We start from the raw sequence: 61,961 nt of genomic DNA, 5'->3' as shown, positions 1-61,961 counted from the left end.
AACGGCAACAAAAATACAAGTAATGAAAAATAGATCATCTCCCTTGAAATGGAATAATATATGTATTCATATTTTTCTTTTAGGTTAGAATACAATCGCTAATGCAACATACTGTAGAACGAATAGTGAAATCATTGAAACACGAAATCAATCAATATATGGATGAAAATAACCAGGACTTCGTCGAAATGGTCCTTTTAAGTAGTTGGGGTATGGACGGATCTACGGGATACTCGCAATACCATCAATCATTCCCAGGTACGAATCAACAAGATGATTCAGATGTATTTTCAGTGACAACGACTTCAATACATTTGTATTTACTAAGTAATCGTAAACATATTTTTTGGTACAACTTGACCCCACAAAGTATTCGTTATTGCAGACCAATTATGCTAGAGTTTGTGAAGGAATCGAAGCAAGCTGTGATCGATTGCAAAAACACCATAGAGAGAGAACTAAGTGAATTAGTTCCAGTTAAGATCGATTTGGAGCAGGAGAAATATGTTTTGGTTGACTTCGATTTTGTCATGAGCATGGTGGATGGTAAAGTTCTAAATTACATAACTGGTACGTCATCTATGCAAAATTGCCCAATTTGTAAAGCCACTCCAAATGTAATGACAAGCCTAGAGGTATTATTTTTTTAAAGAAATACTTGTACATTTTTAAAAACTGTTTTGTTTTTCAAATATTCTAGGAGTTTGAAAAAGGATATACACCAGAGATAGGGACACTTATTTATGGAATATCTCCATTACATGCATGGATGCGGTTTTTCGAGTGCCTTCTTCACATATCTTACCGAATGGATTTTAAAAAGTGGCAGGTATCAAAGATATTAAAGGAAGCGTACTTGAAGAGAAAACAACTTATACAGAAAAGGCTTTATGATAGCTTTGGTGTAAGAGTCGACCAGCCAACAAGGCAAGGTGGAGCAGGATCAAGTACAACTGGAAATATTTGTCGACGAGCGTTTTCGAATCCAAATCTGTTAAGTGAAGCATTAAATGTCAACGAAGAGCTAATTCACCGGTTCTGGAACATTCTGATCGCGATAAACTGCCAAGAGCCAATCAATCCTGAAAAGCTAGACAGTTATTGTAAAGCAACCTACCGGTTATATTTGCAGCTGTATGATTGGTATAAAATTCCTGCTACGGTGCATAAAGACCTTGCCCATGCTGGGGATATAATTATTCATTCACCAGCACCACTTGGAATGTTGGCTGAAGAAGCAGCTGAGTGACAACACAAGCACTTAAAAAAAGTCGGACTCATCATGCCAGGAAAGCCTCAAGAGAAGAAAATTTACATGACGTTTTCAGTCGTGCTATGAACTCGTCGGATCCTTTGATAAGCTCCCTCAACTTAGGTAAGCGACTTCAAAATAAATCTAATTTGGAATATCCATAAGATGTTCAAAGTTTTTTAGTGACTGAAACTTCTTGCAATACAACAGATTCGAGTACAGAAAAATATACCATAGCAGATATTTTAATCGATCTTGAAGAAATAAATGATGATTTTGTTGAGGATGTTCATGTACATAATGAATAAATAAATGTTGTTGCAGTATACTTATATATCTTGAAGCTTTTATTGCATGGAGTTCGTTTAGCTTTAATAGAGCTTTATATTGTATTCCCTTTACTTGTTTTACGGGTTAAGAGCCTGAACCAATCTGAAAAATCCTACAAAGACAACCTGTTACGTATGTAGATGCAATGGCCTGTATTTGACGGAGTCCTTGTGCAACTTAGAACATCTGTACAACTCAATTCACATAAAAACAGTATACAATTTTCTAGTTTGAACTCTACAGGTCTGCGCTGCAATAAAATACACATCTATAGACTGCTGTGTACATGAGACATTCGTAGATAAAAGGGATATATTCCATAGAGATCAAAGGTCTGTATTCTAGGGAGTTTGGAGACCTTAGAAGTAATAACGACCTGCAAAACAAGTATTTCACATCTTTTAGACAATAATCTACGATATAAGTGTGAAATATTGCAGAAATGAAATGAAAATATTTTCGGCCACCTACTTGTATGCAGCCGCCCCATAGTGCGCCTGCCTCACATTTCTGGTACCTCTCCGTTGGTAGCACTCGATATCATCGATAACGCAAACTTCCTCCGATGAAATGGTTCGGTACGCACTCGCGACTCGAATGGCCATTAGACCAAACACGCTATTCAGCTTTCTCCGGTTACGTTTCGTCTTGAGCGCGGCTCCCCAGGCTGAAACTCGAGGATGATACTGTCGCCAGAAGACGACTACTGCTGCCTTTCGGAGTGCCGACGTTCGGCATTATCCTTGCTAACGCACTGATCATTTTAATCGTCTTTCCACAGGAATAGTCCACGTGAGTGTTGAAGTTCAATCGGTCAATCAGTCGTCACACCTAAATGTCTCCCGTACCGTACCGACGGGATGTCGTGCCTTCCGATGGTTATCTGCATCCGCTGAATTACTTTGCAGTTGCTGACCGGCATCACTTCGGTTTTGTGGTGAGCCAGCTGCAGCTTGACTCCTTTTATCCAGTTTTCAATTGCGTCGGTCGTCTCCGGCAACAGCATTTCCACCACCTTTCCAGCGACTCACCGGTTAGGGTCTGTTCATCAATTACGTAACGCAAAAATCCAAGTTTTTGACCGCCACCCTCCCCCTCGTAACAAAAAGTCACAATTTTGGTACCCCTCCCTTCCTCATATAACGCATAACTGAGGAAATTTAAAAGCCATGTTTTTCCTCTGGCATGAAGCATGTGGGTTTTGGTATTTATTAAACACTGTTATAATAAAAACATTATGAAAACGAAGGATATCAAGAATGCAGCTAGTAAAAACGAAAATAGAATTTGCGACTATGCCCATTCAAATTTTAATTTAGCGGGACTGATCTGTCGAGAAATACAATATTCACTTGGTGTGCATGAAAACTTTCAGGGTTGCCTTTATTAACTTTGGCTTGGTTTGGAAGATCCAATCATGAAATACAATACCAATAATAGCGTCGCTCCCAAGGTCATTTCATAAAATAATATATTCTGTAGAAATCCTAAATACTCATCGTGAGACAAAAATGCCTCAAGATTTAGCAATAATTATTCGAACAAAACTCACTGTCTTTAATTCCCAAAAAAATACATCAAAATAGCCTGCTCTGAGATAAAAAGTAAAAAACTACAAAGGCTAGCATGGGACAATTATGGGTAGTATGGATCAAGTTTTGATCAAGACATACATACATACATACCTTTGAACGCGTTTTGACGTCAATCGTCACTACCACGCAGAACCGATTCTTGAAAGCCCTCTCTGCATCTTCACTGACTAACCTGATTGCATCCAGTCTATCTTCCTTTACGGAATCCGAACTGCTTTTCCGATAAGCCAGTCTCGCCCTCCATGAACTGTGTCAGCCTCTCAAGGATAACCCTTTTTAGAAGTTTCCAACAGACAGTGTATCCAACAGACATATGGGCCTATACGATGGTTGATTTCCCGGCGGTTTCCCTGGTTTCGGCAGCAAGACCAGTTTCTGCATCTTTCACGTATCCGGAAAGTTACCATCTACTAAACACTTCATATTCAACTTGTCCGGACATATTTTGGCTGGCATCGCTGGACCCCTGATCTTCTTTGTAACTACTCGATAAGCGTTGCCCCAAAAGGATCAGCGTCAGCTTCTCGGCACAACTCCTTGAAGCAGTTGGACTTGCTGATTTTGATCGCCGTTTGAAAGCCGCTTTAGCTTCACGGAAAACTATCTTTCCCTCCTCTCTGACCACTGCCCTCTGGAAATGTCTCCTAACACTGAAACAGGCACCGTGAAGGTTGGTAAGCCTCTTGATAGAAGGCTTTCCAGCCTCTTGAAAGGAGGCTTTCGAGCCTCTTGAAAGAAGGGTTCCGAGCCTCTCGGAAGGAGGCTTCCGAGCCTCTTGAAAGGAGGCTTCCGAGCCTCTTGAAAGGAGGCTTCCGAGCCTCTTGAAAGGAGGCTTCCAGGCCTCTTGAAAGGAGGCTTCCGAGCCTCTTGAAAGGAGGCTTCCGAGCCTCTTGAAAGGAGGCTTCCGAGCCTCTTGAAAGGAGGCTTCCGAGCCTCTTGAAAGGAGGCTTCCGAGCCTCTTGAAAGGAGGCTTCCAGGCCTCTTGAAAGGAGGCTTCCAGGCCTCTTGAAAGGAGGCTTCCAGGCCTCTTGAAAGGAGGCTTCCGAGCCTCTTGAAAGGAGGCTTCCGAGCCTCTTGAAGGAGGCTTCCGAGCCTCTTGAAGGAGGCTTCCGAGGCCTCTTGAAAGGAGGCTTGAGGCCTCTTGACAGGAGGCTCCCGAGCCTCTTGAAAGGCGGCTTCCGAGCCTCCTGAAAGGAGGCTCCCAGCCTCCTGAAAGGAGGCTTCCAGGCCTCTTGAAAGGAGGCTTCCAGGCCTCTTGAAAGGAGGCTTCCAGGCCTCTTGAAAGGAGGCTTCCAGGCCTCTTGAAATGAGGCTTCCAGGCCTCTTGAAAGGAGGCTTCCGAGCCTCTTGAAAGGAGGCTTCCGAGCCTCTTGAAAGGAGGCTTCCGAGCCTCTTGAAAGGAGGCTTCCGAGCCTCTTGAAAGGAGGCTTCCGAGCCTCTTGAAAAAAGGCTTCCGGGCCACTTGAAAGGAGGCTTCCGAGCCTCTTGAAAAAAGGCTTCCGGGCCACTTGAAAGAAGGCTTCCGAGCCTCTTGAAAGGAGCCTTCCGAGCCTCTTGAAAGAAGGCTTCCGAGCCTATTGAAAGGAGGCTTCCGAGTCTATTGAAAGGAGGCTTCCGAGCCTATTGAAAGGAGGCTTCCGAACCTCTTGAAAGGAGGCTTCCAGGCCTCTTTAAAGGAGGCTTCCGAGCCTCTTGAAAATAGGCTTCTGAGCCTCTTGAAAGGAGGCTTCCGAGCCTCTTGAAAGGAGGCTTCTGAGCCTCTTGAAAGGAGGCTTCTGAGCCTCTTGAAAGGAGGCTTCCAGGCCTCTTGAAAAGGAGGCTTCCAGCCTCTTGAAAGGAGGCTTCCGAGCCTCTTGAAAGGAGGCTTTCAGGCCTGAGCCTCTTGAAAGGAGGCTTCCGAGCCTCTTGAAAGGAGGCTTCCTGAGCCTCTTGAAAGGAGGCTTCTGAGCCTCTTGAAAGGAGGCTTCCGAGCCTCTTGAAAGGAGGCTTCTGAGCCTCTTGAAAGGAGGCTTCTGAGCCTCTTGAAAGGAGGCTTCCAGGCCTCTTGAAGGAGGCTTCCAGACCTCTTGAAGGAGGCTTCCAGGCCTCTTGAAAGGAGGCTTGAGGCCTCTTGAAGGAGGCTTCAGGCCTCTTGAAGGAGGCTTCCGGGCCTCTTGAAAGGAGGCTTCCAGGCCTCTTGAAAGGAGGCTTCCAGGCCTCTTGAAGGAGGCTTGAGCCTCTTGAAAGGAGGCTTCCAGGCCTCTTGAAGGAGGCTTCCGAGCCTCTTGAAGGAGGAGGCCTGGCCTCTTGAAAGGAGGCTTCGGGCCTCTTGAAAGGAGGCTTCTGAGCCTCTTGAAAGGAGGCTTGAGCCTCTTGAAGGAGGCTTCCAGGCCTCTTGAAGGAGGCTTCCGGGCCTCTTGAAAGGAGGCTTCCGGGCCTCTTGAAAGGAGGCTTCCTGAGTCTTGAAAGGAGGCTTCTGAGCCTCTTGAAGGAGGCTTCCAGGCCTCTTGAAAGGAGGCTTCTGAGCCTCTTGAAAGGAGGCTTCCGGGCCTCTTGAAAGGAGGCTCTGAGCCTCTTGAAGGAGGCTTCCGGGCCTTTTGAATGGAGGCTTCCGAGCCTCTTGAAAGGAGGCTTCCGAGCCTCTTGAAAGGAGGCTTCCGAGCCTCTTGAAAGGAGGCTTCCGAGCCCCTTGAAGGAGGCTTCCGAGCCTCTTGAAAGGAGGCTTCCGAGCCTCTTGAAAGGAGGCTTCCGAGCCTCTTGAAAGGAGGCTTCCGGGCCTCTTGAAAGGAGGCTTCCGAGCCTCTTGAAAGGAGGCTTCCGAGCCTCTTGATGGGAGGCTTCCGAGCCTCTTGATGGGAGGCTTCCGAGCCTCTTGAAAAGGCTTCCAGCCTCTTGAAAAGGCTTCCGAGCCTCTTGAAAAGGCTTCGAGCCTCTTGAAAGGAGGCTTCCATGCCTCTTGAGAGGAGGCTTCCGAACTTCTTGACAGGAGGCTTCCGAGCCTCTTGAAAGGAGGCTTCCGAGCCTCTTGAAAGGAGGCTTCCGAGCCTATTGAAAGGAGGCTTCCGAGCCTCTTGAAAGGAGGCTTCCGAGCCTCTTGAAAGGAGGCTTCCGAGCCTCTTGAAAGGAGGCTTCCGAGCCTCTTGAAAGGAGACTTCCAAGCGTCTTGAAAGTAAACTTCTTAGCCACTTGAGAGTCGCTTTGAAGAGAGCTTCCAAACCTATTGCACCGTAGCTACTCAGCTATTCGGAAAAAAAAAGTCCAAAGCTTCTTAAATAATCATAACACGAGTTAATATCTTCAATAATAATGATCATTTGAGGTTTAAAGGGGAAGTAATCAGGTAATCTAATTTTCTACTCTTTTATTATTATTCGATAATGAAAAAGAAGACCCAAATAATAATTTAAATAGGATGTAGTTTATCAAAAATGCTCTTTACATACGTTTAAACATTCCTGGTTTTCTAAAAGGTGATGAAAGTAATAATTATGCTTATAGTCTGTTCAGATTACGAAATTTATAACTTAATATAATGTTAAACGACAAATCCTTGTCATAGCTTTCTCCTAATATAGCTTGCACTCGGAATAGGCCCTCAAAATAGTGTTATCTACATTCTCAATATTTTTGAAGATACTGTGAATGTAACTTAGGAATAAATGTTATGTTTATTATTTTCGGTTTCTATTCTTTCACAAATGGACGCATTTATGCTTGTGATTATTTATTTGTTCACAATTTGGCTTCAAATAGGATTATTTTCAATGTTTTGCAATTAATTGCCATAGCATCATTTCGTAAATGAATATGTACAAGATACAGTAATGAGCCGATTTTTAACATGTTCAAATATTTGCCGAAAACCTCATTAATAAAGACAATAAAAAAAATGTTCAAATATTGTCTGCCTTACTTACTTAAAATTTGATGGGCTACAGCTCTTCGATGAATCTACGCCGAATGGGGTATCCTTCTCCACTGGACTCGATCCTGGGCCAATCGCTTCCAGTCGCCCTGAACATTGAGCGCCCTCAGGTACTCTTCAACTGCAAAAAGCCATCGTGTACGCGGCCTTCCACGAAGCCTGCGGCCTCTTCCGGGTTCTCTACTAAATATTATCTTCGCTTGACGTTACTCTGGCATACGAACAACGTATCCAGCCCACCGTAGTCTGCCGTGTTGTATAAGCTTAACAATATCCAGCACCTGGTACAACTCGTGATTCATGCGACGCCACCACATACCGTTCTCCTGTTCACCGCCGAGTATTGTCCGCAGCACTTTGCGCTCTAACACTCAGAAAGCTCTCCGATCAGCCTCCTTTAACGTCCATGTTTCATGGCCGTATATAGCCACCGGAAGAATCAGAGTAGTATACAGCGCGAGTTTTGTTCTCGTTTGCAGACTACGGGACTTAAGCTGGTTACGAAGACCGTAATAAGCCCTATTTGCAGCTGCAATACGCCTTTTCACCTCGCGGGTAACATCATTATCGCACGTCACTAATCCCTAGCAGCACAATTCACGTTGATTTGATTGAAATAACTCATATATGACTAAATTAAGTCGTATATGAGTATAATAGACTGATTTACAACATGTGTGTTGCTCGGGATGTTCCAAGATACACAAATTCTTTTCACCATCCAGCACAATTTCACTACCACCACTACTAATGAACCCTGGTTCCACTTCTTTGCACACCAGCTCTCCTAATCGCTCTCTCGAGCGCTATATTGAACAGTATAGATTCGAGAGTGCATCACCCAGCTTTAATCCATCTAAGGTAACAAATGACGTCGATATTTCATCCGCAACCCTTACACATGGTTTCGATCCGTCCAACGTTATACGAATCAGCCGTATCAGTTTCGCCGCAAAATCATGTTTCAGCATAATTGTAAACCCGCCATTTTGCAGCCCTTTCTGCCAACACCTGATTTTATGACAGTTTTGCTATGATTTCTTCTCTTCACCTTTAAGCTCTTCCACATTTTTTGTGCGGAATTTCATACTCAAAAATACTACTGAAAACATCTAATGCTTTTCAATGTTTGGTGCTAATTATGAACTATTCTAAGCATTTGGAAGTCCAAAGAAGAAAAAAAAAATCTTCCAAATATTTTGGATATCTATATCTGTATGGCAGTCAAAAACTTGCACCGTTACATTTTCCAGCGCGAAGCCATTAATTGCTTTATAAATGTTCTGTCCTCTTTAATGAACTTTTTTCGATACATTTTATAATGAGCGAGAAAGGCAACATCTGGTTTCTGGTTTCAATCTAGTTTTTTTTATGAAGTTATAGCAAAGTAATGCATAAACATATATAAAGTAATTCGCCGAATGTTTAACGACCAAAACCTATATCTATTTTAAACATTCCGTTGTATTCGTCATGTGGTGTTCAACAATAGGCGAGGATTTGAGCTGCCCAAAAAAATGCCTTCTCCCCTAGATATTTAATTCAACCTACATAAATTGAATGTAAGCGTTTGGCATCACGGCGGTTTTCCATTATTGTGGCACATTCTGCATTTCTTGTGATCTTCCAACACCCCTGTCAAATAATTTTGTCCACCCACTATAAATCCATGCCGAAGATGTCGACAAATGACACATTTCCTTGCAGGAATCAGCATCACCTTGCCCGTCGGAGTGGCCCTTCTCTGATGTGACCGACACGTAAGAGGATTATGGAATCGTCCTATTCTCGAACCGTACGATGTCGTGTGTGATTTGAACAAAATTCTTTTCCATCTGCTCCAACGCACCGGATCGACAACGGAATCAATTGTTGAAAAGTTAATACCCCTCCTGGACGACAACGACGACGACCAAACGAATAAAAACGTGCAAGGCAATTTCTCACCGCAGGATTCCTCCCTGGATGACTCTTGTGCGTGTTGCGCCATTGTTGGCCTAATTGAGATGTCACATTGATTGTGGACAAGAGTAATCAACTGTGACTTGCACACATACATCATCGTCGTTCTTGTAGTTTTCTTTGGAAACAGTTCGGCTGAGATCGATTGGTTGTAAATCACTGTTTTGATAATTTTGTATCGTGCTTGTTGAGGTACTGAATGTAGAAGATTTTATTCGTTTTTGTGACAATGCATCCCATCCTACTGGTGGTGCTGATGTTAATAATACTTCAGAATGGAATTTCGAACGAGCGCATCTTAAACTACTTGACCAACAGACAGCCAAAAAATTGCGTACAATTACCGACGCCGATACTGTCCAACATTCTCGGACCGGCGTTCAACTCGCGCTACATGAGCATTGACAAACCGCCCGTTATGGATGACGAATCGACCCATGGCGATAAGGACGGGAAACGGGGTGCAACCCATGGGCTTTACCCCTCGTTCTACGTTGACGGTGATTACGTGGAAGAACTAGGCAATAGCCCAGCCTGGGCCGTAGATCACGCCAAAGATACGGCCAATCGTGTTCTCAAGGCTCCTTTGAAAAAACGCGATGCCTTCGACCAATTGCTAAAAGAGCTGCGGTTGGAAAGCCGTGCCAGCAGAAGCACCCGCCGGGGACCCAATGGAGATGGTAGTTCTCGACCGTGGGAATGCGATGCCAGAATTCGCTGGATTGACCTCGGTGCCGAGTACTATCCGCGTTTTCTGCGAACCGTCGAATGCGCAAAGACTCGTTGCTGGTATGGTCATTACCAGTGTACGCCACGGTCCTTCACGGTCAAGTTGCTGCGAAAACGAACCGGACAATGCGTTCCAGTCGACCCGCTGCACAACATCGGAATCGAAGGACTCCCCGGAGAGCTGAGCGAGCTCTGGATTTGGGAAGAACGGGCCGTCAATTTTTGCTGCGATTGCTCTCCCCGGTACTACTGATTCGATGGCTTACCGTGCCCTGACGATGAAATAAACAATCCAATTTAGAGAATGTCGTTCCCCTTTACTTCTCGATCCGCGCTTTTTTATGTGGAAAATCAATCACAGTAGGCCCCTACTTCGACAGCAGAAAACACCTCCGTCGCATGCTTCGATTTGCATAAATATTGAAACAATTTTCTCTCAAGTGGGCTCGGGAGTAGGAGAAGCTGTTCCATATTCATGAGGCTAATCAGAACGTTTTTGGCTAGTGAAGTGGTGTTTAACTTTGTTGTCAACTGGTGGTGCGAGCAAATGTGACACATTACGGTAAATGTCGCGTAATGACTTAATCACAATAATCGACAGCAGCAGTCAACCGAAGTGATTAGCCGGAGGGTTTATTCTGTAGGGTGTGAAGTGGTTCTGCTTCGGGAAGGAATATGCATAGAAATTGGCTGTTTAAGGTTACCACTTTGGAATTTTTAACTCGTGTCCATGGCGATGGTTGGTACTTGTTTTTTCTTCATTTTACTATTTATTTTTCAAGTATCTCACAAATGTTAATGTATGTAGTGAGAAAACAAGACATTTTCTGTTTGCTACATCAAATTGCATCACGATTCGCAGAAATCGCTCTCAATAGATAACGAAAAACGATAAAAGAAAGGCAAAAACTGTTCCGAATCAAAACAAGCCATGATAAAAAATTCATCAAACTAGTATACGAGTCTGAAAAAACAGAATCAGATAGGAAGACCCACAGAGAAGTGATTATTCTCGTTTTGATCTCGCTCATTTTGTGTTGGGAATTTAGCAACTGTGAAGAACAACCTGTTTCCCGCGTTTGGAGCTTTTTAAAAGAAATTTATCATTTACAGTTCTATATTATAACAGCTTGCGAAAAAAGTCGGTCACGGTATGCTACATATCGTAATGTATACAGAAATGATAAGTGAGATACTTTTTCATTCTCTGTTGGAGTCAATCCCTGAACTGCAATTGAAATAACAACTTACTAACCTTTACAGCTGACGTTAGTACTTTTTAAGAATTATCTTCAAAACTTTTGTATTTAGAAGAATATGCAAACCTGTTTTATTTTTATTACAGACTTTTTGAAAGGTTATTACAGTCTGTCAAGAGTTTACAGAACTTATTGATACTAGTCCTGTCTTATGAGCAGTTTAAATTAGCTCGAAGTTATTCCCGCAATATGGGAGAAACTTCGAGTTACTTCAACCTGCTCATTAACTATAAGGAGTTATTGCAGCAATTTCATCTTTATCAAGATGTATCCATCTTTTTCCTTCGTGGTGTTACACTAGCAGCACAATTCACGTTGATTTGGTTGCAATAACTCATATATGATAAAATTTGGTCATATATGAATATCATAAACTGATTTACAACATGTGTGTTGCTCGGGTACTTTCTGTTGTATGATGGGTAGGAGAGAATCTGTAGGAACCAGGGAACAGGTTAAGCAGAGTAGCACAACGAATTAGCGTCGGAATCGAGAAGAAAATACGGAACAACTAGAAGTATAACTTGCACGTGTGTTTTATTAATAGCAAACTTTTGGAATGACATTTTACAGTTATATTTTTCTCTTCTACCCTTAAAGCTCAGGTTAGCACTAGTGCATCAGCGCCCGGTGACTGAAGACACCAACACTCCTCCTCGCTGATCACTTGCTGCCCGATGAGCACTTCGGACACAATCCTAGTTTCTCCGCGAACGACTGCATCTTAATAGCGCCCAGCGGCTTAGTGAACACATCGGCGTTCATCAGTAGGACAATACTCCAATTCAATGTGGTCTTGTGTTGGTTGAAATGTAAAGTAGTGCACCAACTAACTTATGATAGTGCGTATTGTCGGGAAGCTTTTCTCCTCCATCCAGGCGGAAATAACCAGGATCCACTGGATACTTTGACGGCTTTGCGTTCGTTAGTTAAAAACGATCGGCAACTTCTCGAATTAAACATTTTTGATTTAGCATGTACCAAGGAATGTAATTGTCGCTGAAGAATGCAAAAAACAAGCGACAAAAGAGAATAGCAATAACTCTTTGTCCTCATCTGAAGAGGATAAAGACATTGTTGCGTTCCATTTAATTTGCAACAAACATGGATAGGTAATTGTTGTGAACTTTTCAAACTGCGGTAACTTGTATAATTCAGAAGGGAAACATAAATGATGTCAACAGAAGGTTAAGTTTATGTCCCAACTATGATAACTATGAAGCACTCGGAGTATTCGAGAGACGAGTGCTTAGGACCATCTTTGGCGGTGTGCAAGAAGACGGTGTGTGGCGGCGAAGAATGAACCATGAGCTCGCCCAACTCTATGGCGAACCTAGTATCCAGAAGGTAGCTAAAGCCGGAAGGGTACGATGGGCAGGACATGTTGCAAGAATGCCGAACAGCAACCCTGCAAAGATGGTGTTCGCTTCCGATCCGGCAGGTACGAGACGGCGTGGAGCGCAGCGAGCGAGATGGGCAGACCAGGTGCAAAACGACTTGGCGAGCGTGGGGCGTATCCGAGGATGGAGGGATGCGGCCTCGAACCGTGGATTGTGGCGTCAAATTGTTGATTCAGTGTTATCTGTTTAGATGTTAACTAAATAAATGAATGAATGATAACTGATAGTTATTTAACCAAAAATATAATCGTAAACTGACCAGTGCTGTCATGGTGGTTACTCCAAGTTACTCACTGAGTAACCAGCTCTCGGGACCAAAAAAAAAAATTTTTTTTTCTTTTTTTTCACCGAAACGAAAAATAATTTTCTTCTGAAAAATTTTCCGCTCTCTAAGATCGCTTTTACTGCTCCTACCATTCTGAAATCGTTCCCCCTTATATTCTCCATGTATCCTATTCGGGATTCCAGCTCCCCTAGAACGTATTATTCGAACATTTTGCACCCCCGTAGATTTTGAAATATGTCCTCTGCAGGATCTCCGCCCTCCTATACGAATCCCTCTAACTGATTTGCGCCTCCTTAGATTAAAAAAAAAGTCCTCTACGGGATCTAGAACGTATTATTTGAACTTTTTTGCGCCCCCGTAGAATTTATTTATTTAAATATCTCCGCCCTCCTATACGTATTCCTCTAACTTTTTTTGCGCCCCCGTAGATTTCAAAATATGTCCTCTACGGGATTTCCGCTCCCCAAAAACGTATTACTCGAACTGTTAGCGCCCCTGTAGATTTAGAAATATGTCCTCGGCAGGATCTCCGCCCTCCCATACGTGATCCTCTAACTTTTTTGCGCCCCTGCAGATTTAAAAATATGTCCTCCACGGGATTTCCGCTCTCCTAGAACGTATTATTCGAACTTTTTTTCGCCCCCGTGGATTTAGAAATATGTCCTCTGTAGGATCTCCACCCCTATATGTATTCCTCTAACTTTTTTGCGCCCCCTTAGATTTCAAAATATGTCCTCTATGGGATTTCTGCTCCCTTAAACGTATTATTCGAACTGTTTGCGCCCCCGTAGATTTAGGAAAATTGCTGCTCTCTTAAAACGTATTTTTCGAACTGTTTGCGCCCCCGTAGATTTAGAAATATGTCCTCTGCAGAGTCTCCGCTCTCCTATATGTATTCCTCTAACTTTTTTGCGCCCCTGTAGATTTGAAAAAAATGTCCGCTTCGAGATTTCCGCCCTCCTAGAAACTTCAAACTTTTTTAGCGCCCCCGTATTCCTTTAACTGTTTTGAGCCTCCTTAAATTTAAAAAAAGTACTCTATGGGATTCCCGCCCCAAGAACGTATTATTTAAACTTTTTTGCGCCCCCGTAGAATTTATTTATTTATTTTATTTATTTATCTCCGCCCTACTATACGCCGTATTCCTTTAATTGTTTTGGGCACCCTTAGATTTCAAAATATGTCCCCTGTTGTATCTCCGCCCTCATATACTCATTCCTCTTGCGCCCTCTTAGATTTCAAAATATGTCCTCTACGGGATTTCCGCCCCCTAAAACGTATTACTCGAACTGTTTGCGCCCCTGTAGATTTAGGAATATGTCCTCTGCAGTATTTCTCTAATTGTTTTGCGCCCCCTTAGATTTCAAAGTATGTCCTCCACGGGATTTCTGCTCCCTTAAACGTATTATTCGAACTGTTTGCGCCCCCGTAGATTTAGAAAAATGGTCCGCTTCGAGATTTTTACCCCCTAGTACGTATTATTCGAACTTTTCTACGCCCCGTGCATTTAGAAATATGTACTCTGCAGGATCTCCGCCCTCCTATACGAATCATTCTATTTTGCGCACCCGTGGATTTAGAAATATGTACTCTGAAGGACCTCCGCCCTCCTATACGAATTTCTCTATTTTGTGCCCCTGTAGATTTTGAAATATGTCCTCTGTAGGATCTCCGCCCTCCTATACGTATTCCTCTAATTTATTTGCACCCCCTAAGATTTCAAAATATGTCCTCTACGGGATTTCCGCTCCCCTAGAACGTAATTTTCGAACTTTTCAAGCCCCCATAGAATTAGAAATATGTCCTCCGTACTCCTATACGTATTCCTCTAACTTTTTTTTGCGCAACTGTTGATTTAAACAAAAAAAATCCGCTTCCGATTTCCGTATTGTTCGAACTTTTTTGCGCCCCCGAGGATTTAGAAATGTATCCTCTGCAGAATCTCCGCCATCCTATACGTATTCCTCTAACTTTTTTGCGCCCCCTAAGATTTCAAAATATGTCCTCCACGGGATTTCCGCTCCCCAAAAAACGTATTATTCGAACTATTTGCGCCCCCATAGATTTAGAAATATGTCCTCTGCAGGATCTCCACCCTCCTATAAGTGTTCCTCTAACTTTTTTTGAGCCTCAGTAGAAATAAAAAAAAATGTCCACTTCGGGATTTCCGCCCCCGAGAACGTATTATTCGAACTTTTTTGCGCCCCCGTAGATTTCAAAATATGTCCTCTACATGATCTCTGCCCTCCTATATGTATTCCTATATTACTTTTTTGCGCCCTGTAGATTTTAAAAAAATTGTCAGCTTCCCCTAGAACGTATTATTCGAACTTTTTTGCGCCCCCATAGATTTCAAAATATGTCCTCTACGGGATTTCCGCTCCCCTAAAACGTATTATTCGAACTGTTTGCGCCCCCGTAGATTTAGAAATATGTCCTCTGAAAGATCTCCGCCCTCCTATACGTGTTCCTTTAACTTTTTTTGCGCCCCTGTAGATTTAAAAAAAATGTCCGCTTCGGAATTTCCGCTCCATAAAATATATTATTCGAACATTATTGCGCCCTCATTAATTTAGAAATATGCCCTCTGCTGGATCTCCGCCCTCCTATATGTATTCCTTTTACTTTTCTGCGCCCTGTAGATTTTAAGAAATTTTTCCGCTTCGGGATTTCCGCCCCCTAGAACGAATTATTCGAACTTTTTTGCGCCCCCGTGGATATGAAAATATGTCTCCTCCTATACGAATTTCTTCAACTCTTTTGCGCCCCCGTAGATTTCAAAATATGTCCTCTGCGGGATTTCCGCTACCCTAGAACGTATTATTCAAACTTTTTTGCGCCCCCGTGGATTTAGAAATATGTCCTCTGTATGATTTCCGCCCTCCTATATGTATGCATCTATTTTTTTTGCGCCCTGAAGATTTAAAAAAAAAATGTCCTCTGCGGGATTTCCGCTCCCCTTAAACGTATTATCCAAACTTTTTTGCGCCCCCGTGGATTTAGAAATATGTCCTCTGCAGGATCTCCGCCGTCCTATACGTATTCCTCTAATTTATTTGCGCCCCCCTAAGATTTCAAAATATGTCCTCCACGGGATTTCCGCTCCCCTAAAACGTATTATTCGAACTGTTTGCGCCCCCGTAGATTTAGAAATATGTCCTCTGCAGGATCTCCACCCTCCTATAGGTGTTCCTCTAACTTTTTTTTGTGCCCTGGTAGAATTAAAAAAAAATGTCCGCTTCGGGATTTCCGCCCCCGGAACGTATTATTCTAACTTTTTTGCGCTCCCGTAGAATTAGAAATATGTCCTCTGCATGATCTCTGCCCGCCTATATGTATTCTTCTTACTTTTTTGCGCCCCGGAGATTTTAAAAAAATTGTCAGCTTCGGGATATCCGCACCCTAGAACGTATTATTCGAACTTTTTTGCGCCCCCGTGAATTTAGAAATATGTCCTCTGTAGGATCTCCGCCCTCCTATACGTATTCCTCTAATTTATTTGCGCCCCCCTAAGATTTCTAAACATGTCCTCTACGGGATTTCCGCTCCCCTAAAACGTATTATTCGAACTGTTTGCGCCCCCGTAGATTTAGAAATATGTTCTCTGAAGGATCTCCGCCCTCCTATACGTGTTCCTTTAACTTTTTTTTGCACCCCTGTAGATTAAAAAAAATTGTCCGCTTCGGGATTTCCGCCCCATGAAATGTATTATTCGAACAGTATTGCGCCCTCATTAATTTAGAAATATGCCCTCTGCTGGATCTCCGCCCTCCTATATGTATTCCTCTTACTTTTTTGCGCCCTGTAGATTTTAAGAAAATTTTCCGCTTCGGGATTTCCGCCCCTAGAACGTATTATTCGAACTTTTGCGCCCCGTGTATATGAAAATATGTCCTCTGCAGGAACTCCGGCCTCCTATACGAATTTCCTCAACTTTTTTGCGCCCCCGTAGATTTCAAAATATGTCCTCTACGGGATTTCCGCTCCCCTAGAACGTATAATTAAAAAAAACTGCGCCCCCATGGATTTAGAAATATGTCCTCTGTAGGATCTCCGCCCTCCTATATGAATTCCTCTAACTTTTTTGCGCCCCTGTAGATTAAAAAAAATGGTTCTCTGGAGGATTTCCGCTCCCCTAAAACATATTATTCTCCTCCTATATGTATTCCTCTTACTTTTTTGCGCCCCGTAGATTTTAAAAAAATTGTCAGCTTCGGGATATCCCGTAGATTTCAAAACATGTCCTCTACGGGATTTCCGCTCCCCTAAAACGTATTATTTGAACTGTTTGCGCCCCCGTGGATTTAGAAATATGTCCTTTGGAGGATCTCCGCCCTCCTATACGTGTTCCTTCAACTTTTTTTGCGCCCTGTAGATTAAAAAAAATTGTCGCTTCGGGATTTCCGCCCCATAAAATGTATTATTCGAACATTATTGCGCCCTCATTAATTTAGAAATATGCCCTCTGCTGGATCTCCGCCCTCCTATATGTATTCCTCTTACTTTTTTGCGCCCTGTAGATTTTAAGAAAATTTTCCGCTTCGGGATTTCCGCCCCCTAGAACGTATTATTCGAACTTTTTTGCGCCCCCGTGGATATGAAAATATGTCCTCTGCAGGAACTCCGCCCTCCTATACGAATTTCTTCAACTTTTTTGCGCCCCGTAGATTTCAAAATATGTCCTCTACGGGATTTCCACTCCCCTAGAACGTATTATTCAAACTTTTTTGCGCCCCCTTGGATTTAGAAATATATCCTCTGTAAGATCTCCGCCCTCCTATACGAATTCCTCTATTTTGCGCCCCCATAGATTTTGAAAAATGTCCTCTGCAGGATCCCCGCCTTCCTATACGTTAGATCTGTTTACCATTTTCAAAAGCATTTTAGATTCAAAGTGCCACCGCTATATTTCAATGAATATCTTAAATGGAGTCTCCTGACCAATTTTCAGCCAAATCCATGGACATTTAGAGATGCAACAAACGAGATTTGTGATTTTTCAGACTTTTTCGTAAAAATATAATCTGAACGCATCAATTTAACTCCGAGTTCAACTCCACCTAATAAAAGGATTAGTCGTTGATAGCTTCTTTAGACTATTATCTACCACTTCCACTTCCACTTCCACTACCACTCCCCTAGAACGTATTATTCAAACTTTTTTGCGCCCTCGTTGATTTAGAAATATGAAATAGAAATATGTATTCCTCTAACTAACTTGCGCCTCATGAGATTTAAAAATATGTCCTCTATGGGATTCCCACCCCCCTAGAACGTATTAAGGTTCCCCCAAACACACGCGACGCGATTCTATCGCTTGGCGACTGCGATTCTGTCGTCGTTGGTATGGAAGGATAAATGGAACATTGCCTGCAGCGACCCAACGATAGAATCGCGGCGACTAGTTGTCGCCGTCGCGGCGACTAGTTGTCGCCGTCGCGGCGATGAAATCGCTTAGGTCTGGGGGAGCCTTTATTCTAACTTTTTGCGCCCAATTAGATTTTGGAATGGGAAAATGTACTTTTACTGCCCTCCTATATGAATTCCTCTAACTTTTGCTGCGCCCCAGTATAGATTTAAAAAAATGTCCGCTACAGGATTACCCTTTGCAGGATCTCCTATACGTATGTTCTGGGCTACGAGAATCAGCGAAAAATGCATCCGGAAGATTTTGTTTACAAATTACGGAAGAAACATCCGGAAAGCAGCGGGAATGCTTCCGGACGCGTCCGTTCCATAACCGTATGCTTCGAATCAATAACGCCCATCATTCAGAGGCTGTTCCAATGCGGGAACCATGCGATCTATATATTAAGGGCTGCGAGAATCAGCGAAAAATGCATCCGGAAGATTTTGTTTACAAATCACAGGGGGAAACATCCGGAAAGCAGCGGGAATGCTTCCAGACGCGTTCGTTTCATGATGGTACGCTTCGAATCAACAATCTTCAGCATTCAGAGGCCATTCCAATGCGGGAACCATGCGATCTGTATGTTCCGGGCTGCGAGAATCAGCGAAAAATGCATCCGGAAGATTTTGTTTACAAATTACGGGGGAAACATCCGGAAAGCAGCGGGAATGCTTCCAGACGCGTTCGTTTCATAATGGTACGCTTCGAATCAATAATCCCCATCATTCAGAGGCTGTTCCAATGCGGGAACCATGCGATCTGTATGTTCCGGGCTGCGAGAATCAGCGAAAAATGCATCCGGAAGATTTTGTTTACAAATAACGGAGGAAACATCCGGAAATCAGTGGGAATGCTCCCCGGACGCGTTCGTTTCATAATGGTACGCTTCGAATCAATAATCCCCATCATTCAGAGGCTATTCCAATGCGGCGACCATGCGATCTGTATGGTCTGAGCTGCGAGATTCAGCGAAAAATTTATACGGAAGATTTTGTTTACAAATTACGGGGGAAACATCCGGAAAGCAGCGGGAATGCTTCCGGACGCGTTCGTTTCATGATGGTACGCTTCGAATCAACAATCTTCAGCATTCAGAGGCCATTCCAATGCGGGAACCATGCGATCTGTATGTTCCGGGCTGCGAGAATCAGCGAAAAATGCATCCGGAAGATTTTGTTTACAAATTACGGGGGAAACATCCGGAAAGCAGCGGGAATGCTTCCAGACGCGTTCGTTTCATAATGGTACGCTTCGAATCAATAATTCCCATCATTCAGAGGCTGTTCCAATGTGGGAACCATGCGATCTGTATGTTCCGGGCTGCGAGAATCAGCGAAAAATGCATCCGGAAGATTTTGTTTACAAATTACGGGGGAAACATCCGGAAAGCAGCGGGAATGCTCCCGGACGCGTTCGTTTCATAATGGTACGCTTCGAATCAATAATCCCCATCATTCAGAGGCTGTTCCAATGCGGGAACCATGCGATCTGTATGTTCCGGGCTGCGAGAATCAGCGAAAAATGCATCCGGAAGATTTTGTTTACAAATTACGGGGGAAGCATCCGGAAAGCAGCGGGAATGCTTCCGGACGCGTTCATTTCATGATGGTATGCTTCGAATCAACAATCCCCAGCATTCAGAGGCCATTCCAATGCGGGAACCATGCGATCTGTATGTTCCGGACTGCGAAATTCAGCGAAAAATGTATCCGGAAGATTTTGTTTACAAATTACGGGGGAAACATCCGGAAAGCAGCGGGAATGCTCCCGGACGCGTTCGTTTTATAATGGTACGCTTCGAATCAACAATCCCCAGCATTCAGAGGCCATTCCAATGGGGGAACCATGCGATCTGTATGTTCCGGGCTGCGAGATTCAGCGAAAAATGCATCCGGAAGATTTTGTTTACAAATTACGGGGGAAGCATCCGGAAAGCAGCGGGAATGCTTCCGGACGCGTTCGTTTCATGATGGTACGCTTCGAATCAACAATCTTCAGCATTCAGAGGCTGTTCCAATGCGGGAACCATGCGATCTGTATGTTCCGGGCTGCGAGAATCAGCGAAAAATGCATCCGGAAGATTTTGTTTACAAATTACGGAAGAAACATCCGGAAAGCAGCGGGAATGCTCCCGGACGCGTTCGTTTCATAATGGTACGCTTCGAATCAATAATCCCCATCATTCAGAGGCTGTTCCAATGCGGGAACCATGCGATCTGTATGTTCCGGGCTGCGAGAATCAGCGAAAAATGCATCCGGAAGATTTTGTTTACAAATCACAGGGGGAAACATCCGGAAAGCAGCGGGAATGCTTCCGGACGCGTTCATTTCATGATGGTATGCTTCGAATCAACAATCCCCAGCATTCAGAGGCCATTCCAATGCGGGAACCATGCGATCTGTATGTTCCGGGCTGCGAGATTCAGCGACAAATGTATCCGGAAGATTTTGTTTACAAATTACGGGGGAAACATCCGGAAAGCAGCGGGAATGCTCCCGGACGCGTTCGTTTTATAATGGTACGCTTCGAATCAACAACCCCCAGCATTCAGAGGCCATTCCAATGGGGGAACCATGCGATCTGTATGTTCCGGGCTGCGAGATTCAGCGAAAATGCATCCGGAAGATTTTGTTTACAAATTACGGGGAAGCATCCGGAAAGCAGCGGGAATGCTTCCGGACGCGTTCGTTTCATGATGGTACGCTTCGAATCAACAATCTTCAGCATTCAGAGGCTGTTCCAATGCGGGAACCATGCGATCTGTATGTTCCGGGCTGCGAGAATCAGCGAAAAATGCATCCGGAAGATTTTGTTTACAAATTACGGGGGAAACATCCGGAAAGCAGCGGGAATGCTCCCGGACGCGTTCGTTTCATAATGGTACGCTTCGAATCAATAATCCCCATCATTCAGAGGCTGTTCCAATGCGGGAACCATGCGATCTGTATGTTCCGGGCTGCGAGAATCAGCGAAAAATGCATCCGGAAGATTTTGTTTACAAATCACAGGGGGAAACATCCGGAAAGCAGCGGGAATGCTTCCGGACGCGTTCATTTCATGATGGTATGCTTCGAATCAACAATCCCCAGCATTCAGAGGCCATTCCAATGCGGGAACCATGCGATCTGTATGTTCTGGGCTGCGAGATTCAGCGAAAAATGTATCCGGAAGATTTTGTTTACAAATTACGGGGGAAACATCCGGAAAGCAGCGGGAATGCTCCCGGACGCGTTCGTTTCATAATGGTACGCTTCGAATCAACAATCCCCAGCATTCAGAGGCCATTCCAATGGGGGAACCATGCGATCTGTATGTTCCGGGCTGCGAGATTCAGCGAAAAATGCATCCGGAAGATTTTGTTTACAAATTACGGGGGAAGCATCCGGAAAGCAGCGGGAATGCTTCCGGACGCGTTCGTTTTATGATGGTACGCTTCGAATCAACAATCTTCAGCATTCAGAGGCCATTCCAATGCGGGAACCATGCGATCTGTATGTTCCGGGCTGCGAGAATCAGCGAAAATGCATCCGGAAGATTTTGTTTACAAATTACGGGGGAAACATCCGGAAAGCAGCGGGAATGTTTCCGGACGCGTTCATTTCATAATGGTACGCTTCGAATCAACAATCCCCAGCATTCAGAGGCCATTCCAATGCAGGAACCATGCGATCTGTATGTTCCGGGCTGCGAGAATCAGCGAAAAATGCATCCGGAAGATTTTGTTTACAAATTACGGGGGAAACATCCGGAAATCAGCGGGAATGCTCCCGGACGCGTTCGTTTCATAATGGTACGCTTCGAATCAACAATCCCCAGCATTCAGAGGCCATTCCAATGCGGGAACCATGCGATCTGTGTGTTCCGGGCTGCGAGATTCAGCGAAAAATGTATCCGGAAGATTTTGTTTACAAATTACGGGGGAAACATCCGGAAAGCAGCGGGAATGCTTCCGGACGCGTTCGTTTCATAATGGTACGCTTCGAATCAACAATCCCCAGCATTCAGAGGCCATTCCAATGCGGGAACCATGCGATCTGTGTGTTCCGGGCTGCGAGATTCAGCGAAAAATGTATCCGGAAGATTTTGTTTACAAATTACGGGGGAAACATCCGGAAAGCAGCGGGAATGCTCCCGGACGCGTTCGTTTCATAATGGTACGCTTCGAATCAACAATCCCCAGCATTCAGAGGCCATTCCAATGCGGGAACCATGCGATCTGTATGTTCCGGGCTGCGAGATTCAGCGAAAAATGCATCCGGAAGATTTTGTTTACAAATTACGGGGGAAACATCCGGAAAACAGCAGGAATGCTTCCGGACGCGTTCGTTTCATGATGGTACGCTTCGAATCAACAATCCCCAGCATTCAGAGGCCATTCCAATGCGGGAACCATGCGATCTGTATGTTCCGGGCTGCGAGATTCAGCGAAAAATGTATCCGGAAGATTTTGTTTACAAATTACGGGGGAAACATCCAGAAAGCAGCGGGAATGCTTCCGGACGCATTCGTTTAATTATTTTTGGATTGAGCGCTCGTCGGATTCCATCGGTCGGTCGCAGTATCATTTTGAGTTCAATTCGGTTGCTTCAACGCGATAGTAGAATGAGCGCTCGTCTGAGGACGGGCGCAGTGTCGATATAAGTTCAATATGGTTGAACTCAAGTGATGATAGTGAATTGAGCGCTCGTCTGAGTCCATGAGGGTGGGCGCAGTAGCATTCTGAATTCAATTAGGTTTCTCTAATGAGGTTATAGAATGAGCGCTTGTTTAAATCCTTGGGGGCGGTCACAGTGTCGATATGAATTCAATTTGGTTGCACTTATGTGATGATAGTGAATTGAGCGCTCGTCTGAGTCAATGAGGGTGGGCGCAGTATCGATATGAGTTCAATTTGGTTGCACTTATATGTTGATAGTGGATTGAGCGCTCGTCTGTGTCCATGAGGGTGAGCGCAGTGTCGAAATGACTTCAATTTGGTTGCACTTATGTGATGATGGATTGAGCGCTCGTCTGAGTCAATGAGGGCGGGCGCAGTATCGATATGAGTTCAATTTGGTTGCACTTATGTGATGATAGTGGATTGAGCGCTCGTCTGAGTCAATGAGGGCGGGCGCAGTGTCGATATGAGTTCAATTTGGTTGCACTTATGTGATGATAGTGGATTGAGCGCTCGTCTGAGTCCATGAGGGTGGGCGCAGTGTCGATATGAGTTCAATTTGGTTGCACTTATGTGATGATAGCGGATTGAGCGCTTGTCTGAGTCAATGAGGGCGGGCGCAGTATCGATATGACTTCAATTTGGTTGCACTTATGTAATGATAGTGGATTGAGCGCTCGTCTGAGTCAATGAGGGCGGGCGCAGTGTCGAAATGACTTCAATTTGGTTGCACTTATGTGATGATAGTGGATTAAGCGCTCGTCTGAGTCCATGAGGGCGGGCGCAGTGTCGATATGAGTTCAATTTGGTTGCACTTATGTGATGATAGTGAATTGAGCGCTCGTCTGAGTCAATGAGGGTGGGCGCAGTATCGATATGAGTTCAATTTGGTTGCACTTATGTAATGATAGTGGATTGAGCGCTCGTCTGAGTCAATGAGGGTGGGCGCAGTATCGATATGAGTTCAATTTGGTTGCACTTATATGGTGATAGTGGATTGAGCGCTCGTCTGAGTCCATGAGGGTGAGCGCTGTGTCATTATGACTTCAATTTGGTTGCACTTATGTGATGATAGTGGATTGAGCGCTCGTCTGAGTCTATGAGGGCGGGCGCAGTGTCGAAATGACTTCAATTTGGTTGCACTTATGTGATGATAGTGGATTGAGCGCTCGTCTGAGTCAATGAGGGCGGGCGCAGCATCGATATGAGTTCAATTTGGTTGCACTTATGTGATGATAGTGGATTGAGCGCTCGTCTGAGTCAATGAGGGCGGGCGCAGTAGCATTTTGAGTTAATTTAGGTTTCTCTAAAGAGATAGTAGAATGAGCGCTCGTTTGAATCCTTTGGGCGGTCGAAGTGTCAATATGAGACCAATTTGGGTGTACTTATGTGATGATAGTAGATTGAGCGTACGTCTAAGTCCATGAGGGCGGGCACAGTAGCATTTTGAGTTCAATTCGGTTTCTCTAAGAAGATAGTAGAATGAGCGCTCGTTTGAATCCTTTGGGGCGGTCGCAGTGTCAATATGAGATCAATTTGGTTGCTCTTATGTGATGATAGTGGATTGAGCGCTCGTCTGAGTCCATAAAGGCGGGCACAGTAGTATTTTGAGTTCAATTTAGTTTCTCTAAGGAGATAGCAGATTGAGCACTCGTTTGAATCCTTGGGGCGGTCGCAGTGTCGATATGAGATCAATTTCGTTGTACTGCTCGTCTGAGTCCATGAGGGCGGGCACAGTAGCATTTTGAGTTCAATTTGGTTTCTCTAAGAAGATAGTAGAATGAGCGCTCGTTTGAATCCTTGGGGGCGGTCGCAGTGTCGATATGTGTTCAATTTGTTTACACTTATGTGATAATAGTGGATTGAGCGCTCATCTGAGTCAATGAGGGCGGGCGCAGTGTCGATATGAGTTCAATTTGGTTGCACTCATGTGATGATAGTGGATTGAGCGCTCGTCTGAGTCCATGAGGGCGGGCACAGTAGCATTTTGAGTTCAATTTGGTTTCTCTAAGGAGATAGTAGAATGAGCGCTCGTTTGAATCCTTTGGGGCGGTCGCAGTGTCGATATGAGTTCAATTTGGTTGCTCTTATGTGATGATAGTGGATTGAGCGCTCGTCTGAGTCCATAAAGGCGGGCACAGTAGTATTTTGAGTTCAATTTAGTTTCTCTAAGGAGATAGCAGATTGAGCACTCGTTTGAATCCTTGGGGCGGTCGCAGTGTCGATATGAGATCAATTTGGTTGTACTGCTCGTCTGAGTCCATGAGGGCGGGCACAGTAGCATTTTGAGTTCAATTTGGTTTCTCTAAGGAGATAGTAGAATGAGCGCTCGTTTGAATCCTTTGGGGCGGTCGCAGTGTCAATATGAGATCAATTTGGTTGTACCTATGTGATGATAGTAGATTGAGCGTACGTCTAAGTCCATGAGGGCGGGCACAGTAGCATTTTGAGTTCAATTTGGTTTCTCTAAGAAGATAGTAGAATGAGCGCTCGTTTGAATCCTTGGGGGCGGTCGCAGTGTCGATATGTGTTCAATTTGTTTACACTTATGTGATAATAGTGGATTGAGCGCTCATTTGAGTCAATGAGGGCGGGCGCAGTGTCGATATGAGTTCAATTTGGTTGCACTCATGTGATGATGGTCGATTGAGCGCTCGTCTGAGTCCATGAGGGCGGGCACAGTAGCATATTGAGTTCAATTTGGTTTCTCTAAGAAGATAGTAGAATGAGCGCTCGTTTGAATGCTTGGGGCGGTCACAGTGTCGATATGAGATCAATTTGGTTGCACTCATGTGATGATAGTCGATTGAGCGCTCGTCTGAGTCCATGAGGGCGGGCACAGTAGCATTTTGAGTTCAATTTGGTTTCTCTAAGAAGATAGTAGAATGAGCGCTCGTTTGAATGCTTGGGGGCGGTCACAGTGTCGATATGAGATCAATTTGGTTGCACTCATGTGATGATGGTCGATTGAGCGCTCGTCTGAGTCCATGAGGGCGGGCACAGTAGCATTTTGAGTTCAATTAGGTCTCTCTAAGGCGATAGTAGAATGAGCGTTCGTTTGAATCCTTGGGGGTGGTCGTAGTGGGATCAATTCAATTATTTTAATAAACCTAAAATTTATTTCTTATTTCAGCAATCGTACACTACTTTTTAATTACATTTACTAACCGTCTCATAGTTTCAATCCACAATAAATAGAAGTAGATTGTTAGGATTGTACCCCGTTTGGCATAAAGTCATTTGGCATAATGCCGTTTGGCATAATGTCGTTTGGCATAATGTCGTTTGGCATAATGGCCGTTTGGCATAACGGCCGTTTGGCATAATGGTCGTTTGGCATAAGGTCATTTGGCATAATTGTTATTTGAGCTGTGTAATGGATAAGTAAGATTTGTTGAGCCATTCAGTTACGTGGTTTCCTTCATATGGGCATTACAAGATAATTGGGAACGGAATTGTACGGCGTGACAAATTAGGAATAAATATGCTTCCTGTCAAAACGGGACCATTTGAAATGTTGACGCACCTACCAGCAAGATAGATCAGCATTAAATTAAATTGACATTGGATTATTTTCATGTAAGGGCAAGCAAGAAAACTTGACCATTTCTCCCTTTTATGAGCAAACGGTTTCTAAGGAAGGATCATATCTCCCCTTGCGTTGAACCGAACGAACCAAATGCTTGAATTGAAAGAAGAAATCATATCCTCTCTGGCTTCTCCTGGACAAATGCATCTTTAAAAGAATGGATCATTATTTCCTTTTCCTTAAGCCGAGCAAATACCTGAATTGAAGGAAGAAATCATATAATCTCTTGCCGTCTGCCGGGAAAATGCAACTTCGTGTGACTTCGTGACTTCGTGTCTTAAACCAAGCAAATTCTTGAATTGAAATAAGGAACCATTTCGATTCTATGACACTACCAATATATCCATTACCCATTAATGCCATTACCCCAAAGGCCACTACCACGAACGCCATTACCCCGAATGAGTGCCTACCCCGAATGCCATCACTCCGAGTGGGACACTACCCCGAATGAGCAAGTATCCCCAGTAGTCCTGATTTCAAGTTTACAGTTTATCTCAGTGAAAAAATTTTAAACAATAGAAATTTATTTATAACTCATGTGAATGATTATTACTTGTTGTATGACTAATTCAATAGCAGGACGACTCCAAAAACTCCCATTACATATCATGTGCTACCTTTGAAGACTGTTAAAGTTGAGGTGAGAATTTCGAAGCACGTTCCCATCCTCAATGCAGGGAGCTAGAGGAAATTTCAGCCCACGTCGACTGGGCTTGAGACGGCTCGCGAACATGTATTTAAACAGAATATAGGGGTAGAAAAAGTTGCTTCTGAAATTTGCTGGCGATTAACCTTACTGTGACAAGAAAGGCATGACGACAAGACCCTAGAATGAGAAAATCTCTTCTGTTTGTCGAATATGCTTGTTCCTCCCATGGCAAGGAACAGGCATAGTTTCGTTATACTTACCTTGGAAACGCGATCATTTAAAGGAGGTGCTATCTCTTCTATTCGTCTCATACCGAGCAAACGCGTTTTATAATAGCAAGCATTTTCAACTCTGTTCGCTTTAAACAGAGCAAATGCGTTCATTAAAAGAAGGCATCATCTCTTGTGTTTGCCTTAAATCGAGCAAATGCGTTCATTAAAAGAAGGCATTAACAACTATGTTCGCATCATATCGGGCAAATGCATTCATCTTAACAAGTCATTATTATCTCTGTTCGCATTAATCTGACAAAGCGTTTATTTAAAGAAGGCATTACCAACTCTGTTCGCCTTATATCCGGCAAATGTGTTCATCTAAAGAAGGCATTATCAACTCTGTTTGCCTTAAACCGGGCCAACGCATTCATTTAAAGAAGGTGTTATCGCTTATGTTCGCTCTATACCGGGCAAATGCGCCATTTTACGATTCATCGGTATCTGTGGGTGTTAAAAATAGTAATAGTAGAAAACTACAGATTCGAAATGTATTCGGGCTAATGGACTTTCGGGGTAACGGATCTCGGGAGTCGGAGTAGTGTCCCATTCGGGGTAGTGGCCTTCGGGTAATGGCATCCGGGGTACAGGGGTGGAGCCACCATTTCCTCTCTTGACTTCTGCCGGACGAATGCATTTTCTGAATCAAGGGATCATATATTCCTTTGCCTTAAACCGAGCAAACGCCTGAATTGAATAAAGGAACTATGTCGTCTTTTACCTTTTGCCGAGCAAATGCATCCTCTGAATAAAAGAATCTCATCTTCCCTTGCCTCTAACCGAGTAAATGCTTATATTAAAATAAGGAACCATATCATCTTTTGCCTTCTACTGGACCTTCTGCCATCCTCTGAAAGAAGGGATCATATCTTCCCTCGCATTAAACCGAGCCTGATTTGGAAGAGGAAGCATATCGTATTTTGCCATCTGCCGGGCAAATGTATCCTTTGAAAAAATGGAACCATATCTTCTCTGATGTAACTGTCGGGAAGATGCATCCTTTGAAAGTAGGGATCATATCCTTCTTTGCCGTAAACCGAGCAAATGCCTTAATTAAACAAATGAATAAAACCTTCCCTTGCCTTCACCAAGAAAATGTATCCTTTGGAAGAAGGCACTATATCTTCCCTTTCTTAGAACTGAATATTGCATACATTGTGAATAGGAACCATACATATTCTCTCTTGTGTTATGCCTGGCAAATGCATTATTTGAAAAAAGAAGAATATACTTTTTAGACTTATGAACGACAAAGAATGCTTTTAATAAGATGAATATATGTCATGCAGAAATAACTTCATTTGATTTTTATTGCCTTTTTTAGTGTAAAATTGTTTTTGCTCTTGAGCACTTACAATTTTGCTTTTTGACTTTCCATATTTTGTAGTTTATTTAATCAACGACGATCTTGCTGCTGACCCAGAGGTAAAAAGATTTCAAGTGAAATAGGCAGATTTTATTACCAAAGTACCTTTTGCAGTGATTTGATAGAATCTGAGCTTTAATTCGAAAAAAATCAATTTAAAACATCTCTCTTATAATGTTAAAGTGACAATCATTATAAATAATTGAAATATTATGCGTAAGATTCGAAATTGATGATTACACAACTATTATGCCAAATGACCATTATGCCAAACGGCCATTATGCCAAACGGCCGTTATGCCAAACGACATTATGCCAAACGACCTTTATGCCAAACGGCCTTATGCCAAACGGCGTTATGCCAAACGACTTTATGCCAAATGACCTACCACCGATTGTTAGAAACCCGGATAAAATTTAGAAAAATAAGTGATATTGTAAAGACTTCAGCTATTAGGAGCAGGACTTTGCGATTTCGTAGAAACTTCTTATAGTTGGGAAAATCATATTTGAAAAGAATTTCTACCTCTAATTGAATATTAAAAGGTTTTCTGGACTTGAAGATACAAAAGTTGAAAGTTTAATCATACACCGTGGAACCAATGCTAACAGAATCCTGAATTGGCATCAAAACATTTTTACTTGGTTGAAAACTACCAAAATATGTGAAATGTGATAGTACGGTTTTTTTGTTCAAGAAAAACACGTTGGGAACATAGGAGGAGGGGTCAAAATCTACAAAAATATGTGGATTGCTCTAGTAATTAGTAGAGACATAAGCCATTGAACTAATTCTTCCATAGAAGTTATGAAAATTTTCAATGAAATTGTTATGCGGAATTTGCATCGTGGTATACATGGCCAGACCCCCCTAAGATCTTAAATTCAATTACATGTAAAATGTGAACAGTACCGCCCATGATATCATGATTGACGTAATAACCTTTCAAAATTCCAGCTAACTTAACACGCATTTACTACGGTAATTCAACCATTGTAACATCGATAAGTTGCATGTCTCAAACATCATTTAAGTTTTTACGGGTAAATTGTTTAAGATTTGCGATATTTGTCTTCAAGTAATTCCAAATGTCAACTATAAAATCATGGGCATAAATATCAAAGTACCCAACATTTTATATTAAATATTCAAAAATAGCAAAGTTCATTTAATTATCGTGCTACAAGCGATTGAGCTGAAATTTTGAGGGGTTGATATTCTCACCATAAGACACAATTCAAAGGGGGGGGGGCGTGGAATTCGACAACTTTTTGTTTCCTGGGCGAGTCTACTGGATACTTTGCGTGGGCGCGGCGTTCATAGTGACTTGAGCGCTTGCCAGAGCCCTATGATGGCAAACACAGCACGAGTTTGAGTCTAAATATGTTGCACTGAGACGTTCATAGTGACTTGAGCGCTCGCCAGAGTCCCATGAGAGCGGACACAGCATGAATTTGAGGCCAAAATTGTTACTCTGAGACGTTCATAGTGTCTTGAGCGCTCGCCAGAGTTCCATGAGAGCGAACACATCATGAATTTAAGTACAAAATTGTTACTCTGAGACGTTCATAGTGAATTCAATACCTAATTTCCATAACGACTTATCTGCTTTTGTAAATAAAGATCCAAACGTCGATTTGACGAATCTGATGGCACTCCCACGCTAACCATCACCATCTACACGTAAGTGAAGGCTTCGGCTACCTGTTATGGTGTTGGTTTGCGTGGGAGTGCCATTAGATTCGTCAAATCGGCGTTTGAATCTTTGTTTACAAAACCAGATAAGTCGTTTTGAAATTTTTTCATTGAATTGAGTGCCCCCCAGAGTCCCATAAGGGCGGACACAGCATTGTTACTCTGATTCGTTCATAGTGACTTAAGCGCTTATCAGAGTCCCATGAGGGCGAACACAGCATAAGTTTGAGTCTAAATCTCTTGCACTGAGACGTTCATAGTAAATTGAGCGCTCGCCAGAGTCCCATAAGGGGGAAAACAACATGAATTTGAGTACAAGATTGGTACTCTGAGACGATTATAGTGAATTGAGCGCTCGCCAGAGCCCCATGAGGGCGGATACATGAGTTTGAGTTCAAAGTTGTTGCCTTGAGACGTTCATAGTGTCTTGAGCCCTCGCTAGAGTCCCATGAGGGCATGACTCAGATTCGATTTGATTACAATTTGGTTACTCGTAGGTGCTCATAGTTAAATGAGTGATCGTCTAAGTCCCATGTGGGTGGACATGAATTTGATTTGAGTACAATTCGGTTACTCTAAGGCTTTAATAGTGAATCGAGCGATCATCGGAGTCCCATGAAGGCGGACACAGATTCGATTTGGGTACAATTTGATTACTCTGAGCCTGAGGTATTCATTGTGAAATGAGTGATCATCTGAGTCCCTTGAGTGGGCGGACATAGATTTGATTTACTCTGAGGCCTTCATAGTAAGTTGATAGATCCTTTGAGTTTTGTAGTGCAGACATAGAATCAATTTTAGTACAATATGTTTGATTCGAGGCATCCATAATGAGCTCAGCGAACGTCTGAAACCCATGAAGTTAGACACAGATTCGACTTGAGTACATTATGGTTACTCTGAGACCTTCATTGTGAGTTGGGCGGTCTTGTGAGTCATGTGAGGGCGGCCTTAGTAGCAATTGGAGTACAATTTAATTGCTCTAAGGCATGCATAGTGAATAGTTTGTTTTGGTCGATTGATGAACATTTAAAATTAAAATTTAAGCCGGTACACCTTATTAGTTTTCATTTTACCGTGACACACCACGATAACAAATTTGTCTTGGCTTAGACAACGGACAGCACTCTCATGCAACACTTTTGTTGATTAGTGATAAATTTTCCGATGCCGAAAAAAAAATCTTTTTACTAGGGTAGGAATCAAACCGTCATTTCTCAGCACATGCCACTAGACGATTGAAATTACCCAGAAGCATTTTAAACGTCCAAAACACATGGGCGTAAAACTGTTAATGAAGTAAAGCTTAGGAGTGTGAAAACAAGCATTTTTATGGAATGTTTGTTCAATGAAGATACCTAAATTTGTGGAGACGAAACTTAAAAAAAAAAGAAAAAAATGTCGGGTGCAGGCGAAATTTAACGGACGTGGACGTAAGGACATTTGTTCAGTTTGTTGAGCTGAGTCGATTGGTATACAATACTATGGGTCTAAGAGCCTTTTATAAAAAGTTCGTTGTCGGAGTGAAATCATAGCCTTTCTTTACAGCAAATGATCAGAGTGCAAAATTTTCCTAAAAGCATTGCAAATTAGTGAAAATATCTTCAGAAGTTTCGATACTGGTTTGAAGCTATTTCAAAAAAGCATTCTAAGTTGGTGGTATTTCCTTTAGAAAATGTATCAATGATATGAGGTAATTAGAAAGGCTAGCTTGTCAAAGTTAGGCATTTCGTATGAAAAACAACCTTTGTTGAGGCAGTCATCAATTCGAGGCGCGTAGGACCTCTAAATTAAGTAAGAGTTTTCTATAAATTCTTTTAGATAAAAATGCATTGGTATTAAATGGAGGCGATTTAAATAGTCAATAAAAACTTGACTTGGACAGAGGGCGGAGTAATCAAGAAAAAAATAATCAAATATTCAATACAAAGTACAGTTGAAATTTCGATCAATGTTTTACTCATCAACATAATTGTTTTTGAAAGAAGTCGGCACATAAACCTCTAAAAATCATAATACGATGCATTACATTCAATGAGTTTAGAAAGCGAAATTTCATTGGTATTTTGAAAACTATAGGAGTTCCGTTCCATCACAGTGTATATTTTGGAGATCCTATTTCATTAGAATTTCAATTTAACTCGAGCAAACACGATGCACGCGCCACGAGTGATCGATTGGCCAACTAATGATTATTTGAATTGACCAGTAAATCAGTAAACGATGGGAATTTGAGGAGTGTTATGTCTGTTTGTCTGTGCTTTACATATGAATTCTTGTTTATGCAGATGTATATGACGCATCAAACTAATATCTGGTGTTACTCTGGCGGTATTACGTGTTTTGTTTGATCTAGAATAAGTATTAAATTGAATTTATTCACATTTAGGCGTGGGGCGCAATTTTCAAATCAATAAAGTTTGATGGGCGGATTTTCCAAGGGCGCAAAATTTTAAATGTATGAGTAACCAGCTCATGATTTGCCATGACAGCACTGAAACTGACTACTTCTCAAAATACGCGGCAGGTGATCATTGTCCTATTCTGTTGCAGTCTGGGACAAACGCTTAATACGAGTTGAGTTTGTCCCAACATTTACAAGAGAGGACAATGTTGTTGTCATTGGTAATGTTGTTATTTTACATTCCCTGGCATGTACATGTCGTTCCTGTCTTTCGAGATCGTAATACTGAGAAACTGTTTTATCTCTCCAAGCGAAGTAATCTCAAAATGCTTCCGTAGCGCTTTCTCCACCGCTTCGATGTTGTGCCCATCCCGGCACACCAGGATCATATCGTCAACATAAATTAAAATATAAACCCACTCACCGTTCGGCAGCTGCATACTGAACAGGCAAGCATCAGCATCAGACTGCTTGAAGCCTAGACCGATCAGCACTTCCTTGATGGTAGCGTTCCAAATCCTGGCGGCCTGCTTTAGTCCGTAAATACTGCGGTTAAGTTTACACACCAAGTCTTCTTTCTCCGGCACCGAAAATCCCGGTGGTTGGCGCATAAAGATTTCTTCGTGCAGCATGCCGTTCAAATATGCATTCTTCAAGTCCACGTGTCGCACAAGAAGGTTCTTATGTTCGGCAACAGTCAGTAACACCCTGCATGTTTGCTGCAGTGCAACAGGTGCATGCACTACACTATAGTCTTCGCCGTACCGCTGCGCATGGCCCTGGGCAACCAGGCGCGCCTTAAATCTAACTGTCTGTCCACTTGAGTCCTTTTTGCCTTTCTCGTACAACTAAGTTGTACCGAAAGGCTATCATTTCACTCCGAATACGAACTTTTTATAGAAGCCTCTGAGACCCATAGTATTATATAACCAAATATACTCAACGAGCTGAGCACATGTCTGTCTGTCCGTGTGTATGTGTGTGTGTATGTGTATGCACAAAAGCTATAAAAAACATTAGACAACTTTTCGTATAGTAATTCTTAACCGATTTTCTCGCAACAGGTTTCATTCGACAGGGGACAAAGCCTTGTTGATCACTATTGAATTTTAAAACGATCAGTCATTGCGTTTAAAAGTTATAAAGAAAATGGTACATCGGACCATATAAACCCCGTATAAGGTTGGTGTCTTAACTAAATGCGAGAAAGGCACCACCAACGCTAGGTGGATTAATCTGGGTTTTTGTTTGTAAACCCACTTTGACCCGATTTCGCAACGCCCTTTGGGCAGAGGAACGAGCGTCCATGTATCATTCGACATAAGCGATCCATATTCAGAGTTCATAGCTTTTAATCACTCCTTCTTCAGTTCAATCAAAGGTAATTGCCTATTTCCGGGGATTAAACCACCCGACTTGGACGTTAATTTACAATGTTATGAAAACTCATAAGTGAATATGTACGTTATGTGGAAGATATTGATTTGGAAAATGTATTGGAGGTAACCACTTTCCCATCGATGGGACTCTGAACCCATGACCCTACAGTACGCTAGACTGGTGCTTTAACCAACTAAGCTACGAAGGACCTCCGTCGGCCTTCGCAACCTAGCGGCTACTGAACGAGCTCGAGATTCCCAAATTGGACGCATAGTCAAATCACTCGCAATCCATTTCTCAAGCCAATACTTCCACATGTGTATTGTACACGTCCACATTAGAGGAGCGTGAGTATTTAGAATGTCTGGCGGCTATACACATTCTTCATCAGCAACGGTACTGATCAAGTGAGGTTGAGTCACGGGCGATATTCTGTCCGCAGTCAACCAACTTCATTCCCGTGGCCAATTGCTCCTTCGAAATGCGATCAATCACTGCTGGATCACGATGGCCAAACCTTCTGTGCCATGTATGCTGGCAATTCACGGAATGGCATGCATTTCACACCGCTGCACATTCCTGACCCTTCAGCACATAAAGTTCACCATTGCGCTCACCTACCGCTGCAACCTGCTCCGACTTGTCAATAATTTCAACTGCATCTTTCTTGAAGAGTACCTTATAGCCGTTATCCGCAATTTTGCTTACCGAAATGAGTCCACTATCGAGATCTGGTACGTATAAAACGTTGTTTAGACGAACATCCACCGGTTTGCCAGCACCATCCAAACACTTGACGGTTCCGCTACCTCCAGATTTTGTGTGTTTTCCATTGGCCATTGTAACCTGAACGCAATAAGACCCGTCCAGAGTATCAAAAAATGCATCACTGTTTGCCATATGGCACGACGCACCGCTATCCACAGTCCACGAATTGCCTTTCTTCCTCGACGAACACCTGACATAACTCTCCTCCTGCGCAATAAAACTCACCGGTTCCCTTTCGGTATTTACCGCTTGCTTGGCCTTGAACTTATTTCGCCGACCTTGTTTACCGTTTCCGGAAGATGCTGCTCCATCCTGCGACGACTTCATAGCACGCCACTTGTAACAATCCTTCTTGAAGTGGCCAGACTGCTTGCAGAAAAAACATATTTTGTTTGAATTCTGCGCCTTGAGCACCTGCTCGCCACCAGCTCCTTTGTTGTCCCTTTCACACCGCTTGTGAAATTCATCCAAAAGGTTCGACTTGACGAGCTGCATCGTTACATCGACGTTCGGCCGTGCCTCCAGTGCCGATGACAGAAAGTGATATGACTCCGGCATACTGCGCAGCACCATAGCAACCTTCAGTTTCTCATCTAGAGTAAGCCCTACATTCTGCAGACGTCCGAATAACGTATTCATTTCGAGCAAATGATTTTCGGCAATACCACCCTCCTGGAGCTTTGCATCACACAGTTTGATCAACAGCGACAATTGCGACGTGGTCGTCGACTTTTCGTGGTACCCTTTTAGCGTATCCCATACGTCGTAAACCGAAACACAATGCTGAATAAGTGTGTACTGGCTCGGTTCCACACAGAGAGCAATTATTGCTTGTGCCTTTCGGTGGGATTTTCGCCAGGAAACGGTCTCCGGCTCGGGCTTCACCTCGTCGATAACGTGCCAGAGATCTTCTCTCGTCAGAAGCATCTCAACCTCGAACTTCCACGTCGCATTGTTATTGTTGAGCTTGACAAGGGCAAACTTCCCCGCATCCGCCATTTCGCTCTAACAATCAGTCACTGCGACGAACAACACGCGAAAAAACTACCGATGCAGGCGACCGCACCGAACGACGAAAAGAAACTCACTTTAAACCGCGAATAAACTCAGTTTCTCTCGATTCACCTCTGGGACCTGTAGGAACTAGGGAACAGGTTAAGCAGAGTGGCACAACGAATAAGCGTCGGAATCGAGAAGAAAATACGGAACAACTAGAAGTATAACTTGCACGTGTGTTTTATTAATAGCAAACTTTTGGAATGACATTTTACAGTTATATTTTTCTCTTCTATCCATGAAGCTCGGGTTAGCACTAGTGCATCAGTGCCCGGTGACTGAAGACACCAACAGGGTCTATCAGCAATATTTCTTTAAACAACTCCAGAATTTTTGTTGCTTGACTGCTGAGATTTTGTTGCATGACTTTAAATTTTCGAGATTTATATTTATATCAAACAACTTGGAAACTCTCCGCCAATTTGCAAATATTATTAAAACCTTGGATAATCAACGTTAAACCACAGATAACAGATTTTGAGGCTTTCATCCGATACGTGTGTAAACATCCGCAATCGTTAATTCAAATGTATTTTAAATTGGCGCCGCGTTTGGCAATCGATTCGAATCGAAGATGGCGCAAGGATCATTGTTATTGAAAACGCAGCCCGAATATCGTTGTCAAATGCATTGGCTGCGTTCGACGGTTGTTCTATTATAGCTGCTATGCCCCACCAAGGTGGCCATTAGAACAGTTCAACCAGATGATCGATAGGCTATCATCCGGTAATAGGGTAAGCCGGTTGTCATAGCAGAAGATTTTAACGCTTGGGCAGTGGAGTGAGGCAGCCGCTGCACCAATCGAAGGGGTCAAGCGTTACTAGAGGCGCTAGCAAAGCTCGACAGTACAACATCGCGATGGGGCAAAACGAATTACAATCCGACGTGGGTTTTCCAGGCTTTTGGATGGCTATCACCCTCACTTTCCTCCAATCATCCGGAACAATGTTGCACTCCAGTAACCTCTTCGCGACGTCTGGGAGGTTTTTGAGCAAACTGAACCTTATTCTATCCATCCCTGAAGCAGAATTCAATCATCGAAAAGGGCCGATCTATATCATCCCTGTCAGCAATAGCATCACGTGACACTTGATTCACCGACACCGAATCCGGACAAACTTTCATTGCAAAATCGAGTATCCACCGCGATGAGCTTTCACGATCTTCGTTTACGGACGACGCGTTGGGCATTCTTCTCTCGACGGTCCACAGAGTTTTCATTGAGGTCTCGCGGGATAAATCTTCAACAAAAGTGCGCCAATATTTACGTTTCTTCACTTTGACCAGCTTCTTGAACTGGATCTCGAGCGCGATGTGCCGTTTGTGAAGAACGATCGATCCGTGTTTCCGAAATTCCTTAAACGTGTTGGTTTTCTCACGATAGAGCTGTGAGCACGCGTTGTCCCACCACGGACTATGTGGTTTCCTACGAACCGAAGCTCCTGGCACCGGCTGGCGTTGTGCATGGAGAGCGCTGTCAATAACCAACTGAGGTAGAAACTGGTACTCTTCCCGCGGTGGAAGTGTTTCTATCGACTGTATGTCATCAATGATGGCCTCCCCTTATTTCCCCCAGTCGATGTTCTTTGTGAGGTCATATGAGAGGTCGATAGAAGCGGATTGATTATGTTCATTGGAAATTAAAACTTCGATCGGCAAATGATCACTACCATGGAGATCTTGGACCACCTTCCAAGTACAGTCCAACGATAATGAGCTCGAACAAATGGAAAGATCTAGACGGCTATCTCTTGGTGGACAGTGTAGTTCGCCTCTGCGCGGTACCCACTGGAAACGATGGTCGGTCAACACTAGTTGACATTACCAGTCGGCTAAATGAGCTACGAACGAGGAAGCGCGGTAGCGCATTGAGGCTGACGCCAGTAAGGTCTCAATTATGGTTCTGGCAGGCACGTCAAGGCTATGTGTATGGTATATTGTAATATTGTGAAGCGAGGGCTGGCAGTCTGACATTCTACGTACTGAGAGACGCCCGGATGACACCGACTCGAAACGGCGAGTGGGCTAATGGCTAGGCTGTCTTCCGTCCCATAAAACCATGGCGGGCCTTGTAGCACGGTGCCCAATCCTGACATCCAGTTTTGCCCACTGCGTGGGAGTAGTCTCAGATGCCCTTTCCTGGCTTGCACTGATCTGGCTTTGAACACGCAAGTGTCAACCCTCGCATGGCCTCCCTGGATAACCATGGGATCACTAAAGGCAACTACTCCAGAAGGATTTCGCGGCAGCCGCAAGGGGGGCCCATATAGCAATGAGTCTTGAAAAGCAAAAATCTTTGGAGATGGAGGTGTTGGACCCCTTTGACAAAAGGGGTCTAGTGAGGTCCCCTATTAGAGAGGGGGAGAGCGGATTGACGGTTGCTGTCTCCAGTGGTACACCGAATCCACCGAATAGTCTCCAGTGGTGGTGGGGAGTAGCCCTGCTTTCACGCTCGATGAGCCACTATCAGGGATACGGGTGGTGGCCGAGAAACTCGATGACGTCATCAAGTTCATAAGCGGTAAGCAGAACACCAACAAGGAGCTTAAACAGCCTGCTGGTGCTTCGGCAAGCTGTTCGAGTCGCAAGACAAGAACAGGACGCTTACATCAGGCGTGTAGCGAGAGCAGAGAAGGTAGCCAAAGGTATCCAGACTAAGGCCCTCTCCTCCCCTAGCGGTGTTACTGCGGCCAAAGAGGCGATGACTCCGCCCTTACGGCCAGCGAGGAAAAGAAAACGCCAAACTCGAAGCAACCCAGACGCGCTACCATAAAGGCAAAACGTCGTCTGAACGGTGCACTGGAGCTTGAAGGGCGTGTGCCCAGGAAGGTGAAAGGCACCAAACAGGCTCAAATGCTGAGCCACAAGCTGGCCCCAGCCAGCCATTGGTATCCGCCCAAGAGGATGCAAATCCTTGGCGCCTGGTCAGTAGGGTGCGGAAGCCGAACACCCCTCGACCTGCGAAGAAGTTGAGAGACAGAGGCGAGGCCTTGCTAGTGAAGACCGACAAGAACAAGTGCGCCGATATCCTCAAGTCGCTGCGAGCGGTTGGGCCCTGACGCTGCGCACATCCTATCCACATAGGCTATCGGCCCTGGGTCAGGATGTGCGCAGCGTCAGACGTACCAAGAACGGTGAAACTACAAAAAGCTTCCCCAGGAGGTCTTGGGTGATGGCGCTCAGGTCTAGCAGTTAGGTGCGGAAGTGACCAGTGTAAGCAACTGGACGAGGTCACGACCGCGGAAGACGTCGCCTCTGCCGTCAAAGAGCAGTGTGGCACAGAGGTTGAGCGGTCCTCTGTACGTCTAAGAGGGGGACCCTTTGGTACGCAGGTAGCCTATCTCAGGCTACCGGCGGCTGGTGCCAAAAAAGTCACTGAGAAAGGGAAGCTGAAGATCGGCTGGTCAGTATGCACAGTAAGCGTGCTCCAGCCACCTTCAGTGGACAGGTGCTACCGGTGCCTTGAGTCCGGGCACAAGTCTTATGACTGCAAGGGCCCAGACCGAAGCAAGATGTACCGTCGCTGTGGCGAGGAGGTACACAAGGCACCTAAGTGTCTCATCTGCCCAAGTAAGAAGCAGGCCTGGAACCATGCTATGGACGGGCCTGCGTTTCCCTTCAGAGATGCCAATAGGAAAAAGCCGTGCAAGTAACACAGCTGAATCTGAATCACTGTGCACCTGCCCAGCAACAGCTGTGGCAGGCGGTCTCGGAGTCGAGGACCGATGTCGCCCTCCCTTCCGACCCGTACAACGTCCCTGCCGACAATGGCAACTGGGTGGCGGACGGGTCTAGGTCGGCGGCAATCTGCACAACGGGAAGGTACCCCGTTCAAGAGGTTGTACACTCCTTCGCGGAGGGTGTCGCGATAGCCAAGATCAATGGTGTGTTCTATTGTAACTGCTACGCCCCACCAAGGTGGCCAATGGAACAATTCAATCAGATGATCGACAGGCTATCGTCCGACCTAGTAGGTCGGAGCCCGTTCGTTATAGCGGGAGATTTTAATGCTTGGGCAGTGGAATGGGGTAGCCGCTGCACCAATCAGAGGAGACAAGCGTTACTCGAGGCACTTGCAAAACTCGACGCAGTGCTTGTCAATGACGGAGCCAGTAGCACATTCCGTAGGAATGGAGCCGACTCATCGATAGATGTAACGTTTATCGGCCCCGGTCTGGTCTCTGACCTGGACTGGAGGGTAGACGAGGGCTGCACCCATAGTGATCACTTAGCAATTTGCTTCAAGATCAACTATGGTGTGCATCATCCGTAGGCGGGTGATCCCTGTCAGGTCCGTGAGTGGAAGTCCAATCACTTCGACAGCGAAGTTTTCACCCCGCCCCTCGGACTGGAGGCCAACACCGACAGTCTGAGCGGGGATGCTCTGGTAGCTGTCCTATCACGCGCGTGTGATATGCCGAGAAAAGCCCTGCCAAGAAATGGCAGCCGCCCGGCATACTGGTGGAGTGCCGAAATTGCAGCCCTACGATCAGCCTGCCTCAAGGCTAGCCGTAGGACGCAACGAGCCCGCACCGAGGAGGAAAGAGCGGTCCGCCGTGAAGTGTTTCGAGCTGCGAGACTGGCCCTTAACAAGGCCATTAGGAGCAGCAAGAGAGCGTGCTTCGACAACCTGTGCAAGGGTGCCAACGCGAATCCGTGGGGTGACGCCTATAGAATCGTTATGGCCAAAACCAAAGGGGGCTCTTCACCACCCGAACGGTCACCGGACCGGTTGGCGAGGATTATCGAAGTACTATTCCCGTCCCGAGCCACAAGTCCCTGGCCTCCTCCTGCGTTGCAAGGCGCTGAGAGTGCGGCCGAAATGGTGGCTCCGGTGACGAACGAAGAGTTACTCGCAGTGGCTAATTCCTTTGCGATGAACAAAGCTCCAGGGCCTGATGGAGTCCCAAACAGTGCACTCAAGGCAGCGATCATAGCGAACCCGAACATGTTCAGGCTAGCTATGCAGAGATGCCTAGATGAGTGTCGTTTCCCTGAGAGATGGAAAAGGCAGAAGTTGGTACTGCTGCCGAAGGCCGGGAAGCCTCCGGGCGACCCATCGGCGTACAGAACAATTTGCCTGATCGACACGACGGGAATACTGCTCGAGAGGATCATCCTCAACAGGCTCACCCCGTACGCAGAGGGTACGGATGGCCTGTCGAGCAAACAGTTTGGTTTTCGGAAGGGTAAGTTCACAGTGGACGCTATCAACTCAGTGCCAAAGACTGCAGAGGTAGCGATCCAACGGAAAAGGCGAGGAATTCGATACTGTGCGTTGGTGACACTGGACGTGAAGAACGCATTCAATAACGCAAGCTGGGATGCCATCGTGCTCTCGTTACGCCGGCTTAGCCTGTCGGTGGGACTTGGAAAGCTACTTCCAAAACCGCGTGCTGCTATACGAGACCGATGCCGGTCAGAAAAGTGTTCCCATTACCGCAGGAGTACCGCATGGGTCAATACTGGGCCCGGTACTATGGAACCTGATGTATGACGGGGTTCTGAAGCTAAAGTTCCCTCTTGGTGTGAAGATCGTCGGCTTTGCTGACAATGTAGCCCTAGAGGTCTACGGGGAGTCAATCCCCGAAGTAGAACTAACCGCAGCACTGTGGCGGACTGGATGAGTACGAGAGTCCTTGAGCTCGCTCAACATAAGACGGAGGTGGTTATCGTCAATAACCGTAAATCGGCATGCAGTTGTTCACGTGGGAGATGTCGCGATCACTTCAAAGCGGAGTCTGAAGATTCTTGGGATCATCGGCATTATCGAGGATGATGTCCAACAGCTCCAAGGTGTGCGCCAGTAGACGCTGACGGATATCTCCACGATAGACGCCGATGAGTTATGCGGTCTGGTTTTGCGAAAAACGACGAAAAATTTTCAAATGTCTGCTTCAAATAAGCACACTTTCACTCTTGCGCTTCAGTTTCGGTAAAAAATATAGACACTATAGGTTCCATAGACGAGCGCAGGAACGGTTGGGTCATTTCGATTAAGTGTGTTTTCCACTTTTTCACAGTGTACCACGTGAATTTGACGTCACACGCTATGTTGCTTGGATTGCAATCGTGACGTCATGCTCGTTTGGCTACACTAACTGACAGTTCGTTTGCCTACACTCGCCTTCGCCTCAGCTCGTCTATGGAACCTATAGTGTCTATAGTAAAAAACACCCTGGCTTTGAGAAAATAAAACGGAAGGATCGACCGTACGCGGACTATGCATTGTCTTGCACGGATGCTCGACGTAGAATGTATTTTCCGTAATGTATGTTCCGTTATGTAACAACAAAAAAATACGCAGGTAAATTATTATTTTGTGGACTATACCTACCCAACAAACATTGAAGACGAATAAATCGCTTATGTAGCCAAAAATAGGTTCAGCTAAGTGTAGTATACTGTGGTTCACATGCTGAACAGATAGGTTTGACAAAGGTCACAACTGACAATCCCCCAACTATGTAATTGTAGTAATTATAAAAGATCGATCAACCATTGTATCTTTCTCTTTAATTGCTCATCCATCGAGCCGTGTACATCTGTTAAATATAGTAAGTAGAACCCTAACCTGAGTTCGAGTTATTACAACCCACGCGATCCGAAAACAGAATAAATTTTGGCGACGAGGTTGTTGGAAGACACTAGTAAAAAGTGATTTTCGGTAAACCGTAAGAAAGCACGGTGTGTAAACGAACGGAAAGTAGTAGCGGCGTAAAAGAACGATCGTTAGTCCGACGCGAGTGAGCACGTGATTCGTTTTTCGTTTGAGGTTAGGATGGCCATGGCTAAAGAGGAAGAACCATCCGGCAGTGCGATAAGAGTGTCCAAATCGATGAATTTCGGAATGTTTGAAAACTACGTCGCGGGTGATGATTTCGAAGTGTACGAAGAACGCATGGCACAGCATTTTCTCCTTCATGATGTTCCCGAAGAGAGAAAAGTGGCTTTTTTGCTAACCCATTTGGGAATGGATACGTACGCCATTCTGAAGAAATTGCTTCAGCCAGTGAGCCCAAGTACGAAAACGTACAATGAGCTGGTGTTGACCTTGAAAAGGCATTTTAGGCCAGAGGTGAACAAAGTGTCCGAAAGATATCGCTTTCACCAAGCCGACCAGAAAGCTGGACAATCGGTAACTGAATATGTAGTGGAACTAAAAGCATTAGTGGAAAAGTGTGAGTATGGCAACTTTCTACAAGAAGCGTTGCGCGATAGATTTGTTTTCGGGATTTTCGATGGTAGACTGCGTACACATCTACTAAAGCAGAAAAATGTGTCCTTCGATAAAGCGGTGGAAGAGTCGTTGACGTGGGAGTTGGCAGAAAAGGACAACAGAGTGCGCGAAAGCAGCCTTAGTGCGCACGTGGTGAGAACGCACAAACCGTTGCGTGCGAGAAGCAAAAGTCGATCGCGGTTCCGTGATGACAAGAAGAAAGACTACGGAAGAAAAATGTGTGAAAAATGTGGTCGTCAGCACGAATCAGGAAAGTGTCCTGCCAAGAACTGGAAGTGCTATTCGTGCGGGAAGCAGGGCCATGCAGCTAGCATGTGCTATTCAAAAGTGTCGAGGCAGCATCGTGATTCCAGTCAAGAGTGCCGAAGAAACCAAACCGTGGGGACGGTTGGTGTTGCAGACGAGTTGGCGTTGGAATTAGCTAATTTGCGGATGCAGCTGAATTCGCTACGAGATAAATCGTGTTTGCTAGATCGAAGCGTTGTGATGGTGGAAACTTTGTTAGTTGAAGGTCAGGCTATAGAATTTGAAGTCGATAGTGGAGCTTGTGCAACTGTGATTAGTAGTAATCTGTATCAGAAGCAATTCTCTCATTTGGCCTTGTTTGGTGTGAAGAACGATTTTTCAACTGTGACGGGAGAGGGATTGAAAATTCTCGGTGGAATCAGTGCACAGGTGTCGAAGGATAGAAGTGGTGCTACATTACATTGGTGTACATTAGTGCTCGTGGTGATCGAGAGCAAAAAACCCTTTAGACCGCTTTTTGGGCGGACCTGGATGAATTTGTTGTGGCCAAGCTGGAGAACATCGCTCAGACAAGGTAATGTGAGTATAAACTCTTTTAATCGCTCAATTTTTGATTCAATACGTTTGAAGTACCTCAATGTTGTATCGGATATCAATTCTCCCATACGTGATTTCGAAGCTGAAATCGTTATTGAAAGCAATGTGACTCCTATTTTCCATGCGGCGTACTCACCCCCATTCTAACAGCAACCAGCAATAGAAGCTGAGCTGAATCGTCTCTGCGAAGAGAATATTTTGAAGAGAGTGCCACACAATAAATGGGCCTCTCTGATTGTAGCTGTTTCAGAGGCAAATGGAAAATTGAGGTTATGTATTGTTTGTAAGGTTACGATCAATCCGTTTCTGCGTTCAGAACACTATCCCCTGCCGAGGATAGATGATATATTAGCACAGTTAGCAAACTGTAAGGTGTTTTGCGTGATCGACCTTCGAGGTGCGTATCAACAGCTTAGAGTGTCAGAGAACTCTCAGCAGTATTTAACGATCAACACACATGTTGGGGGCCGTCCAGAAACCACGTGGTCATATAGGGGGGGGGGTTTGGAAAATGACCACGATAAGCCACATGGGGGGAGGGGGGTGTTGCTCTCGAACCACGTGGTTTTTTAACACGAAAATTTTTGGTAAATAACAATAACGGTGTAAAAATACAAATCATCAAAATTTAATGATTTAATCATTAAACGCAAAGCGCATCTTAGGGCCGATGCCCACGTAGCGTCTTTTCAACTCAGTGTTAAAAAGAATTTAGCATTAAGCATCGAGAAAACCCGGTAACGCAGCGTCGGTCGCAACGCCGATGCATATCTGAGTTATTTGGCCAACTTAGCTTTAGATCCTATTTCCATAAAAAAAATAAACGAAAAAGCAGGTTGCGTTTCAGTCTCAATTTTCACCAAAAAAATTGGGAAAGAAAAATGAAAAAATATTTTTTTTAAATTCCGCCGCAGATGGTTTTTGGCATCACGCCGCCGACACTTTTGCATCAGCGGACTACAGCTACAATTTTGAAAACTGTTCATGTTTTTACAATAATTCAAGAAAAATCTTCAAAAGAATTTCTTGTGGATATTCAGGAAAAATCCAGTAAAATAATTTCCTGTAAAAACTTTGACCTTACTTCATACAATCCTGATAAAGTGCTAGCATTCAGAATGTTTTTTGAACAATTCTCTCTGGAAAATTTTGCTACAAATTGGTCATGAAAAAAAAAACAAAACATCTCCAGTGTAAATGCCGAAAAAAATTCCATGTGAATTCTGTCTGAATATTCAAAACAGTCTCGTGGGAAATACATATAATTTTCGGTGGAAAAAATGTTCATATTTTTTTTTACATTCTAATGAATTTCTTCGACAAGTTCTTCCGAATCTTCACCAGAAATTCTATTTCATTTCCAAAATAAGTTTTTCGAACATTTTAGGGAGTGCACTTCAAAATGTTTAGTCTCCAGTTAGCCTTACGAGCAAAGGCGTAGGATTGCCAATCCGGATATGACGAGTTCGATTCTCGTTCCTGTCTAGGATGTTTTCGGGTGTCAAACATTGTCGACACCCTAGGTATAATGTATCCTTCGTACTTGCTACACAAGATATATAATCGTACAATTGCTGGCATTTAAAACTTTCAATTTATAACTGAGGAAATGCTAATAGAATAAACTAAGTTGAAAAGCAGACCAACTTCCAGTTGGAATATGGAGCCATAGAAGAAGAAGAAGACTGCTAAATTTTTCAAGACAAATCTTCTGAATTTTCATTAGAAATTAAATAGCCAATTCCACATGAAACACTTTGATATTACCGTTGATTTTTTGTTTTTGGATTTTCATTTTCAAACTTGGAATTTTGAAAAGAAATTTTTTACGCTCTTTGTGAATTCTATCACATTTTTTAAATTTTCCAAATATTTTTTTTATTCGAGGCATTATTTAGAATTTCCACGGAAGAGTCTATGGATTATCTTCAAAGAATAAATCTTTAGAATTCTCAAGGTTCGTGTTTTTTTTTTAATTTGCGCCATAAATTCTTCCAAAATTTCATGGGAAATTCATTCTTCTTCGGAAAGTCATTTTGATTTCTTTGTAGGTTCAGCTAAACATTGCTTTAAATCTTTACCATGCAAAGAAGCACAAGAAATGATTTAAAATTTGTAAGGAATTTTCACATCAGAAAGTCTTTAAAATTTTGATTTAATTTTCTAAGGAATTCCTATTGGAATTGCTTCTAAAGTACAACCTTCACAAGTACCACAAAAGTGCAATTTTTTTCGTTATTTCCACTTGTAAAAACATCGAAATATCCTCGGGAAATTCATTATTGGTGTTTTAGATGAACTTTTTTCGATTTTCTACTGAAATCTTAGAATTTCCATCGGAAATATTTTGGTATACTCCAAATAATTTCTTTTGGAAATTAAAAAACTGCTGAAAATTTCTAAAATTTTTTTGAAAACGAAAAAATCCATTGGAAATTTAGAAGAATTTCCTTTGAAGATTCATTAAATTTGCCCAGGATTTTGAAAAAATCTTTAGAGATTCTGTAAAAAAGTAAGCTGGATTTTTTTCTAATTTATACCGGAAGTTCTTCGGAATTTGATGTTTATTGAATTTTCATCGTAAATATGCATTTAGGATCCTTCTACGGATTCTTCTAGTTCTTCAGAATTTCTACCGAATCTTTTTAGGAACTCTTCCACAGAATTTCGAAAAAAAGTCGTTGAAATACTGAAGATTTTTCCGTGGAGACTCCGAAGAATTTCTTCTAAGTATTCTGAAGGGTTTCCCTCGCAACTCCAGAATAATTATTCTTGAAAATTAGGAAGATTTTGGAATTTAAAATGCATCCAAGCAATAAATGTAGGCAATTATTCAGGATTGAGAAGCCTAGTTCTTATGATATTGAATAATTAGGCTAATTGATCGAAAAATTTAATAATGCACCTAATTAGAACATTTAGGTGCATTTTTAAATTTTTCGATCAATAATGCACAAAATTCTAGTAGTGCGTATGAAAAAGGATATGTCATAGAGAAGTTTGCATTTAAAAAATCAACATGAAATTCTAAATAAAATGCTTTTTAAATTCATAAAAGGGTCTTAGAACTAAGAAGAGTCCAGCGATATGAAAAAAAGTGGCAGTGTTCCAGAAAAAAACACTCCAATTCCTAAAACAATCTAGGGTAATAAATAGTGTTATAATAACGATTGAAATTGAATTCTAAAACAAATCTCAACCCTTTCAGGACTGATGGGTCATATATGCCCAGCGTTTTAGATTGTCTATTAAATCACAAAAGAGAGCTAGACCACCATTTTCTTCAGTAAAATTGTTCATCTAGATATTGGTTTTACAGAAAAAAATATGGGAGCTCAAATTTCACTGACCCTGAAAACTCAGTTATCCGAAACTTTGGGAAGATTTCGATTCTAAGAGCATGCAAATGAAGTTGAAATTTTTGAATCATTCTGAACACTCAGATAAGATGGGTCATCCTGAACGTTAAGCCAGTGATTGCTCTCAAGTTTAGCCCACGACTTCTCGGGTGATCAATCATGACATTTGTAATGTCCTCATCATCGGTATGTACCCAATCCGATGAAATAAGAATATGATCCTAATTTCCATTAACATGAGATCTAAGAGACAAGGTACCCAAAATTATCTTAAGTCAACATCAAGTTGCACAATGACTATGCCTTTTTTGTAGGGCCTTAGAAGCACTGGGTTCACGGACTTGAATGATTAAGTAGTTCAAACATTACGACTTCCAGGACGTTTTTTAAAACCTAAAAGTTTTGTATAACCTAAGTCGAGTCAAGTACGAAACACTGAAGACGACCTTACTGTTGAGGTCGAAATACGTATCTGTCAAGGTACAATCAAGTGGTGGAATTAAATGGGAAGGTACAAACTCGTCTTATGACAAGTAAAGACATTCCATTAAAAAGCTCAACATAATTTTTTAACTAAAAATCTGTACTGCCGTCATACGCATATTTGTCCCATGTTTGCTGGGATTTCCTATGTACATGGGACAATTATGCGTAGAACGGCAGTGTAGTAGCTTGTACAAATAACAATTGTCATATCAACCCAATGGACCTAATGGGATATTTTATCATACATCATTCATAATTTGGTTAATTGGATAAATCGAATGATCCGAACTCCAAAATGATAATTGATCTATAATACATTCATTCTTCTATGAGTCGCTTATGAAAGGACCATTGACTGAAGCATATTCGAGATATGGAATAGAAGTTCCTTGGGAAATCATTCGAAAGACATCAGAGTGACCGAGAAAATAGAGAAAATATGTTTAGTATGGCATCATTGGATTCCACGAGTCAATATCAAAATAAAATTTCAATGAAGAATTAGAAATTTTGAGAGATGAGCCAGCTCTAGATTATTTATTAGAGAAAAAATAGAAATTTTCCATAATAGAATTGGAAATTGCCAATAAAGAAATCAGGGTATGAGTATTAAATAAATATAGAATTACTGCAAATAATGCAAAATTTCCATAAACAGTTGAAAATTTTCCACAAAACAATAATAAATTAGCACTTGTAAAAGCAAAAATTGCAATTATGTATTTAAAAAAATCATCAATAAAGAAATTTTAAAATATAGGGATATTTTGGAAAATTTCTAAACCATTACAAATTTTTCTCGAAATTTTTATAACATATTCGCGAGTCCGCATTTTTTTGTATCCTCCTGATGCATCGAAGGTATGCGATTTCTAGATAACCTAATACCTGATACACATTACAACATGATAACATCATAAAAATCTTCGAAATAATGAAAATTTATATTTTCCATGCTGGGTTTTAGTTTGATTTTGAATCAGTTGAAATTGTCCATCTTCAATCGGATTAACCATATGTTTTAGTTACATAGGATTTTTTTTAAATTTTTGTACTTGAAAAAAAAACCACGTGGTCAAAGGGTCTGCCAAATGACCACGATAGACCACATGGGGAGGGGGGTTAAAAATCTTCAAAAATATGACCACGTGGTTTCTGGATGGCCCTTGGATTGTTTCAGTATTTAAGGCTGCCGGAGTTGCGAGTGCACCATCAATATTTCAATGTATAATGGATCAAATTCTGGGAGATATCGAAGGTTGTGGATGTTATTTAGACGATTCTCTTATTGGTGCCGCTAAATTAAAGAAGTGTAGGGAAATCTTAGATGTCGTTCTAGCACGTTTGAACCACTACAATGTGAAGATTAACGTAGATAAAAGCAGGTTTTTTGAGGCAACAGTCGATTATTTAGGACATACGATTTCCGAAGAAGGCTTGCAGCCCAATAAATCAAAAGTCGACGCGATCGTGAACGCGCCAGCACCGAAAAACGTGACTGAGCTGCAGTCGTATCTCGGGTTACTAAATTATTACGCGAAGTTTATACCGAATATTTCCACAGAACTACGAGTTTTATATCGCTTGTTACGAAAAGATGAACGGTTCATCTGGTCTCAAGAGTGTGAAGACACATTCGCGAGAAGCAAATCGCTAATTTTGAATAATAACGTTTTACAGTTGTACGATCCGCGGAAGCCTATAGTTGTCGCGGCAGATGCTAGCCCATACGGCGTGGGAGCGATTTTATCGCATATCGTGGATGGCGAAGAGAAGCCAGTATTGTTTGCATCATGCACATTATCTCCGGCGGAAAAGAATTATTCGCAGCTTCATCGAGAAGGCTTAGCGATTATTTTCGCGGTGAAACGTTTTCACAAGTACATATACGGTCACAAATTCAAATTAGTCTCGGATTGTGAAGCGCTAAAAGAGATTTACAATCCTCGAAAGAGTACGTCTATGGTAGCGACCTCGCGGTTACAGAGATGGGCAGTTATCCTCTCAATGTATGATTATGATTTTGAGTACCGACCAAACAAATGTTTGGCAAATGCAGACGCGTTATCGAGGTTACCGGTTACAGGAACGACGGAAATAGAAGAATTGTCGATTAACAGACTGGAAGGTTGTCCAGAATTAATACTAAAAACTCGCGACGTCGCGGAATTTACGGTTAAAGACCCAGTACTCTCTCAAATTTATCGCTACGTGATAGATGGTTGGCCGCGTAGTATACCAGAACACTTAAAATACTATTATAGTCTTCGGAATTCACTCAATTCCCAGGACGGATGTTTATTTTATGGCGATCGTGTAGTCGTGCCCAAGTTACTTCAGTCAATTGTTCTAAAAATGCTTCATGTAAATCATGATGGCATAGTTCGTGGAAAAATGTTAGGTAGAAGTTTATTTTGGTGGAGAAATATGCAGAACGACATTGAAAATTATTTTAAGAGCTGTGAGATTTGTGATCAAAGGCGTAATGTGCCAAAAGAAAAAGTGACATCTAAATGGCCAAAAACGAGTTATCCCATGGATAGGATTCATATTGATTTCTTTGCGTTCGAAAGCAAAACGTTTTTGATAATAGTTGATGCTTACTCTAAGTTCATCGAAGCAAAGTTAATGACAAATACTAATGCTGATCACGTTAATGAGAAACTAGAAGATTTTTTAAAGTTTTTTGGATTGCCTAAAGCAGGCCTGCCCAACCTTTTCAAGCCACGGGCCAATTTTTGGAATTCACACTTGCTAGCGGGCCAGAAAATATTTTGCACATAACTTTTTATATATTTTCAAAATATTTTTTTTTTCATTTTCTAGAAAAACTAAACACGATTTAATTTTGAACGCAATCTTTTTTGTTGATTTTGATTTCGTCGATGCATTAGAGATCCATTTGAAACATTGAATAAATCTATTCACACCGTTTACCGGATGTTAAAAAAATTAAAATTTCGTTACTTTACCAGCATATTGAACAGATTTGGATGAGCTGTTTTCAACAGGATGAGAAAAATGTACCAGATTTCATCAAGGTGCCAAGGTGCTCTATGTTCAAATTATTGAGATATTTGGCGATATCTGCTAGAAAATAATCTATTAAGGATGTAGAAAAAGTGCCATTTTCTTTTCGAAAAGAATATTAATTTCTTTTCTCAGGCATTAAATTCGCAATAATACAATTCTTTTACACAGGTTTTAACAACCCTCAAGTTTTCTTTGTTAGTTGTTCCTGCATTGGGAATAAAGCTGCCAATTTCTCTGTCATTCGAAAATGACCATGAAGAAAGCTACCTTTGCCACGTTTTCATGTCAGTATTTTCATCTTTGCGAGAATATGAAGCTGGCAGCTTTTTCACGTAAAGTAGCTTTCAACTCTTCTGCGATAACTTTTACTTTTCACCGTGTTTCGCGCAAACTAATGTTACTGAAGGAGGCTGTTTCCTTGGGACACGATGTCAACAATAGCCGAAATGCATTCCTTAACAAGTTCTCCGTCCTGGAAAGGTTTCATCCGTTTTGCCAAAATCTTATTAACAGCAAAACAGGCCCGTACTGCATTTTCTGACTTCGTATTAGCTTGAGTAAAAAGAGTTTGTAGCCTCTACAATCCATCGCAAGTAACGTTTTATAACGCTCTTGAAGACCATAATTGTCTGTACAAGAGTGGTATAAAACCAAAATATTACTAAGGATTGTTCCAATAATTTGAATCAATAAATGAAAATTTAAATTGAAACCTTTGAAATTCTATCAATTTTAGTTTCTCCTGGACCCTTTCAAATATTATATTTCAGAGAATGCTTGGATACAGATTTTATTCCATCAATATAGCAAAAATTTCCGAATAAGTTAATCAAACCGGCCTTTCTTTTTTCAACGTGAAGATAAACTACTTTGACCAATCTTTATTGAAAACGCGATATTCCACCATCAACCATTTGGGTTTTGTATCTTGGAGTCGCTTATTTAATCATTTCAAATGATGTAAAATATTATTTTTCGTTTCAAATTCAAATTATTGGTTTTACAGCGCGAGCTTTGATTTAAAACTTAGATATTGAATAATTAATAATAAAAAACAAACTTCTGGAGCCAGATAGAAAAGCTGGCGGGCCGATTATAAGGTTATTTTCCTTCCATGCCGCGGGCCACAAAAAAATGGAGCCGAGGGCCGCATCCGGCCCGCGGGCCGTACGTTGGGCAGCCCTGGCCTAAAGAGATAGTTTCTGACAACGGACCTCCGTTTAGCTCGTTCGAATTCGTGAATCACTGGGAGACGCGTAACGTTAAAGTAACTAAATCGCCAGTGTATCATCCGCAATCCAATGGTACAGCTGAGCGCGGGGTGCAAACTGTTAAAAATTTCTTGAAGAAACGTCTTTTGGATCAACAATTGAATACTAGAACACTGTCGCGGAAGTTGAATGAAATTCTCGCTTGGTATAATAGCACTCCAACAACCGTCACATCCTTGTCACCTAGTGAATTGATTTTGCGTTACAAACCTCGAACAGTTTTGACTGTGATCAATCCAAAAGCTCATTCAATGGTTGAACAATTGAATCGGAACACCAGGCAGGTAAGATTTGATGAGTCCAAAAACAAGAAAATTGTGTACGATGCGGATTATGATAAGTCCTCAATCCCCAAGGAGAAATTTAAAAAAGGGGAAAAATGTATGTATAGGAACCACATGAAGGAAATAGTTAGATGGATTCCAGTACTTGTTGTTGAGGAAATAGGAAGGTTTTTGTATAAAATCAAATTTATCGAGAATGGAAACATTAGAGTTGTTCATGAAAATCAGTTGCGACGTCCAAGTTCATTTGTTAAGCCTAACCTTATAAAATTACCTGAAAGAATAGTGGATCAGCCTAGAGTTAAGCGTAGGAGAAGTGAGTCGGAAAGCGAAATTCAAATATCTACTCCTAAATATTTACGAGGCAGAAGTGAATCAATGAGTGATGGAATTTCAGTTAGAAGATCAGCTAGGGAAAGTAAACCTCCTGTCAGATTTAGGTTCGATAATTTCTAATTGTAAAACATATAGATTAGAATCAAAAAAGGGGAAATTGTAGTATACTGTGGTTCACATGCTGAACAGATAGGTTTGACAAAGGTCACAACTGACAATCCCCCAACTATGTAATTGTAGTAATTATAAAAGATCGATCAACCATTGTATCTCTCTCTTTAATTGCTCATCCGTCGAGCCGTGTACATCTGTTAAATATAGTAAGTAGAACCCTAACCTGAGTTCGAGTTATTACAACCCACGCGATCCGAAAACAGAATACTAAGAAACTAGCTTATTCAGCTCAAATTGTTTGTTGGGTAGTGCTAAACCCTTCCATGCAATTTCAGTGCAATGCACCAAGGCTTTAGTGAAATTCACCACTATCTCAGCTCATGAATGCTAAAAGAAAGTTAGAATAACTTAAAGCTAAATAGCTTTAAAAATGTATTTTGTTCATCACATGGGTTCTACACCCGCTTAAAAAATCAGTTATACGTTATTTAAAGCATTTCCCATGAAACATAATCAAAATCCCATCAAACTTTCTCGGTGACAACAATGTACATTCCATGTTCACCCTCATATATTGCCACTGTTGCGAAAATAGTCCACAGCTTACACAGTCTGTGTCGTGAGGAGGATGGAAAAGAATTTTTCCGAAACTAAATCACCGATACCATACTCCTGAAAGGAACAGAAATCGAAAAAATGCATTTCCTTCCCCAACTAACGACAGCACGCTCTGCGGATTATTATCTTTGCAAAATTCCTTCCGTTGTGTCTCCTCGCTGCCCTCGCTCTAAGCCGCACTCCAAGGAAGATAGCTGATGCCTTTCATGTTCGTGTTTCCTTTTGTCCGCGCACGGATCGAACGAAGGAAATGCCTAATCGATTCCGGGGTCGGCGTGGTGGATTGCTGCGATGGCGGTGGGGAGTGGAAATTGAATTTTCGCACAAAATAGGCATGCAACTGCCTGCCATTAGGCGACGCGCTTTCCAATCTCGACGTCTTTGGATCCTTCGATGATGGATAAGTGCAGAATTTTCCACAGTAGGGTGCAACGCAAAACCCACCGATCCGAAGGATCCACCAGGGAGAGATTTTTGCGTATAAGAAGATTATCTTATTATTGTTATTATCATACGCAGAAGGATCTAAGAGCCGTTGGCAGCAATGCGCTAATATTATTCTGTGGTGAAGCACGCTTCGGAAAACGAGGGGAACAGGCATCAGGCATAATTTATTCACCTTCAGCAGCTTATGTTACACGATGACGGCGTTTAGCCGCCAGTATTTGGGAAGCTTCTCCTGCGAAGAAGGGGCCCTAATAGGTCCTTGATGGCGGTGATCGAAAAGGGATTACACAGCGATTATGCACCCGCTGCTGCTAGCAAAGGGCAGCTCGCTCCCTGTGCGAGGGGTCACCTGTCCGAATACGAACAAGCGAACAACGTCATCGCGGTCAGCCCTGAGCAATCGCTTCTGGCCACACGCGGAAGCCGCAAATTCGGTTTTGGGTATAGAACAGGGAATAAAGATCAACGGAAGTGAAAGCTAATTTTCCGGTCATTTAGATGAAAGCTGATTTTCGAAGTCGCTCCCATGACTAATCGGAGCATAGGCTACGGCTGGCAGGTTGGGAAAATAAGAACTAATGCAGCAACTTGAATTTTGAATAAAATTAGCTGACTGAATCGTTTATAAATTTAATTCGTCAGCGTCATGAAAATATTGCAGACCAGAAATCAAATCTTATGCGAAATAATAGGTGATAGGGATCTCAAGGACCATGTTTAAACTATTTTTAGTCGAATAACTAGTCTTTAATTGTAATTGCCTTTCCAGTAAAAAATAGGCGTCCATCCCTAACCAGGGAACAGGGAATGTAAAACAAGAACGTTGCCAATGGCAATAACATTGTCCTCTCTTGTAAATGTTGGAACAAACTCAACTCGCAACAAGCGTTTGTCCCAAACTTCAACAGAATAGGACAATAATCGCCTGCCGCGCATTTAGATAATGAGTAGTAGTAGTCGAATTCCGATGATGTTTTAGTTAAATAAATATCAGTTATCAATGTTTAGATATAAACATAATTATGTGTTGTCATGTAGGGGTATGCGATAACAAAATTTTTCATGACGAAACGAAACGAAACGAAATTAGAAATGCTACTGTTGCATCGGATCGAAACGAAACGAAATTCAAACTTTCTTCCGAAACTTCGAAACGAAACGAAATCAGAGTCCATTTGATTCGAAATTTTTCGAAACGAAACGAAATTTATTTTTTTTTCCGCGGAATTTTTATTAAATATTTTTTTTTATCATTATATAGATAATGCAAAAAACGAATAAAAAAATCCGCGGGGAAAATAATTTTGTTTAATATTTTTAGAGTCAAATAAGGTCGATACAAATATATAAAAAAATTGCTCTCCCTAGAATTTTTTTCTCTAAAATAAAATTTTGATGCGACAACAAAAAAAATCGGAAAATTATAATTATAATAATTCAGAACAATCTTTAACAAATCCGAGGAGCTATTAGATTTTTTTTCGTTTTTATATTTTTATAACCTCCCTTGACCTTTCGGGCATTAGTAGGGCATAATTTTTATTAATTGTAACGGCCTTAGAGCAAAATCAGCAAATGCTCATTTTGAATATGAATCTGAAATATTTATTTGCCCAGCAGCTGTTTTGATTCAGACACCAGTCAACTATCAAAAACTTAAAACTGGAAAACGCTCAGTTCTATTTTCTGCAGATTTGAACCACCAATGAATCACGAGTTTAAAATATTTTGGTTTATGAATGCGTCATTTTATCTACGGATCAATCCACTTTGCAATTCTTCTTCTTCTTATTGGCATTACATCCCCACACTGGGACAGAGCCGCCTCGCAGCTTAGTGTTCATTGTGCACTTCCACAGTTATTAACTGCAAGTTTTCTAAGCCAGGTTACCGTTTTTGCATTCATATATCATGAGGCTAACACGATGATACTTTTATGCCCAGGGAAGTCGAGATAATTTCCAATCCGAAAATTGCCTAAACCGGTACCGGGAATCGAACCCAGCCACCCTCAGCATGGTCTTGCTTTGTAGCCGCGCGTCTTACCGCACGGCTAAGGAGGGCCCACTTTGCAATTACAGCGCCTTTCTTGGCATCTACATTATTATTTCATTTAATTGAAATTTTTAAAAATATATGTTGGGGAAACAAGCGAGTTCGTTCTATTTTGCTCCAGATTCAAAGTAGACTAGTGATCGAAAATTTGAAATGAAACTGAATCACTACTGATTTCATCCTACATAATATTAACCCAAATGCCATAGGGAAAATATGACTAAATTTTACAAAAGGACATAGGTAAGTAACAGATCATTTTAGGTCTATTCATAATTTTCAAAAGTATGCCAATCACCATAAACAACGTGAATTGAATTGAATTATCTTTATTTACGAGATTTTCGGCCATAGGCCGGTTCATCTCGACCATAAACAACGTAAAAATATTCATCGCTTAATATCGCTCAATATTACCAACAGATTTCATATTGATTAGATTTGTTCACCATTTAAAAAAGAATTACAGATTCAAAGTGCCACCCCTCCATTTCAATTAACATCTTAAATAAAGTCCCCAGGTAAATTTTCGACCAAATTCAAGAAGATTTATTGAATCTGTAAAACTTTCCAAAATGGTCTTTTCAACAGATCTAAGCAGTATGAAAGCTGTTGATTGCAATACAAAACTAGACTTTGCTAAGTTTTGCTAAGGTCTGTTGGAAATATTACTTTTTTAATTTAAAGTAATTTTTTTACGTTGTGAGTTTTTTATGGTGAGGGGCATTTTTCATCCATCACTTTTTTTATGGAGTTAGCCTTGGAAGATAAACGAAAATCGTGACTGCTAGATGAAAACCTTTTTTCGTTTCATCACTTTTTCACAAATTCTTTGGTGCGCTGCGGTGGAAATTAAACTCAAGCGCATTATCATCTATTTTGTGGAAAATCATGACGACAGAGCTGCCGCACGGTATATTTTGGTGCTAAAACGGAAATGTCCTCTTTTACGGGTTTCTCGAGGGCACCTCATAGGCTCCAAGAGTGGCCAATGTGGTCAATAATCGATTTCAAGCGCATTATCATCTATTTTATGGAAAATCATGACGAAAGAGCCACCGCACGGCATATTTTGGCGTTAAAATGGAAATATACTTTTCTACGGGATCCCGGGGCACCTCATAGGTTCTAAGGGTGGACAATATGTCAATAGTCAATTTAGAGGGCACCTATTTGGAGGAAAACCACGAAGAAAGAGCCGCCGCATAACATATGTTGGTGTAAAAATGGAAATGTCATCTTCTACGTGTTCTCCGAGGGAACCTCATAGGTTCCAAATGTAACCAATGTGGTCACTTATAGATTTCAAACGCACGACAATCTGTTTGGTGGGAAAACACACCGAAAGAATCGCCGCACGGCTTATATTGGTGTAAAAATGGAAATGTCCCCTTTTACGGGTTCCCCGAGGGCACCGAGGTTAATTATCGATCTCAAGCGCATTATCATTTATTTTGTGGAAAATCATGACGAAAGAGCCGCCGCACGGCATATTGTGGTGCTAAAACGGAAATGTCCCCTCCTGCGGGTTCCCCGGGGGCACCTTGAATGTACCAGGAGTGGCCAATGTGGTCACTTATCGATTTCAAGCGCATTATCATCTATTTTGTGGAAAATCATGACGACAGAGCCGCCGCACGGTATATTTTGGTGCTAAAACGGAAATGTCCCCTCCTGCGGGTTCCTTGGGGGCACCTTGCATCTACCAGGAGTGGCCAATGTGGTCACTTATCGATTTCAAGCGCATAACCATTTGTTTGGTGGAAAATTATGACGAAAGAGCCGCCGCACGGCATATTTTGGTGCTAAAACGGAAATGTCCTCTTTTACGGGTTCCCCGGGGGCACCTCATAGGCTCCAAGAGTGGCCACTTTCGTTGGAAGCCCTCTCATAAACCATACATTACCGTTTCAAGAGAATCTATGAAGAATTAGCGATCGAATGGCATATATGGAGCGATTTTTATGCTCCCGTTATATGACCGACAAGGTCCCCGTGGAAGTCGTTTCCCGGTGGCCATTGTCTCCAGAACCAGCATATCACCACATATGACTTACATATGACAAAATTGATTAGTTTATCTTTCGAACGGTATATAAACTTTGTTATTCGGTTATAATTTGACTGTTTTATAAGCATTTACATTTCAGGGTCAATATGACCCTAACATCTTATTAGTAACTTTTTATTGTGGGATCGTTCCTGTTGCACCTTAAAATACTTTTTCATGTCAGATGCTTCATTTTCACAAAATATCAAAAGTCAAGAAATTTCAGAACGATCGGATCATCAGGTAAAAAGTTATTATACTTTGTAGGTTCGTTTTGTGTCATATTGACCCCAACATCTTACTAAGCTTAACAATAATATCCGTGGGATGCGCTGACTCTAGCAACACTTTTACGCTATCTGCAAGTAGAGTAGGCTTTAGCTTACAGTGGCCAAACGTCTCGGATTATGTGGAACAGTGGAACAGTTTACTTGCCTCGCATTTCCTGGTGCCCCGGAAAAGGTTCCGAATTCCATGATGAATCTGTAAAGCCGTTATTTCTGCAGCTCAGCAAAATAAAGAACAAATTTCCGTAAAAAATATGGTTATTTGCTGATTTTAACAATAAAATGAAAGCTAGGACATGATATAACAATTCAATCGAGACTTCCTTTTTACTATTCAGTCGGTAGCTCTGAAAAGGTGATCGCCAGTGTAAACTAATTAATTTGGCACAGAATCCTCCAAATACCGGTTGGACTCGATTATCCGGAGTATTAATTTTATTTTCACTCCGGGTAAAGAATCACCATAAAAAATTAAATCTGCAATTAAAAAACCTATGTTTTATTTTACTTGCAGTGGTGTAGTCAGATATTATTTAGAAGAAAAACTCTGAATAATCCACCTGCGGCATCGGTGACTTTCTGGTGTATTATGGAAAAATAGTATTTTTGCCATAACTTTTGAGTCCATAGTCCGATCCAGCCAATTTTCAATATGAAATGATAAGACAGGATTTCCATTTGAATGCAACTTGTTGGTTGAGAATACGTGCAAAGAAAAAAAAATGGCTGGACTATTTATAAGCTTTTTGTACATTACTTACATGTACTTTGGCCATTACTTATTTTATTCCAACAACTCGAACGCAGACATTTACGAACATTGCTAAATATTAACTGTTAAAAGCAGCAGCACGTCCAAACTAACAACAAACTGCCATACGGAAAACGCACCGGCACGATGACAGAAAATCGATACGATTTTGAAGCATTTGAATAATCTGGATCTGAAGGATCTAGAAAATGTGAGAAAATTATAGATTTCCATGATAAACGGAATCAAAATTATTACAAATTATTTTTACTTCACTGAACAATATTATTTAAATTACCAAATATGCATTACGTTTTATACTTGAACACTTTTAACAAAACATCGAAGAAATTTTCAAGCGGAAAGCTAAATGCATTTCTGTTGCAGATACAGAATTGTATTTCGTAGTGAGATTTAGTGAAAGAATTTATATGTATAAAATATTGAGCGGAATTTGATTGGCTTCATTGTGCGGCGCAGCCGAATTTTTTTTTATGATATGGAAATTGGAATTATTAAAATAAATTTCGAAATTCCGCGAAATTCCGTTAAATTTCGTTAAAAGAATGATTTTTCTGTCGAAAATTTTGAAATTTAACGATACGAAACGAAATCAATAAATCAGATTTCGCCATACTAAAATTCCGCGAAATTCCGCGGAATTTCGTTTCGAATGCCCTAAAACGTAACGCCTACTAGCTATTCGCAACGTTTTTTTGGTGATCCTCTTCTCGGTTATTTTTTCCCAAGTATTCCCCGTTCATTCGGTTAGACTGTGCCGGGTAAACCCTGAAACACTGCTCCTAAACGGAACACAACTGAAGGCTAAGCTGTTTCTATGCAAACCGGAGTGCAATTGTGATTCCAAAATTGTCTTCATCTCAGCGGGATCTATCCAAATACAAAGTAAGTACCGAAAACAACAGTAGTGATATCGTGCAGGCGTTATATCTCCGCACTCACAAACGTGATCCAGCCACTCAGTCGATTAGTACTAAATCCCCCGGTTTGTTTTGCCGCCCGAAGCGGTGCTGTTGTTTTCGATTAGAGCAGCAGGTCCTGGTGCGTTCGGCAGTCTCAAAAGCCGAAACATTTCAGTCGACGCGCGTGACTCTGTTTTGAAAACCGCTTTGGTGGAGGTCCATTCAGTGCGCATCCACACGCTTCATTCGCGGTGGTGCTGAAAGTTGGATAGAGTAGTGTGTCTTGGTACGATCGGTGGTATCAAAAGCCGAAGTATTCAATCGACGTGCATGCTCTGGTTCAACAACGGCTTAAGTGAAGGCAAAGCGAAACGATAAAGGAGGATTTTAGGAACACGCTGTATGAGCTTGGGCACGAGGTGTTTGCTGTTTTAAACTGCCCTCACGACATCACTTTAATTTCGATGTCGTAGGGAAATAGTTTTGGGTTGATTTATCTGTGAGGTAGAAGATAATTGGTAATCATGGAGGCATGTAAGGCGTGCGCTAGGAATTTTGCGCGGTCTGATAGGAGTGTTTTGTGCAGTGGGTCGTGCGGAAGGGTTTTTCATCCTGGGTGCGTTGGGTTGAATGTTACAAACTTCAAAGCATGGGCAGCTAATGTTGGTTTACTCTGGTTTTGTGAAACCTGCCGAGTAAATTTCCATCCGAGCGTTATGGACTCGATGGATCTGCGGGTTGGTCAATTTGGCGAAAATCTGAAAACGCTGAATGGGCTAATGTCAATCTCCACAACGGTTCGACGTGACTCAAACTTTTCCACGAGACTTCAACAGTTCGCGATGTCGGGTCCGGCAATGCACGATCCAACTGAGTTTCACAACAGCATCGATCGTTTCAACCTCGATCAGTCGCTTCGTTCTAGCGCTGCGAACAACACAATTGCAGATGTGGGAGATTTAGATATATCTCTGGATAATGATGATAACAACAACCGTGACCGTGAATTAAATGTACCACCGGTTCTTACCGAAATCATGTTGCCTGTCGCGTCTACCTCGGGTACGAATGCTGAAGCCACCACAAAGACGAATACTGCCACTACTGCCACCGCTTCCTCCAACGCTACCTCCTCCATCGCCACTTCTTCCATCAATGCCGTCGCTGCCGTCATCGCTCCATCCACCGCTCCATCCACCGCTCCACCCACCGCTGCTACCACCTACGCCACTGTCACCTCGAGAGCCAATGCTGTTGCTGCTGTCTCGAATCGTATTTCAAATAGTGCCTCTCCAAGCAACCACTCACAAGGCACAAATCTCACCCGCTCTATTCCACCATCATCAAATCAAGATTGCCGCCTGAAGGTGGTAAACAGACTGCGACCCCAGTGCGTCGAACATCAAACGAAGAAACGATGAAGGCGTTCTATGTCACACCTTTTCACGTCGAACAAACTGAAGACGATATCATCGAGTATCTGCGAGAAACCATCAACATCGACCAGTCTACGCTAAATTGTGTTAAACTAGTGCCGCGTAATAAGGACATTAATGAATTATCATTTGTATCGTTCAAACTTTCTGTTTCTGAAGATCTTGTCGCTGTAATTAACGATCCTTTTATTGGCCAGAAGGTGTAGAAATTCGCGAGTTTCAGCCAAAAACGTGAACGTACCAAGCCTGCTAGTACCGAAATGATTAGCGCAAGTAACTCTAATACCAATGCACAAACTGATTCAAATATCAATGCACTAACTGATTCCAATACTTCTTCAGCTCCTTTGCGGTTTGATGGGTCTATATACGATTCGAAACTGAAGCTACATTCCCTAGATTATGGGAAAATGAAAACTATTCTAGAGAAACGGTCCAATAACTTTATTAGAATAGCTCT

The 61,961-nt window shown here is 42.5% G+C and overlaps 1 protein-coding gene across 1 annotated transcript; it reads left to right on the top strand.

Annotated features, from left to right (window-relative positions):
* Positions 1 to 9,141: 9,141 nt before the first annotated feature.
* LOC134208009 (protein trunk-like) lies at positions 9,142 to 10,077 on the top strand. Its single transcript, XM_062684110.1, has one exon. It carries the CDS (start codon positions 9,273 to 9,275, stop codon positions 10,023 to 10,025), a length of 753 nt encoding a protein of 250 aa, XP_062540094.1. The 5' UTR covers positions 9,142 to 9,272; the 3' UTR covers positions 10,026 to 10,077.
* Positions 10,078 to 61,961: the final 51,884 nt, after the last annotated feature.

This window comes from Armigeres subalbatus, chromosome 1, assembly GCF_024139115.2.
Source record: "Armigeres subalbatus isolate Guangzhou_Male chromosome 1, GZ_Asu_2, whole genome shotgun sequence".
Lineage (NCBI taxonomy): Eukaryota > Metazoa > Arthropoda > Insecta > Diptera > Culicidae > Armigeres > Armigeres subalbatus.
The sequence above is the reverse complement of the archived record's forward strand: the minus strand, read 5'-3'. Positions and strand labels throughout refer to the sequence as shown.

What these genes read in the sequence shown, in the direction of transcription:
- LOC134208009 (XM_062684110.1), top strand. Translation starts at nt 9,273, where the DNA reads ATGCATCCCATCCTACTGGTGGTGCTGATGTTAATAATACTTCAGAAT.